Source organism: Nothoprocta perdicaria, unplaced genomic scaffold (genome assembly GCF_003342845.1).
Source record: "Nothoprocta perdicaria isolate Ctin4 unplaced genomic scaffold, notPer1 scaffold_8, whole genome shotgun sequence".
NCBI lineage: Eukaryota > Metazoa > Chordata > Aves > Tinamiformes > Tinamidae > Nothoprocta > Nothoprocta perdicaria.
The window spans coordinates 5,068,515-5,140,603 of NW_020456087.1; the positions used below are offsets into that span (position 1 = coordinate 5,068,515).

Genomic DNA, 72,089 nt, shown 5'->3' on the forward strand with positions numbered 1-72,089 from the left:
GCACAGCGGTGGTCTGATTGCTGTCTGCTTTTGTAGAGGACTGGTGCTGAGTTTTACTGTAAATGATGAACTCTGTGAAGAAGCTGCTTCAAATCCAGTAGTACCAAACGTTCAGTTTTGTGCCCTCTGGCCGCRGGGTGCAGAAGATGTCGTGGGCAGGAGGAGGGAAGCTTGAGCGTCCCTTTTGTAATCAGCTCCCAGAGGTCCATGGGCTCAGCAGTGTTGTTGCTGATGATGATGTGATCTGAAAATTGCAGCATATGGGAGGTGGAAGCAAGGGCAGTGTGTGAAGGAGGACTTTAGGCTTGGGCATATGCGTGTGGTGTTAGGAAAGCCAAAGTTCAACTGGAATTGAGATTTGCAAGGATTGCAAAGAGCAATGAAAAGAGCTGCTGCTGCACTAGTGGTGCAAGGAAAAGTGTGAGAGAGCTTCGGGATAAGCGATCAGTGGCAAAGGCCAAGAAATCAGATGTTGTCCTTGCCTTAGTCTTCTCCAGCAGAGTTTTCCAGGCCCTTTGGGAAGTGTTCAAAGAGCATTACTAGGAGTGAATGAGGGCTGGAGCAGGGATTATTTGAGACAGTTGGGCATGTATGAGTGCAGCTCATCATCGTACCTGATGAGCTGCACCTGGCAGCACTGCGAGATGCAGCTGACGTCCTTGCAGGGCCACCTCCACCCTCGTTGAAAGGACATGCCAACCACGACTAGAGATGTCAAGGTTGCTCCCATCTTAAAGAGGGCAAAAGGACAATCCAGGGAATAACAGCCTCATGAGTCTCACCTGATCCCCATGAAAATCATGGACCATGTCCAAACTTCCCAGCCGGAGCTACCTAGTGATCCCCTGAACTCCGTAGCAGCTGCACTGAGTGCTCTTAGCTTCAGTGGGAACCGTTTCCACTGTTAGCGTTGAGGAGCCAAGCGGTGTGCACTGCTGTGATTTCTGAACGGTTTTGCTCTTTGCGAACCTTTATGATAGTTTTACTCATCAAGTCAGAGAGAATAGCGACCAACTTGTCTTGATGTAAATAATTTTTTGGCTTCTAGTCAAAGATGGGATAAGAGAACATTATGTATTGTCTAAGCAGGTAAAAGGGGAGGGCTCCTCACYGAGGTGATTAGTGAGTCAGAGGTAGCTTAACGAATCTGTCTTGTTTCGTGTGTAGGGTGGGGCATTTAATGAAGACACATTCATGTTTCTAAGAGTTTCCCTACTGCAACTTGGAGGAATTTTTATCTCTCTCAAATCTGTAATTTCTTTGCATGTTTTCTAAACATTCTCGAAATGTTGCAATATGTGCATCAAAGTTGCCATCAGGCAAACAGGTATTTTTGGCTTATGTGTATAACGCTGTTCCAGTTTGCTGGGAAATGCAGAGCAAAATAGTTCTTAATGTACAGAACGTCCCATGTCGCCTTTGGAAAGAGACTGAAAGTATTTTTTTAAGGCATTGTAACAGAATACAACACATATAACAAAGAGAGATTCTTTCTTTATATGTTTCTTTTCTTCCTTTTCCAGTGTTTCTCTGTGCTCATAAGTTCTAGCTGATGTGTGATGCTTGTCAGCCAAAAGTTGCCTAAAAATAATACAGTGTGGCTTGTTGTATTTACTTTTTGTGTGGGTTTTCCTCCCAAAAGAACCATATCATAAAGGCCTGTTATTGTGTTTCAGTTGTGCCAAACAGTAAAACCGTAGAGTAAATCATTATTCTTCCTTTGCAGCGGCTTTGAAACGTATGTTGAACTTCAATGTTCCTCCGGTTAAAAACAGCACAGGAGAACCCGTATGGAAGGTAAGTACTTGAAGCGGGAACAGCAGAGTTTTGTAGTGCTCCATAAAGTTTAGATTTAACTAAGTCAAGTTTACTTTAATGTCCTTATCTTGTTCAAATCTTTTTTTTTTTTCCCTGTTAAGAATATATAGAAATTGTATATTAAAATTTCTGGAAAATATACATTTTTGAAAGGTTGATTAGCCAAAGATTAACAGATTCTCTATGCAGATATTTTAATGAGCAGCTGCAGAGAATGTTTTGAAATGTGCTTAAGTCTCATTGATATCTGTTGGCATAAACTTAGATGAGAATTATAGATTGAACTTAAAAGGTCAAGAAGAAACCCACAGAAAGGGAAAATTATTGAAAACTTTAAATTTAGGACAAGCTGAGATCAAGCTACCTTCATTAGTTTTAAAGAATTAAATAACTTGATTCTGAGGAAATTTTTGCTATCAGAAATACACTATGTCTTCATTTGTTTTGTTGTCTTCTGTTATTAGGTACTGTGTTTTACCTCTACTTCTACCTCTGTTTCTTCCCCGAATAGAGAAATTCTGCCTATTCAATAAGTAACAAATTACTGACAGCCACTGATCTCGCTGACCTTTTTTTCAGAAGGAAGTGATGATTTTTTTTCTATTTATCTTTGAATTGATTTTCTTTTTTTCTTTTTGTAGTAGTAARCACAAATGTACAGGTAGTTTGTGACAAATTAATGATATATTATAAATGCATAAAGGTTTAGCACCTTCAAGATTATGGCAGTAGTTCTTTAAACCTGAATTACTTTGTCCACTCTCTTGCCTGCTGGGTAAGAAGGTGTGTATCTCTACAGCCATGTCTGTGTTACAGGTTCTCATTTATGACAGATTCGGCCAAGATATAATCTCACCATTRCTGTCAGTGAAAGAGTTGAGAGACATGGGGATCACTTTGCATCTGTAAGTACCTTTTTTAAGTGGATTTTTTTTGTTTGTTTGTTTTTTTAAGTAGTTTACTTAATATTCCCGACAAGTCATGACAATATATCTAAAATCATTTTAAAGAACAACTGCCAAAATAAAGGTTATATCTTGCTTCCTAAAATCAAATGGAATTGTTAAGAATCAGGGACTGATGAGACGATATTCTTCAGTAGGATTTCTTACTCCATATAGGAGACCCCTGTCCAAACATAAAAGTTATATTTCATACATGGTAAGATTTTCTGGCACAAATTGTTTGATGAGATTGTGAATGCTCCTTGCATGCATTTTTAYATACACACTTTAATTTTATCTTATCCACGTTACAAAATATTTAAGTATTATTTTAAGAGACTTATAATTTATCTTTAAATTGTGTTTAAGCTTAGTTTGCTGTCATTCTGTAGTTGTGGTAATAGCCATGGAAGTATTTTAAACTTGCCTTTAGATTTTTCAAAGTTTATTAACTTTTGCTAAGTGAAGGCTAGAAATTGAAATACAATTTAATCTATTGACACATCTGCAGCAATGAAATARAAACATTAGCACCTTGCCTGTCTTGTTTAGAGGAGCAGGAAAGGCAAGGTTACTAGTATAAGTTAAGCTTTTTTGATGTTGTCATGCTTCAAATTATCCAACAAGTAGTATTACATAAATAAACACTCTTGAGTGTTATATTTTAGTTTTGTGTGGATGAAATAATCAGTATTCAATATTTTTGAAATCCTTTCTCAATTTTCAAATAAAATTTGGAGATGGTCATTGACATATTTAGCTACTGAAAAGAAAAGTGGGTTTTTTTTTTTCTTTTTGCATTTTTTTCATGTTGTGTTCTTGCTACAGTCTAAGTAAAAAAAATGCAAGGAGAAGTTCTGGGGAATTAGATGGTTCCTTATAGACAAATGATTTCTTTAGAATTACAGTGTTACACAGCTCTGAAGGACACCTTAGAGATTTAGTTTTCATTCTTTCAGGCTTTTGCATTCAGATCGAGATGCTATTCCAGATGTTCCAGCTGTTTATTTTGTAATGCCAACAGAAGAAAATATTGACAGAATGTGCCAGGTAACTTGTGTGCTTGATACCCAAGATGAATAGATACGACACAGAGAGAGGGTGTGAAGTAATATTGCCCTGAAGGGAATCTCACTATCCTACATGCAGTCCTTGTGCATGTATGAATACACCTTTGCTTGTGTTTTATTATTAAGAAATTTTTGTCATATAATATTTTTCCACAAAATTTGATGTGGAAATCTCTGTTTCTCAGAGAGCAGAAGAATAAATGTGTGACAGAATTTTGGGGAGTGAGTTTTAGGAATGAGAGGATGAGAAGACACAAATTAAAATACATGCAAATTCTATTAGAACATAAAACAAACAAACAAAAATCTCTTTTATGATATGAGAATGTTCAAATACTGGAACAAGTTGCCCAAAGAGGTTGTGGACTCTCCACTATTGGAAGTGTTAAAAAAACAGCCTGGGTTTTGCGTGAACAACCTACTGTGGTTGGACTGATCTGAGCAGGGGATAGGGCTGGGTGATCTCCAGAGGTCCCCTTCAGCCTCAACAGTTGATTCAGTGGGAGGAGCTCATTAAATTTGTCATCTTTACTAAAGGAAGAAAAAATAGCAACATGGTTGTCTGTACTAATGTGTCAATACGGGTTATTATGTAATTAATTTCCTGTCAGTTCTGGGAGTCTTATTTAGTAATTTTAGTCAAAACACTATGTACAAGGGCATATGAATTTAAGTACTAAGCAGAAATTGTAATTTGTCTATGATTTTGGAATACCACCTTGTGAAAGCATTTATGTTTTTAGTTATTCCAAAATATATTGGTATTTATTCAGGAAAAAGGTTATTGTCTTCCTTTTTTTTAGGATCTTCGAAATCAACTTTATGAATCATATTATTTAAACTTTATTTCTGCCATTTCAAGAAGTAAACTGGAAGATATTGCAAATGCTGCTATAGGTGCTAATGCAGTAACGCAGGTGGCTAAGGTAAGAAAATCACAGTCTCTGTGTTAAAGATAATATTGCTACAGGTGTTCTGGTAGTCTTTCTTGACCACATGTATGGCACACGTGGCTTTTTTGATAAAGAAAATAAATGGATTTCTTTTTATCTTATATAGTTTGATTTAGTGACAGTCATGAAAATAAGGGAATTACAGTCCTCTCATTAATGCTGCCTAGCACTAAATTTCATCTTAGAAGTCCAAGTGCTGCAAGGTGTGTGGTGAGTGATAAGGGRGGAAATAAAGTGGCTTCAGGGGCATTCCCAGTCTCATCAACTCAGTAACTGCATCCAGTCATATTTAATGGTATGGAGGTTTTGGCTTATAGTACATGAAAATGTTTGTGTGAATGCAGTTGTCATTTTAAATGGTGTTCAGTGATGAGTGATCCATACACACACACACACCGTGGTAGTGAGCCCTCCTAGACCTTCAGCGACCAGTGACCTGCCAGGGGTCAGTCCCTCCTTTTTTGTTTARTACTACATATTATTAATATCAAAACTACATCTTATTAATTATTTTTATATGCATTTAAATACATTTGTTTTTTTCCTCAGTCCCATTGGGAATAACTACTRGAGTGGAGAAGGAAACAGTTGGGAATTTAAATAAAAAACTAATAATGCTTTTTTAAACCTTAGATATTCAGCAGAGGTAAATGGGTGTAGTGCTGTTGACTAATTTTATTGTATTTATTTGTCCCCTTCACAGTTTTTGCTATAGGGGTTTCACTTTTTTTCTGAATGTACAAGTATTTAACAGAAAGTTTGAAATAGTATGAAAAATAGTCTCTTACTGTATATGTATTACTCTCTCATCTCTCCTGGCTGAAGACTGCTTGTATTGTAGTTCTTCATATTACTAGTACAGTATAATAGTAAAAAATAAGCTTATAACATTGCACTCTTTTCCATGTATGTTGATGCTTGACTACTAAACATTTATCCATGGAAATGCCTGAAGCTGGTTTATTTTTTTAGCACTCTTCAGGAGTGCTTCAGGAGTGTTCTGCACTGTCACTCAGTGTTTACGAAAACTTTTCTCATTTGTACAGTATGTCTTACATTTATGTCTTCTAATAGGTAGTTGTGTAACACTGAGGTTCAAACAGAAGTGCAAGTAAATGACAAACAGATATTCTATACTTCTTTAGGAACTGTGCTCACTATCGTTCTTTGATTTCTAGGTGTTTGACCAGTATCTCAATTTTATTACTTTGGAAGATGATATGTTTATATTGTGTAACCAAAACAAAGAGCTTGTTTCATATCGTGGTAAGTTTTGCAAAAATTATACTGGAATGTTTACTTTTGATGTTGTGATTAATACCTAACAATGTTTCTATTTGACTTCCAAGTTTCAGACTCTCTGTGGTGTTAACATGTAGATTGCACGCACAGATCTTTGCATCTATATAGGCCTTTTCATCTTTGAGCTCTTCAGACATCAGGGTAGCCYGTTAAAATAAAATCATGAGGAAAGCAGTTCTTAAGTCTTAAACACACCATTTTTACCATGTGACTATTGCGATAGTGAAATATAAATAAATAATTTCATTTAGGAAAATAATTAAGATTAAAATATAACTAAGTATTGAACACCTAATTATACTTCAAATTTTCAAGATATAAAATTTAGCAAAGGGAAATTGTAGCAAAGATTTATAAATGGATAGTAGAGCTTTTTATGCATGGAATTATTTAGGAATTATTTCTCCTTACTTGAACATACAGAGAAACCCTATGGTTTCTCTGTATTTCTCTGTTGTTTATATACCTTTATAATTTTGTTTAAAAAAAAAGAAAGGAATATGATACTGTAATAAAAACAATCATATTTCCACCACCACCCCCAGTAAACTGGGAGACCATTAGTTGGAGGTTAACTACAGAAACTGATATCCTCAGTTAATCTCAAAATTTTGACATTACAGGAAAATACAGGAATTGGAGCAGTCTGATGATTAAGAAAGATGAGCACATAACAAAAAGGTGCTGAGGGGAGCACTTCTATTGCTGTTGTCTTTCTAATAGCCTAATGTTTGACTTGTGAAGTCTAGCTGCTAATAAAAACTGCTAATATAATTAATCTCTGTAAAGTTTTCAGAGAACAAAAGTAGGGAGAAAAAATATCACCCTTAAGTTAGAGAATGATTATGGCTGGCCATGCATAAATTTGGGATGGAAAGCTTAATAGTGCTCTGAGCAGTGAAGTTCCTATTTGAGGTAAGGAGATAAGGCAGGTAACGATTTCAGAGACTTTTTGAAAAGTAAAATAAAATAAAGGGGATTTATGGCATGAGTCCCAAGTTAGCACGTGATTTGATACCTGTAGTAAGATGATATTTCCTATGAGCTTTTATATTCATGTCAATTACTTATCAGAAATGCTGCTAAGGAGTTTTTTTACTGACTTAGCAGCAGAGGAGAAACTTTGTCTGTAACATGATGTGTTTTAGGGAATTTTCCCTAGACTAGAAACTGAAAATAATTTTAATTTAAAAAAAAAGTTTTTAGAAAAATGTACTGTAAGTCTCTTAAAAACCTGCATGTCTAATACTTGACAATTTCACATCTGCCAAGTGGTTTCCAAGTGGGTGGCCATCCGTATTCCATAACATAGGGCTCCCTGGGAGGTTTTTGCTTTGGCACATGCGATCCCAGCAGCAGTTGGGGTGCGCCGAGTGTCGGGGAGAGCAGGATGGGGCCGTGCAGCCCTTGGCCTTACATGAGGAGCGTTAGTTAAAGTCTCCCCAGGGTCCCACCTAAAGCCGTGGAGATGCCCAAAGGTGCCCTTCACATTTAAGATCCCCTCATCCACCCAGGCGCTTGGCTGCTAACAGCCCCTGGGTAAGAGGAGACTTAGTCTCTCGGTAATAACACAGCATTATGAGTTTCTTTCATCCGATTGTAACCTTTTTGCCTTCCTCTTTTAGCCATTAACAGACCAGATATAACCGACACCGAAATGGAAACGATAATGGACACTATTGTTGATAGTCTCTTCTGTTTCTTTGTTACACTTGGTAAGTTTTCAAATTCCAACATATTTTCAATGTGTTTTCTTTCTATAAAAGATATATTTTTAGTTAGAAGTTGTGATTAAAGCAGCCAGGGAAAACTGGAAGTTCAGTGGTGCAAAAACCTGGAATAGTTCACGGAGTAGGTTGCCAAGGTTATTGCTGTCCATAAAATCTGCCCTATGGTGAGTCTCAGACTTGAAGGTCAGCGGGTGCTCCTGAAATGCAAGGTTTGGTGTCATATCTATGGAATCATAGGCAATGGCTGCAAGAGACAGGCTTAGTGTAATTTATATTGTCCACTTAAAAAGAAATCACCTCAAAATGTCCCAAGATCTCTTTTTCTGAAAAATGCACTAACTTAAGATCTGAAACCTATCATGCAAATGGAAATTGCTATCTCTTTTATTAGGAGCTATTCCTATAATCAGATGCTCAAGAGGAACTGCAGCTGAAATGGTGGCAGTGGTAAGATTTTTTTTTTTTTTCCCCCCTAAAGAAGTATCGTTGTTTTGAAGCTTTCCTTCAGCACATCTGCTCTTTGCAGTATCACGCAGAAATCCATTGGTATCGTATGTTTTTACTTATTGGGGAGGAAAAGCTGGAAAGTAAATAAACCACTTTTCCATTCTGATCTCAGTTCTATGGAACATATCAGTAGAAATCAGAGTATCATAATATTATTGTATTGCAATATTATGATTTAGCCTGAATAATCCTTTCTACCCTAGATAAAGTTTTCCAAGAGGGATAATAGTTAGAACCACTGTACTCTGTGGTCTTGGGAGCTTGGGRGTTTCTGTGTGTCTTACTGGGTCACACGTGTCTTCTAGCTGCCTTGCAGGGAAGCCCTGTCGATGCAGGACTTTCTTTACTATATTAAAATAAACTTGATCATCAAGTAGAGATGAAATTGCCAGACTTGATGGTGATGGAAAAAATGCCTTGTGCTGAATAAAACCAAATGTTCAATGTTCATATATTCACAGCAGTAGTAGTCTCATTCTTACGAAATATTCACCATGGCAGGTGTCTGACAGCCCATGTGCTGCTTCTGCAGTCGATTGAGCTGTTTGTGTTTCCTGTTAGTGGATTTTGTTTAGGGAGAGGGTGCAAATTGCCCGAGTGAGTCATTAAAATGACCATGGGTTATTAAAAGATACTTTTTTCTTTTTCTTTTTTTTTTTTCCCCTCAGAAATTAGATAAGAAGCTTAGAGAGAATCTGAGAGATGCCAGGAACAGTCTTTTTACGGGTGACACGCTTGGAGCTGGCCAGTTCAGGTATGGTATTTGTGGCTTCCCTTTTCATATTTCAGTTGTCTGAAAGATCTCTTTACAGTTGAGTCACTGTGCTCTTTACAAGGATTTGGTTCAGATTCTGAGCTTGCCTGTGTTAAAAGAATTAGAAGTTCTTCTAAGAAAGGTTTTGTATCTTTTTGTATAGTCAGATTGAAAACTTACACAGCTAAGAAGTACTCAGGGAGTCAAAAATTATTTAAAGGGGCAGACAATTTTGTTCACTTTTAAAGTCAACAAAACCCAAGTCCCTGACAATATGCTTGGTTCACAGTTCTAGGATATGCGCTTGCATGTCTAGACATTTGCTGGTATCATTCAGTCARTTAAAAAGAAAGGAAGTCACACTTGCTCCCTTGGGAGCAGTTATCAGCTGCAGTTACATCAAGGCTGGTGTTTCTCAGCTCATCTCTGCTCCCACAAGAGGGGAGCTGCCTCGGGTCATTAGACAGATCTGAGATCCTTGTGGGGAAGGAGCAGCTGGAAAAGAAACTGCAGACGCTCCAGTTGTCTGGTAGGTGTTGGCAGAGGCCTCCCACAAATCATCTTAGGGGAGACTCCATGGGCTGCTGGGGAGGGACAGGGACTTGTTTCAGTGGCTCCCACTGTACGTGAGAAGGTGAGGAAACCTATTGGAAAGATTGGAACTAAAAGAAATGGTTACCAACCCCTAGTGTATACATCCCCAAGGATGTAAAACAGTTTTAGTGTTTTACATTCCTTGGGATGTAAAATAGTCTTTACATAGGATTTTTTTTTGAAAATCAAGAGCARCACTTTGGCAAGAGACATGAACACGTCTGTAAGTGTGGCAAAATAAATTGAGATTGAGAGGTATCAGAAAGTAAAAAGACAAGAAATAGCAGTGAAATCCCAGTTCCTTTCAGTTCACTGCAACTGAATTGCAACCACTATTTTTCCTTAAAAGGGGTAGCTTTTTTCTTACAGTCTAGCATCATTACTCTCAGAAAATCAGCATACAAGGAGAAATACATGAACCGTTAATCACTTAAGTGGCTTCAGATATTGAGTTTGTTTTTCAAAATGATGACAGGCCAGTGGCTGAGGCTCCCAGTCACCTTCATCCGCATGAAGAAACATACAAAGAAAGCCAGAGCATGGCATCACTGTGCTTTTTATTCCCTTCAAAACCTCTCAGATTTACCATAGGGTTAATGTGCTCTGGGGGATTGTTACAGTCATGTTCTGTACGTTTACACCATTCCTATCTTCACTGTAAGTGGTGTATGCAACCATAGCCCAAGTTATTTAGGCTTGTCTGATTTTTTTTCTGTAAATTAAGTATTGATGAGGTCATTCCAGCGCATCTGAGAAGCTGATAATCTTTTCTTTACAGACATTGTATGCAAGCAAACAGGAAAAATGAAAGGAAACACACTTGAGAGATTTGTATTTAAGGCTCATAGCGGGAATTAATGTTGAACTGACCCACTTGACCTTCTATTAGCATAAAACAGGTGATGAAAATTCCCATATATGTGCACCAGAAGGTCATAATCCAGCCCTGAAAGGCTCGTTACTGCTGGGTGCTGCAGACTCCTGTTTCATGTCCCGTGTTGGTAGTTTCACTTGGTGCAAAGCAGGGTGCCCTCTTACGGCTGCCAGGACAGGGATTCATGCCGTTCCTGGCAGTGAAGCCACAGGAGCTTCAGGGAAGGCTGGAATTACCCCCTAGAACAGAACTTGGCTCTTAATCTGAAATCTGCGGCAGAAGGTGGTTGATATCGCTGAGGATGTTACTGGAATGTTCTAAACGTGTTTAAAGAAGGTACTAATGCAGTGTCATCTTTTCAGCTTCCAAAGGCCCCTATTAGTCCTTGTTGACAGAAACATAGATTTAGCAACTCCTCTACATCATACTTGGACATACCAAGCTTTAGTGCATGATGTACTGGTAAGAATATACCTAATTTTATTACCAAAAATATTTTTTGATTCAGTTTGTCATTAACCTTAATGCCATATTTTCTTTTAATGAAGACAGTSTTTGATCTGCTTTGTTTGGAGATTTAGTTAAAAACAACTTGAAAGATTTCCTCTAGAAGATTTATTTGTTGATAACATCTAAGATAAAATAATCAAAAAGTTGAAATCCTGATATTGCTAAAATGTTGATAATTTAGCAACCCTGCTTTGTTTTCAGTAGTTCGTGATCTTTTTTGTTGTGGAAACTCTAAATTCCAGCTAAGACGTCTCGGTTTTCAAAAAAAAAAAAAAAAAAAAGATTAAGCTCTAAGCCTGTCCTAGTGTTAGCCAGAACTTCTACACGCGCCTGTTGCTGTTTTTCTCCACAAGATGGTGTAGCTGTTTAGCGGAGAAATGTCCAACGGTGTATGGTCCTACTCCAAGGAATCCAAAATAAGATTTGGGGTGGGTTGGGGTTTTTTTTTTTTTTTTTTTTTTTTTTTTTTGGGGGGGGGGGGTTTAAATTCATGGAGTTTTAGAGCACATTCATTTCCTGGAGTTTATTTTATAAATCCAGGAGTAGAAATGTACTGAACAAAACAAATACGGTTCAGTTGAGAATTATAATTTTCTTATATAATTATGGAATTAAATAATAAAAGATAATGTGAGAGTAATGTCTTAAGAATTTTTTATTTTTATTCTTTTTACTTGTAGAGTTACCATGCAAATCATTTCAGTATGTAGCTTTTCCTAGAAATATTTTGTCTTTATGACTTGGGCTGTTAGAGGAACATGTAAAATACACACCCAAGGACACATGTAGACAAAGTTTTGTGTTTGCATTCAAAATTGCTTATGAATTTAGCACTTGTACATCATGATGTCTGCAAACTTGTATGGTTGTGATCAAGGTTTTTCAGCACAAATAGGATGCTCTAGGACTCTTGAACTGTTTTGTGTAATTCATTGCCCGGTGCTTTATAAAAAGTCCTTTCCTCTTTGAAACAAAAGAATAGTGATCACAAAAGTAAAAAACTCTGGTTTCTTTAAGACAAATGTATATATGGAAAATATGCATTTTACTCTGTGTTTAACCACCTGAAGGCTTACAATTAGACTAAACTGCTTTTTGTGAAGGCCAGGGCCCAGGAGGGGGGCTGACGTTGGCCTCTTCAGAGGGGCGAATGGGATGGTGTGGGCTGCCCCGTGTCGTTCCCTCGCCCGCTGAGCTGGCCAGGCCACTTGGGGCCGGAGCAGCCGGGGCTGCGTGGGTTGAGCCCCCTGGTGCTCCGGGAGCAGAGGGGCCAGGATGCCCTGGAAGCTGAGGGYGACCAGAGCTGCGCACGCGGAGCGGTGTCAGAGCAGCGCTGGCTGCATGGGCCGGTGCGCGGCCCCCCGCATCGGTGTCTGTGCTGTGTCGGGGTGCAGGGGTTCCCCTGTGTCCGCTCGCTGAACCTTGCGCCTGGCTTTGCACCGAGTTCGTAGGGATACAAATCTGCCTCATGGGATTGTAACTGAGCTGCCGGTGTGTTGTATTAAGSGGAAAAGGTTAATTTCAGGATCAGGCAAGCTGCACAGTTGCAGGCAAGCACGCCTTGCAAACCAAGCGTGACATTTGACAAAGCAACCACAGAACTGCAACAATGGAAGTGCTGCCAGGGTGGTGGTGGTCGCTTCCACAGCGGGTGGACCCTGTGGAGGTTGAGCTGAAGGGCTGGAGCTGAGGGGTGGCCCAGGCACCGCGCTGTGCCCTGCCGGTGCAGGCAGCCCCGGGAGGAGAGTCCTGCCGCCTGCGCTGAAACCTCCTTCCACAGCGACCTGGGGAGGCCRGACAGGGCCCGAGAGGTGAATTGGGCAGGGAGGGACTCGCCTCAGGGAGGGAGCGAGCGCGAAAACCGGCTTGGAAGCACAGGGCCCTGCTGAGGGAAACTGAGCCGAAACAGAGACCTGCCCTGAGAACAGGGGCTGAGCCTTGGATCAGCTCTGGGTTTGGGGGTTTGTTTGTTTTGTTTTTGCTGTTAATCTTTTAGTGGACAAATGTTAGTGAAAAATACTCTTTTTTTACTGAAACCTTGAACAGGCCCTTGTTAAAGGACATTTCTCCCTTGTGGGAGCATAGGCTTCTTTTGAGTAGTTGTTTGTTTTTGTTTCCATGCTGGCAGGGGTGATTTGTAGCATTTCATTTTAGAACTCTGTAAAGTGATAGCTAGAAATGCTTTTTAAGTTGTTTTTATGTGACAATTTCACTTATGATGATCTAGTTCTGGATATTGTAATGGGCATAATACAATGCAGTTGTATTCCTGGAAAAAAATACATAATCTGAAAGTTTCATGACAAACTCTGTAAAGTCCAGGATTTGATTCCTTTTGTCGTTATTTACCAAGAAAACAGGAACTTTAGAATTTTAAATGTTTTGTGACAGAGGTTAGAGTAAAGTCAGCGAGTGGGCTCCTAGCTGGACGCTGTATTGGAAGCCAGAGGGAATGGGGAATGTGCTGCAGAAAACAGCCCTGGCCAGGGATGGTAAGGGAAAACATACAGGAAGGAGCGTGGAGATAGAGAATTGAGCACAAATAACTGTCACCTGTCTGAAAATGGGCTTTCTTGGCCCACATGTTTGTGGAAGAAAGGTCAGGAAGGGAAATTTCCACCTTGTTGCAAGCGAGAGTTTGTGATTGTTGTGAGCGAGTGTTTGACCTGCCACTGGGGTGTTAGTTCAGAGGGAGGGAGGGAGAGGGGCCTGTGAAGGTGGGCAGGTAAATAGGCCACAGGGTGGATGTTCCCCTGCCTGTGTCTTGAACATCTCTGCTGCTTTGGTACTTCTGCTGTGGCTGGGAGAGTGGAATTCGGGCCGAGAAGCTTGTTTGTTGTTCTGCAGCACAGAAACTTTCATGATGATAAAATGTTAGTCAGCTGTTGAAGCTCAGTTACTGTTAAATAATTTATTTTCCCTAAAGAAAACAATATTCCCATCAGTTTAATATAAGCAGATAGCTTGCCTGTGAGACAGTCAGATATTCCTGCTTGAAATTTTTTGCTTTGTTTGGGAGTTGTTCAATAAGTTTGTGTAATTTTGGAATTCTAACACTGCTGCTCTTACTGCCTAGTTGGTTAGGAGACAGCTTGCTGCCCTCTTATGAAATTTTAATAAACAGCTGTGTTTCTGTTTATTCTAGAAAATATATTAGAAAGTAACTGAGAATAAATAACTGATTAAATGATTTCAAAGCTTCACTAGGGAAGTTTAATTTTTTTTTTTTTTAGGATTTCCATTTAAATAGAGTTAACTTGGAAGAATCAGCAGGAACAGAAAGTTCTCCAGCAGGTGCTAGACCTAAGAAAAAAAATAAGAAGTCCTATGACTTAACCGCATCTGACAAGTTCTGGCAAAAGCATAAAGGCAGGTAAGCGGAATGCGACTCCTAGCCAGCTTGTGGGGAAGGATTTCCTTGGTTTAGTTGGGCTGTATGGGCAACTGGTCAGGCTACTGCAGATGGGGCTCACAAATCCCAGCATAATTTTAAGTCTGAAAAAGGTCCAAAAATGTAAGYCTAAATTTAAGGATATTAATAACAGTTCTAATACTGGTTTAGAAGGACTTCAATCCACAATAGAAGTTGCAGCCATCATAGTGTGTCTACTAACAGTAGCTTCGCTGGTATCACTAAAGTAGTTTCAGAGCCCTGAGCAGTTCTGGGTTAGAAAGGGTTTGCCAAATATTAAATTTTGGGGGAAAATTCACTACATGTAGAATCCATTCCCTGAGTTAAATCATTACAAAACTTAAAATGATAACGATAGTCTAGTGATTCTTTCATATTCTACTACTTCTGTTTTTAAGCTTCCTTGGAAATATATTAGAAGGTTGTTTTATTTTAAATGGAGCATTTTTTGTTACCAATCTACATTCATTGTCTGCTTTTTGTTACATAGAGTATAACTGYTGCTGCTCATGTTTTTATCATAAAATATTTTTTTATCAGAATTACAAAAAACACACAAAGCAGTGCCTRTGTCTTGCAAAGTCTCAGCAAACAGTCAGCAAGATGTCATTATTTTCACTGTTTGGAGCCTGCTGCAGGATTAGTGTTCTGATATTCCTGAAATACATTTCTGCCCAATCTCTGGTTCCAGTGTTTCAGCTCGTTCATTGAACTGAGCCTAATACAGGGTTTTGCATTAGTCCTTTTCCAGAGGTAGCCGAGTCTGTTCAGCAGGAACTGGAGTCCTACAGAGCTCAGGAAGATGAAGTCAAAAGGCTTAAGAGCATCATGGTAAGGTTCATCCCATGTGTTTGTGCTGAGGGATATAAAACAGCCCTTGGGCAGTGAATACTCATGGGGTGAGAGGCTGTTTTGGTTTGTATTTTCTCAAACATCAGCACATGTTGATACATGCTGATTGTTGTACTGTAAGCTGAAATAGAGGACTGGAAGTCCCACRTTGCATCATAAAGTTCAGAATTTCTTGTTTCTGTTGGCATTACATTTGAATTACCTTCATAGTAATTGTAAAATATATTYGTATCAGCGTGAGAAAAGAAGTTAAAATGCACTGACTGTATTTGTATATGTGGTTTTCATATTTATGATTATTTTTATTCATCATTATTCCAAATTCTCTCCCCAAACCAGGGTATAGAAGGGGAGGATGAAGGAGCAATCAGTATGCTCTCAGATAACACTGCCAAGCTAACGTCAGCTGTGAGGTAAGTCCTCAGTAATGCATTATTTCTTAATTAATAGGAAGCAATTTCTGATCCTCTCTGCTGTTTCACTTTTAATGTCATTTGAAATGAGTGACTTTAAGAATAGGCTGTCCAGCTCAAGAGAGGACTTTAAGTGCATTATTAATCTAGAGTTCAATGTTTAAGACAATCCTCGTGACAAAGGAGGAGAGACTTCCAGTGTAGGTCTGTGTAGGACCTGTAAATAGGAATTTGTGACACTTCATCAGGAGCCATACGTCGTTTTACTGCATCATAGATTTGCTTGCCTTCTCCCTCRGGAAACACCCTCCTATCTCTACATTCCTTTAGAATTTGCCGAGGAAACTACTTCTCCAGGCATCTGCTTCTTTACACAATATGTGATTAATTACATTTTGATTAATAATAGTTACTGTAGTTAATATGTTAACATCTTTAGCAAAATTAGAGTCATTAAAACTCTGCATTGAGAAGTTAGTACCTTGCTAGTGGATACCTAGACACCATGGAAGAGACTGAAAGTCTGAGATTCAGATTCTTCCTAACTCTTGTTCTTCCCTCTGCCTTGGAGAAATGTTCACTTTGCTGCTCTTAACWGAGACCCCATTGTCAGCATGTGGCAGAAAGAGAATTGTTCTGAGTGAGAGGTCCCCTAAATCCACTCTGTGTTTATATTGTCAGTGACTTGCAGAATGTGTTTGGGTGCTATGCCAGGCCTGGAATGTGGTTGTACGTACAAAAGGTGTCTTGGTCACGCATTTCCAGACAAGCCCAGAAGTGCTTCCAGGTTTGCAAGATGCTGGTTCCTGGTTATGGCAACAAGACAGGAAAGAAACAAGTATCAGAAGCCTTAAACTTACAGCACAAATGGGGAAAAAGAACAGAGCAGCAGCATGTGGCTAAAGCTCCTCAAGGAAGTTTTGCTGTTCAGTGTTTGCAGCCTTCAGGACTCGTAGCTGTTGTGGTGATCACGAGCTTTCAGCAGCAATGCTGAGCTGCCCTGCTATGCATGACTTGCCGCCCAGCATTAACCCCTGTTTCAGTCAGCTCCGTTGCATAGTTCAGATCTGCCATGAGAATTATTGCACTTCAACTTTCTCACTTTATTTCTGACTTTGCTGTCCCATAGTAAGTCCAAATAAATAAATAAAGTACAGCACACAGTTGAACTAACCTAGCAGGTTAGTTTGTATTTAATTTTTTCAGCTCACTTCCAGAACTGCTGGAAAAGAAGAGACTCATTGATCTCCATACGAATGTTGCGACTGCTGTTTTGGAGCATATAAAGGTACAGCTGCTTCGTTCTCTGTCTGTAATGGCATTTGCCTGGAGAAGTGTCTTTGAACGGGTGAAGCAATCAAAGGTGTTACCTTGGAAAGCAATCACTGCACAGCACACTTAATGCTGAAGGGTGAGATGGAATGGTTGTTGAATGCCTCCACATAAAAGTGACTCAGACATACCTTTTTTATTTTTTTAAAGAACTTATTAATATATTGTCATTTATAAATGACGGCCACAATTCCACTGTGTCTTGAAGACCTCCCTAATTGTATTTGTGAAGGAGAGGCCTTTGCTTTGCTGTGGGTCTGTCACAGCCAGGCACGATCTGTATCGAAACACTTGTGTGTTCAGCACCCAGATGTTGGAAGGGGCCTGTTTGTGGGTGCCAGGTGGGAGTGGGTGGCCRGGTGCTGCCGGGTGCTATGCGGGGCTCCACTCAGGGAGCTCGAGCTCCTTCAAGGGTTGTCCTCCCTTGCAGCCAGTTCCAGTGTGCAGTGAAGACCATGGTTACTAGCAGGAAAAATTATAAGATGTCTCCTTCTGAAAGGCTTTTCTATAATTCCTAAAGCAGAAATGTTGGAATCTGGTTCTTGAAAGTGGTTTGGGCATCAGGTCTCACTGAAAGTCAGTAGTTAAGAAATCGTAGGCCACGCTGTGTGTCGCAGTCACAGGAGGCAGTATGTGTTGAAGCCTCCCTTGGTAATGCTTGTGACGTCTGTTTTACTTCTAGCTGCTACTTTTTTCTTAGCTTGCTGCTGTAAATAAACTCCAAGGAACAGGCTCGTGTCTCTTCCTCAGTGCTAAAAAATAAGATTGATTTCTACACTAGAATTCGAAATAGGTTTGTTTTTTTGCTGAGGGGCCGAGTTACAGATGCTTTTGCAGTATCAGACTTGTTAGCCATCCAGTCTGTCAACTTCTAAAAGCAGGGCCTTAACTGCAAAGAAAATGGAAATTGGCATTGGTGGTTTATTTGTTGTCTGGTCCTTACCGTCACTTTTCTGAGATACTGATGGTGCGGGCAGGCTTACCCACCAGTAGGGTTTTGTCTAATTTGCTGAACGTAGCGCAGGTTTCAGAGCACGTAGAACAAAATGCCCTCAGTTCATCCCCTGTGTCCCCCCGGCTGTGCAGTGGAGCGGGATGCCCGTGCTGACTCCGGTGCCTGCGGGTCATGGACACTTCTCCGTTACATGGAGGCCGCAGGGACTGTCCTGGGCTCATGGATAAGCTCCCAGTTAGAAGGCTGCCAGGGTGCTCAGAGATTCCCTAGTTCTGGAATTGCAAAGTGCTCCAGCTCTTTCCTCCTGATTGCAATGCTGTCAGGATCACGAAATAAATGGGCAGGCAGTTTCTTCAGGGTGCTGGTGCTTTGTGCTTCTGTACCATCATTTCTACTGATTCAGAATCATTCCCTTCCTCTCCAGATGTTTAGAAAACTACTTAAAGTTTCTGTTAAAGTAGGAGCACATTTTTTYCATCGGAATTTACCTGAGCTAAAATCTTTTCCCCAAACAAGAAAGAAGTTTCCTCATATGATCCCATCCTCTTTTCCCCTCATGATTTCACCCTCCTAGAAAAACAGTGTCTTTCTAACCTGGGCTGCAGAATTCCAGAGCAAGTTGGGATGYCGCTCAGCGTCGCCATCCAAAGCGTTTCCAAGAGCAGCAGTGTCTCCGCCAGCCGCCTTTATACAGAAGTGCAGGTGGTAGCTTGAAGCTGTGCGCAGAGATTTTACGTACAGTTAAATAATTAAGCCAGACTAGCGTAAGAGGAAGACTGAAAAAAAGAAATTTGGCAAGTGCCAAGGTCATGGAAAGCACCGTTTATTATTTTCTTCAGGTTGCTGTATTTTCAGTTCCAAAATAATCTGGAAGCACAATTATGCTTTTAAATTCCTTGTTGGCATTGTTCCTTGCWTTTTGTACTATAATAATTTTTTGACTATTTTTCTTCATTGCATATGAGAATCAATGCAAAGAATTCTCCGAGACCTTCTCCAGATAAACGGAGTAAGTTTAACTTTCTTAATGGTCCTGTGTTAGTGCTCAGCTTACAGCTGCTTTCTACATTGTCTTGGAATCCTTTGCTGAGGCGCAGTAAGAGGAAACCAGAAATTAATCACCTGCTCGGGCGTCCTGGCAGCTTCCTGGCGTGTCCAAGCGCTGGGCGCGAGGCGGGAGCGGAAGCGGCGCCGCGAAGCCGGCGGCAGCCGCCCCTCGGAGCACCCGGAGCGCCCGACCCCGCACTGCGGGCGCCGCTCTGCGTCCCCAAGGGGAGCACAGTGCCGGGTCRAGCGAGGGGTGTCCTCCGGGCTGCGTTAGTATTTTGGGTAGTTCCTCTCTTTGCTCGCCTGTCTAATACTAGCATTTGGATCATTGATTTGTGTTAAATTGTGGCATAAGAAAAGGGATACACTCGGGCTTCCCTGAAGCAATTAATCTGAGAGGAAGATTAGGTAACATCTTGCTAGAATGCTGTGCCTGTGAATGTAAGTGGCATTTTTTATGTGGATTATTCTCATCTTAGATTGCTGATTGGTTTAAGATTTTTAATCCTTACATGATTTGCTTATCACATACCACCAATTCTGCAGTTATTACTCGGCTTAATCTCAAGGATTGATAATGTGAATAGCTCCTCTACCTGTACTGCTGGGAGCCTTTCAAGTGAACTGTTCCTTACTGTGATAAGGAGGGCCACCTGCGTAACTTGTCCTAAAGCAGAGTGGTTAAAAATCTGTCCTGCCATGTGTGCTGTGACACGTGTCCCTGGCAGGGACCCTGGCAGTCTGTATGGAATTCAGGCCTCCTCATTAGGTCACTTCCCAGTACRTGACAGTTCGGATGGGTTCAGTTCCAGTGGCCTCGCCTTCCCTCTTCCTTASATAGTTGTGTGCGGTGCAGCGGGAAGGAGCTGGATCTTCCTGCCCAGGTTCTTCTCCATATTGATGAGAGAGGCTGCGATTTCCTCGCTTACTCTACTAAATTTTTTAGGGCTGTTGCCTTGTGCTGTTTTATTCGATGCCTCATCATTTTCTGYCAGTGTCCTTGAGATCCGTCCAGTAGTTTCTTCTTGTATTTCCTTTCTCTGCATGTCCTCTCTCTCTAAGAGTTTTTGTGCTCTAAAGAGGATAAGAGAGTCTCCTATGGGTCTGTGCGAAGTGGCCCTCCAACAGATCTGCATGGGTTCTGCTTCTCTGCTCAAAGAGGRAGGACTTCGTGTTTGGCTTGGGTTAGTGCTCCGGTGAGAGTTACACAACCAGAGACCTTCAGGGAGCGCCCGTCCCTGCAGCCCGGGCAGCGCCGCCTGGAGCAGGCTGCCCGGGAGCAGCAGCTCTCCCGCCTCTCCAGGCAGCTTGTTCCACATTCAGACAGAGCTTCCCTTGTTTCAGTTTGTGCTGCTGCCTCTTGTCCTGCACGGGGCGCCCCTGTGAACGGCCTCTGTGCACTCGCCTCGGTATCTGCACCCATGGGTGACCCCGCAGCTCTGCTGCTCTGCAGACTGAACAGCGGCCGCCCTTGAAGCCCTGCCTTGTGTGAAGGGCCCTCTCCTGCCCCGCCAGCCCAGGTTCCAGCACAGATTCCTGCTGCATCCACGGGATCCTTTAGTTCCTGTCCCTYGGCTTTCCCTCCAGCTTGTGTGTGTGTTTGGCGGCGAGTGAGCAAAACTGCAATTACTGAAGTTAAGTGGAACATCTGCTTCACATCAGTGCTTCTCAGAACAGTTGGCTCTTTGGGAAATAGCTGTCTCATTGATGTGGCCTATCTGGGAAATCTGTCAAAGGGTAATCAGTATTCTCTAAGGCTGTTCAGTAATCAGCATGAAATCTAATTTGGTGTCCATCTAATTCCTGGTGAACCAGGGTTAAGAAAAACTGCATTAATTAGCACCTCTGCTAGAAATTYTGGTCAGTTGTCTCCTGAAGAAGCAGGTGAGCAGGTTCATTTTGCCAAACCGACCCATCTCTGTAGTTCATATTTCTCTCACATCAACAGGAGAATGTAGAAAATTTTATATTGCTGCTATTGCTCATGTTCAGAYTTCCCTGTGTGGATAGACGTGAATTACCAGAGTTTCCTTTGGATTTTCAGTTGGGCCATGTTTCCCACGGGGGTGCCAGGTCCTCGCTCCAAGTACCTGGGCAGGGCTCCCGCGCGGCCCTGTGCGCCGGGAGGCTCCTGACGCGGCGCGGCGGGCGGCCGTAGCCAAATAGCTGCGAAGCTGCATAAGGTCACAAAGAAGTTTGTGCAGCTTGTGCTCAAAATAAGTGGACGGCTGTAAATCTCTTTATATTTTAAAATCTTTCCTACTTGAACTATAAGAACAGCATTTTATTAAAAAGTTAAATAGTGAACAGATAAAATAGTGAATTATAGTGAATTATTTGGTATGTTTTTTTCATCATGCACTGTTACWCACCATCTGAATAAATTTGTCTTAAACAGCACACCAGCTAACACAATAYGTGTTTTGCCAAATTCAACACTAATGTATTTATCTTAATGAAATGAAGATTCCAGATTTCTTGACAATCCTTTGTTAGACGCCTTTTGTCTGGAAAAATGTTTCCAACTTACAAGCATTGCATTTTGCTGCTCTGCGGAGCTACGAGCGGAGCTCGGCACAGGAAGCGAGCGACCGCGCGGGGCCGTGGCTGCCGGGCCGTGCTCGCCGGGTTCTCGGCAGCGCCGCAGCCCCCGGGGTGCCAGAGTGGCAGAGCCGAGGGTCAGGCCAGACCCACGCACAGGGATGCAGGGAGGTGCTTTGTATCCCGAGCCCCTGGAGCCCTCGCTGGGCTGCTCCATTCCGGTGTTCAGAATTATCGGTGCTGGAAGTTGCCTTCCTCATTGATCTTTGTGAAGCGCCCTTCTGTSTGGCCAGGCAGAAGGGCCGGGCGAGGGTGGTTGGCAGGCGCGGGGTTGGCTCCCTGCGCAGGTGCCCGCGGTGCCGCCCGTCGCGTTGCGCCTTTCAGCCTCGCTGCTCCCAAGCCAYGGGTGACCATCCTCCTCCCCCTCCACTTCAGAAGGAACCTGTGCAGCAYGGCCCTCGTGCCTGCTCCGTAAATATGGTGCTATACAGGAGGAGATCTCTGTTCCCAAATTAGTCAGATAACCTTATTCTGAACGCTGCCCTCCTTGACGTGAGTGAATTATTGCAAGACGTCAATCTGAAGCAGTTGTTYTGGTGTGAGCCCCTTGGATCCAAAGGGAAGGCTGCCAGTTTCTCTCCGGGATGATGCCGGAGTGTATTTAGGAGTTTCCAGCGTTTATGAGCACTGACCGACTGCCTTGAGCCCTGAGGCTCGGCGCGAATGAGCTGGGTGTGCGCGGCAGCACCGCAGTGTCTCGCCGTGCTGCCGCGGCGRGCGGCTCTCCTCAGCTCTGCTTTCCACACTGGCCTTCCCTTGCCTAGCTGGAGATCTTACTCTTCATACGCAAGTTGCTTATACAYCAATTTTCCAAGAGTAAGTTCTTATTATGGTGAAAGCCTTTTTTTTTCTGTTAATTTACATTTAAAGATATTAAAAGTAGTCTTGATCAGTAAAGCTTGGATATCTTCTTAAAGAGTCTCTAAATTCTCTTTCACAATAAAAAAGATGTTAATTCTAATACTCTCTCTTAAACAGACTCGGAAGCTGGATGTGTATTTTGAATATGAGGAAAAAATAATGAGCAAATCCACTCTGGATAAATCCCTGCTGGACATGATTTCAGACCCAGATGGTAAGTACTTTAAATCTGAACTTGATGTAAACTTTAAGAAGATGTACTAGAGCTATACCTGCTATGACTTTACGTTTGAAAAGTAAATGGTGTATGTTTGTTGTAAGCTGTGCTAGACTTACAAAGAAAAACTTTTTTTTAATTCACTAATTTTACTAGCAGTCCAAAGAGTTTACTATTTAAGTCAAGTAGCATCTGAAAATTATTRGAAATGTTGTGCAGCTCAAAGACCTTCAGAGATCATGATCTAGGAAAGGATTAATATTGAAACTCTGTGCTTTTCCTCTGCTTACTGGTATAGCATGAAACTGTCATCCCAAGTACTGTTCTGTTAGGATTTTATATTTTTATAAATCATATCATATAAATTATAGTGTGAAAATGGACGCATGCATCTCAGGATACATGCAGGCAGCTTCGCTTCTGTGAGGGCCAGGATGGAGGGAGACGGAAAGAAGGGAAGCAAAATGCGAGTTACTGAGGCYGCACCAGGCACCTTGTGTGGCCGGGTCTGCACCGCCGCCGATGGTAGTGCGTGCCTGCGGGTGAAGCCCTGTCGCTTGTGCTAGACCTAGCAAACGTCTGGAGTTTCCACAGTGGTTCCCGTTGCACAAACGGTGTTGCACAAATGGTGTAGAAATGCCACGATGCATCTTTGAAATCTTTTACTATTTTGCCTACAGGGTCAAAGGCAGTAAAAAAATAATACATGATTGATGGAAGTTCTAGCTCAAGTTTTACATGGATCAGATCCAGTCTGGACCTGTAGAAAATCTGTAGTCAGGCATAGTAATCCAATACAGATCCCTGTTGTTAAAATTGGTATGAATGTGTAATATTAGTTAAGAAGCTCCACTTTGCTTAGCATCAGTGCAAACAATTCCTATTTCATGTTTAGAATTAACGTTCAAGTGCTATTTTGTCTTTTATTTGCACAAATGGCTGGTGCTTGTATATGAAAGTGCAGGCGATTGTGCTCTCTAGTATTTCCTGCTGGATCAGTTACTTTCTTGAACCCCTATTTCCTCTGCCATTTTGGATGGCTTTCCTTAGAATGAAGATCAGTTTATGTAACACAAGGCTTTACGTGACAGCCCCGAGGTTATTTAAGGCCATGCTGTCTTGTACAAATGGCTGGCTTCCTATTGAGTGATTCATTGTGAGGTACCAACAGAAAACATTTATTCTGAAGGAATAATACATGCAGTGTTCCAGCACATTCAGTGGGGAGCTGTTTGTTTGTGTTGTCTGTGGGGTACTCGTCTCAAGGACGGCGATCTCTGCAGTTCTTCACAGCAGCCTGTTGACCACCCCGCTCTCCCACGTCCTCCTTTCTCGCTGCCTTGTAGCTAACGYCCCCTGGGCTGCCTCCCGGCAGGGCTGGGGCCCAGTGCAGCTGCCCGGCGGGCTGCGCGCGGCGCCCGCGCTGCTCCCGCTGCCCTTTGCGGTCCCGCCGTGCCCGGCCTGCCCCGGAGAGCCCAGCGGCCCCGCGCCGCCGCTTGCCCTTCCCCACGACCRTGCTGGGCACCGCTGGGCAGCGCGGGCCAACGTGCTCCTGCCCAGCACAGTGGCTCGCTAATTTAGTTGAGGTACAGCTATAATCACAGATATAATTTTTTCCAATTTATTATTTTTTGGTAAGACGAAATGCCAGTTACGTTCCTGTTTGAGGCTGCTTACCATCCTGTGAGCCCAAACCTCCCAGGAGATGGGTAGGGGCAGGAAATCTGCTTGCTCGAGGAAAGGCTGCCTGGTGCCAACCACTTGCAGTGGAAACTGAAACCTAGTGGTCAGCAAAGTGCTGAAGATATAAATTGGCTCAGGGGAAGCCAAGTTTGGGCAGGTAGGCTGTATTTAAAACATCGGAGATGCTTTTTTTGTCCGAGTGGACTCCAAGGGGATATCCACCTTGAAAGCAGCTTTTGCTTCTGGTAATARAAATTTTCTTTGGTTCTTATTCTTCTGATATACTAGTATTTGTTAAAGATTAATAACATTTAATTTCCGCAAATATTATACCAACTCATTAATGTTCACTGCAGCAGTGGATGGACTAAGGAATGGACTACTTAACTTCTGCCAAACTAAATATATGCTGCTTTATAAACAATGATGCATTTTAATTTAGATGACCCCTACTGACAACATGGTTGCTGCCTTCTCTAGTGGAGAACAAATAAAAGGTTAACTCCTTCCTACCCCACAAGTGTAAAAAAGCGCCTCTTTCTTGCTGTATCATATGTACAGGTATCAGGCTTTTTAATGAAGTAGTACAGTGCAATTTTTTTAGTTTGTTTCACAAAGTTTAGTTTCTGAATTAGTATTTTTAAGCCTTGCGCTTTGCTAACAGTGATTTTGGTCTTCTAGAAAGTGGTAAACGCTGATCAAAATTTGATACAGTTGTTTATCACCTAACTGACACATGAATACTCGTCTGAGTGTTTTGATGTGGCAAAGATTAGTTTTAATTCCCACTGATAATTGTTCCTAAAAATTCCTCAGGAGTGGTGTGACAATAAGTGATTCAGGGAGAAAATACTTCCTGAAGACGGAAGTTCTTAAATTCCTGGAGATTTAAGCTGTTCTCTTCTGACCGAGGCGTCACCTAAGTGCTTTTGCAGCGTTTGCAGCCTTCAGTATGAGCAACCACAGAGCTGTGGAAATGGACTGTAGAGGAAGATGTGCTGTGGCCTTAGTGCCATAGCCCTTAGGAATATTTCCTAAGGGCACATAGTGCCACATAGTGCCCTTAGGAAATGTGTTATTTTGTGTGTTACTTGAAAGAAGTGGTGCTCTAGGCAAAACAGGAAAGTGTCAATAACATTGCCAAGAACAATGATCCAATCCAAACAATTTTTCAATAAAGTTGTTGAATGTCTTTTTACCATTTTATATTCTGAACAAGTCCATAGACTTTTTATATGTATAATAATTATCATCATAACTAAAAGTCTGAATGTGTGTGTGTGTGTGTATATATATATATATAACTGAAAAAACAATTCACATAGTTGCACTGTTACAGTTCTAGAGTTTTTTCTCTCTTGTGTTCCCTGCAGCAGGAACTCCAGAAGACAAAATGAGATTGTTTCTTATCTATTACATCAGCTCAGCGCAGGCTCCTTCCGAGGTACGTTCCCTCCGGCTTGCAATGCCAGCCCCTGCCCGGCAGGGCTTTTCTGCATTGTCAGGGAATGTTCTGGCTTCTCTTTAAGGAAGAGAATGCCAAGGTAACATGAAAACCTTAARCATACGTTGTAGTACTAGCAGGGAATCTGTCTGCTCTCAAAGCTTTGGGTGTGCTTTTGAAGGATATGAATGGCTACTGAGAATGAAGAAGTCACTGAAGTCTTTTAAAAACTCTCACCTTTGGAATATTTAGTTCAGAGTTATGCAAAGGCACATCTTGCTCTGCTTTCTATTGCGTTTATAGAGCAGTAGAGAAGAGTAAGTTCAACAAAATGTTAATATGATTCTTCTCACTTGTGCATTCAAAAAAGTGGTGATTCGTAGATACATAAAGGAAATGCTTCTTCACATATATGAATAATTTCAAAAGAACTTTCTTATTATTTCTCTTGAGCTTATGAAGCTGTATTCCAAGCTTTTTCATTACACTACACAGTTGAAATGTTATATAGTACAGAATGAATATAGACAACATGGAATCATTTTATCATGACTGTTACATTAACTCAAATTGGTAGAAAAAATACGCTAGTTTAGGCAAAGACAAAGTATTCCTTTTAAATCTATTACTTATTGTATTTACATTATCTGTAAGTGTATTCTAACTGTTCGTCATTTTATTATTTATTTAATCATTATTTAATTCCACAACTACTGCTAGAATTCCTGAGAGCTGCTCTGGGCGAATTGCATTTTAAGTTGCATCTTGGAGCGTTATTACTTAGTTAAGGATGTCAGTCTCTGCGCGTAGAGAGAGCTTAGAGCGCCCTGCACCAGCTGCAATTCTCCGCTTTGTCGTTTCAGGTTGACCTGGAGCAGTATAAAAAGGCGTTGCTGGATGCCGGGTGTAATCTTGCTCCTCTGAGCTACATAAAGCAGTGGAAGTGAGTGCCTTTTGGTTCTTACCATTGGGGGTATAATTAGGCAGTTTTATAGAACTGAGCACTTATATCAAAGAATTAACGCATTACTTCTGATACCTTGGAAACTCTCCTTGGATACCCATTCTGGCTAGACACATWGGCTGGCTAACATGTTATTGCTACAGTTTTGCTAATACATGCAAGGCTTATTTTAAAACTAAACTCTCGTGGTGCCAGAACTCTATTGAGCACGACGCAAAGCAGGGCACTTAATGATCCAAGGCACCAGCACCATGCTGAAGGCGACTYGGTGAACAGTTGGGTTAGTTCAGACACCACCGTTTGGGGGTTGCACCAAAAGGGCTACGATTCCTATCAGTTATTTGAGTTTTATGTATTATAGAAGTTAAGTCTGTACATCTATTCCGTTTCACTTTCTTACCCATTGTGTCCCTAGATGAGAGTGATGCGTGTAGTAAATAGTTACTTCCTGAGCAAGTTTGAGAAGCAGAAATGTTTTTACTTTCAAATGACCAGAGTGGCGGCTTCTGCATCAGGATGTGTCATGAGGTGAAGGATTTCATTTCTCCCCCTGCTTTCACAGGGCTTTCACTAAGATGGCCTCGGCTCCCACCAGCTATGGAAACACTACACCTAAACCGCTGGGGTATGTTTTTCGTTCATTTTCTCTAAGCTTTTGGATTCTGTTACCTTATTTTAGAAGTACTCAAACTGTGATCAGTGCTGTACAAGACCAGGAATAAAACATTTTTCCATCTCTAAGAAGTTTAAAGACAAAATTACAAGCACAAATCACTTTCATAGCCCATTAACAGTTCACAGGACTTTCTCTCAGGAAAACAGAGGGTCTGTGGCTAAATCTAGGACATAACTTAGTGCAGAGATATCTATGCCTGCATGAGAAATGTTCAGACTCCCAGAGGAGAGTTTATGACCAAAAGATGGATCTAGGGCAGCCACTGTGCTGAGCCTGATGGCAGAAATGGAGAACATGCCTATGTGTCTAAAACTAACTCCCTCTAGGGCTGGGAGAGAGAGGCTGGGATGTAGGAATGCCGTTTTTCCCTTAGGATCTCTGGGGTTTGGTGTCTGGCATCATACAGAAAGAGTTCCTCATTGCAAGACAGGACCAGAGAGTCCATGACTGCTAATAGGCTGTGGGTTCCCATTCCCCATCTAGAACACTGGGTGCAGGACTCGAGTCGCTCTGTTCTTGAAAGAATTTGAATCATGATTCCTCATCTTTCAAAAAAGCCCTGGCACAAGGAGGCTTTATGGCAGCACACTTAGGAATTTGAAAATTTAGAATAATAAAACAGCTTCCTGATAGCTTTGTTGTGTGTGGGTTTGTTTGTTTGTTTTCCTGCAAAGATGATAGATTTTTGGGAAAAAAAAAGATACAAACTTTAATTACAGGGATTGAAAGGCCTCTTTTTTGATGTTAAAACATTGGTTTTTTTAGTGTCAGTCAGTTTAAAAATGGTATGTGAAATCCCTTGGAAGTTGTACTCTGCTCCAAAATTGTTCTTAATGAATTAAAAAAAAAATAGGATACTGTGAGCATTTAATTTGCACATTATTTTTTTCTTTTTTCAGTCTGTTTTCACGTGTTATGAACACAGGATCACAGTTTGTGATGGAAGGAGTGAAGAACTTGGTACTGAAACAACAGGTAAGTTCAAAGACTATTTTAGACTATCGATTGAGCATTGTGAACACGTAGAAAAATGACTCGTTACCTCAGTCAAATTGTAATGAAATTTGTTGTGCATTTAAAAAACCTGCTGGCAGATAGATTTGTCACTTTGTAGCTTCCAGCTTTTAGTCAAGTAGAGAATAAAAATGAAATTGTCTTTGAGTCCTTCCATTTGTAAGGAATTAGATCCCTTAAGACTGATTAAGAATAACTGCAGTCTGTCAGGTGACAGTAACTTAATATTTACTGAATATTGATTGTTACGAATTTTAATTCCTGAAATAATTTTCTTTTTTTCTAAGAAAAAAGATTCTTAGTCATATTATTACTCTCAGTGGAAGCACAGAAATTTAGAAATAAAGCATAACGTAAATGCCTTTGGTTGTGTAATGTAGGTATTTAACAAAATGAAATTTCAACTCAAGTTAAATCATACATCTGCTTGACATAAATAGATGGTGTTTCTTTAATCATTTTTATACATAATTGATGTGTGAAAAGTTTCAGTTATCACATGAGGGTGTTAAAATTGGTTTCTATAGTTTTTTTAAGGTAGTCAATGAAATAATTCTGTAGGAATTTCAAAGCAGTGCAATGTCATGAAATACAGTTGAGAAAACTGTTTTCAATTTGAAGCWTGCCTTTTTATATAGAGCTTCAGATAAACTGGTTATTAGTTGGTAAGAATTACCTACTAATGAGACTTGCAATTCTTGTATTAAAGGTTGTTTTCTTTTTTCCACTGTGTCGCTTCCAAGTGCTAGGATGGTGTCCTACCTTGAATCTTTTTCTTTCTCTGTGCTAACTCCATCGGCAAGTCTAGGGAACGACTGCCTCTTGCAACAGAGCTGTTTCCTGTGTGTTTAGCTTGYGAGTTGTGAGCCTTTTTGCATACCTGGTTACATTTTGGATTCTTTCAGCATGTTTGGAGACCACATATGGCTTTTAATGCTACCATTTAGTTGTAGAACAGGCATCTGAGTAGATCCAGGCTTCACTTTAAAAATTCAGCAGGATGTTCATTTTCTTTGGTTTTGGATGTAGATGGCTAAAAATCCCCTGTAAGAGCAAGCCGCTTTATACAAGCGGTCATGGAGGCTGTGGCTGCTTTGAGGCAGAAATGTAAAACCTGGGTGACAGGCTGGAGGTTGCTCTGGGCGGACGCAGGCCAGTGTGAGCCTGACCGGGAACTGGACAGTGACTGGGGGGCCTACAGGCGAGGGCTCCGCTGTGGRGCAGGACAGCGGAGCTCTGTGTGCACCTCTGCAGTAGGAATTCTTTCKGTCTGAATCCTGGCTTCTGCTAATGCAGAGTCGGGCCCCGCACTGGGGCTTGAGGCCGGAGCAGCTTGTCTGTGGGGAGAAGCAGGAGGCGGGAGCTGGTGCCGTGGCCGCCTGAGCCGGCGCCCGTGCAGCGGGGCCCTGAGAGCCTGTGCGAAGCCGCTCCGGGAGCCGCTCCGGGAGCCGCTCYGGGTTGCACGGGTTTATTGGCCCGTTTATTGGCTTCGAGGAGAGCCCTGAGGAGAGGGCAGCTCCGCAGCACAGGGTCACGCACATGGGTTACGTGCCCTGCCATTCAAGAGACCGCTCTGGAACCAAATGCTTTTGTATTGACGGAAGAAAAACTGCGTTTGGTCTGCGCCTGTGTGGGTTTGTTYGTGTTTGTTTTTTAATGATACAGCCCTTTCAGTTGTACACTCCAAACTTGAAATGAATGCTTCTTGTTTTTTTTCTATGCTAGCTTTGCACTAGGATTATTGCTAATAATTGCACCCATAACTTCGTAAATGTTACACTGGACTCGCTTCTAAGGAGCAAGCCCCTGTACTCCAGGAAACCTGTTTTGCTGGTCTAGTGCCACATGCTGGGGCTGGCRGCCCCCAGCTTGGTAGCACCAGCCTGGGTGTCGCAGACCCTCTCCAAGGGATTAGACGTTTACCTCATAACTAGGGAGGGAGAATTGCTTTCTACTTACTAGAATAAAAATGCTGAGCACTAGTACAGTGAATACTGTATTATAAAAAGTGCAACTGGATTAAAAAAAAAGTCAATTCTCTTAGATTCTGACATACTGTATTGTTATTGAAAAAAAAGCTTTGCCAAGCAAAGCGTTATGTGTGTGTATATGTATTGTATATTTTATATATTATGTATACGTTACTTGCATATTATATATATATTATTTTATATACGCGTGTGTGTGTATACAACGGTACTTGCATACGCAGTTCAAGTATATGATTTTGCAGTCCAGTAGGTTAAATCCTTTCTTAGGTGATTCCAGGTAGGTGCAGTTGCTCAGTTGAGTTTCCTGGTCTGGACTCATATTTCTGCAAGGCGTTAGAGCAGAGCTTCATTAATTTATGGGGAYAAGAGCTTCTTCACTTGGTTCCTTCCTGACATTCAACATTTAGAACACTTCCTGAAATTCAAGTAGTTTGGCCTACAGAAAAAAAAAAAAAAAACCCTAATAGCAGTGTACATTACATGAAACATTGACCATTTATGGTATCTGCATTACCTACAGTTGCTTGTTATTTCTCTGTGCACGTGAAACTTGAAGCTGTGGAATTCAAGGTTAAAGGACTGTTAATAAATATTGCTCTTAATGGTGTGGTTAGTTAACAACTGTAATTATTAGAGCACTGGGCCTCTTGTCAAAATCTCTTGCCCAATTTTGTTGACACAATAAGAATTTAAAGCTTTCCTAAAATGGGACTGACGGTGACTAATGGGCAAGCTGGTACCAGCTTTAGAAGTCTTCCAGCCTGGATGGGTTACTTGTTTAAAGAGAATTGAGGAGAGTCATGTTAGTTGTGGACTRCTAAGGAAAATACTGTGCTTCATAGCAGAGACTTTATTTTGGTTCAGTCATTTTTGTAAAGTAGCTTTATTATATGATAAGTAGACTGGAGAAAACACAGTCATTCTTTTGTAGAGCAAGTGATTTGGATATTGACTGAAACTGTTCAACCTCTTCAAAACAAGAGAGCAAAACAGTTTAAAGAGCCTTCAAATGCTCTGTTGACAAATGGCTCAAATGTGGTGAATGGTGCACATCGGAGTGTGCCTGTGTTTGGCAAACCCTTCAGGCTACCATCAGTCTCCTGTTCTGTTCCACAGAATCTACCAGTCACGCGCATACTGGACAACCTTATGGAAATGAAGTCAAACCCAGTGAGTATGAAATCTTGAAGCTGTGGTATGTAAAAGTCATGACAATTCTTTGCTCTTGATAGAGCACTTAAATATAACAATGCTGTGTCTCAGTGATGGAGCCATTTTTTSTAGCTATTGCATGAGAATTTTTACCATAAAGATGGTTTACTTATAAYAGTAATTTATTTATAGATGACAAATTACTGATCTGTCTATCACTGTATTACTATATTTCTGTTAAGAGAAGTGAGAGTGGAAGCAGTTTCTGAATTCTTGGCGTCTAATATTCTTGTAGTGTCATGCGTCCACTTCCTGTTGATTTTAAGTTATTCTGTGGCCTGAAATTCTCTTTTTCACCAGGTAACTTTTTTTTGCCCATGTGATTTCAGATTTCTAGCAGTTATTAAGTATATTGCATAAAATTGGACTTTCCACATCTTTAAAGCTATTTATGAGAAAATAGTTTTATTAGCCTTTCAGTTTGCAAGTCATAATTACTCAGATTTGTCTAAGTTATAAACTTTTGAAAAGCTTAGATTTTAGATGCATGGTCAAAAGATTTGCCAAAATTTAAAACAACAACAACAACAAAAAAAAWAGCCCCAAATCCTGTCTGCACAGTGTATGGTGAAGGCTGCTTTATTCTCACTATATGCACGGAGTTCTTTCAGCACTCTTACATATGACCATGCTGTACCTGTCCTTGTTCTGAAACATCCCTTTTGGAAAGTTACTTAAAAAGTGTTCCCATGCCTGCTGCATTTCATTGGTCTTGCTGTTTTAGTTGCATTAGAAACACCTAGAGATACACCTGTATCATCTCACAGTGATTCAGCCCTATACCTAGGAAGATGTAAGGAAAAGGGGAAATTGCTCTGACCTCATCGTTTGAGCAACATTCTTGGCACTACAAAAACAAGTTTTCACACTATTTTACTTACCTGTGGTTTTTAAAGAAGTACAAAGGATACGTGGATTTGGCAATACTGAATTTTCAGCCCGTAGCTTAACTGTGTCTTACACTTTCTGGGTGTTCACACTGGGCCCTTTGTATCCACTGATCCATCTCTGCATGGTTAGTTGGTGCTTCCCTGGTCAGGTGCATGTCCTTTCCTCAGCTACCAAATCCAGCAAGTTTAATGATAGGTTTTACTCTTTACTGCACTGGTTATGATAGAAAGGCAGTAGGAATTAATCATGTCTCATAGGGAGATAAGTAATTGTAAAACAAAAAAGTAATCCATATGGAGGTGGTTCTGGCTTTTCTTAAGCTCTATAGATAACATATGTAATGGCTTTTAAGCAAAACATTTGCTTTTGGTTAAAGAACCAAGAACTTTATGTTTTCAGGCCTAAGTGGGGTTGTTACAAGCATGAGCAAATGTGACATTTGGAAAAGACACCTTGTGCAGCACAGCGCTGGTCCCTGGAGCTCTGCTCCCCTTTGCCTGCTGTCCTACTCCAGCATTCTAGCAAATCCACCTGTGAAAAAAGGTAGATGAAAGAAAAATGCCAACAAGCTTGAAAAGACCTTTTAGCCAATTTTGTAGTCATCCAGTAGAGGTCACTCAGAATGCCTAATACAGAAAACTGGAAATTAAAAACTACTGGTAGTAGATGCAAGTAGGTGAAAACTGGAAAAAAAAATCTGATAAACACTAACTTCCTCAGTCTTTAAGTTTAGGAATTGGTCTGGAAAAGTTTGTAAGTCACAAACTCTATTTTTCTTGACTTGATACTGTCAAATTGTACTCAGTAGACTAGATTGATAATTTGGAGAAAACATCAGTCTTGCATGAAAAAAACAGAGATTGAGGTGGCCCTTCAGCCTGCTGTCATGTCAGATGCTAGAATTCAAGATGCACAAAGGGATGTCCTATTCAGCAAGCCTAAGGAGAGCCAGGAAGCCCTAAAGAACCTTTCTCTTAGTTTTTCCCTTTCAGCTGGGAGAGGGAAGGCAGAGAGTTGTCACTGCGCTACGTTTACACTTGCTGTTGGATCAACAGGAGGACAGTGTGCACATTTATACCCTCGTGGTTGCTTCTCTTCTGTGATGTGTGAGGTCCTTTCCATCCTCAGAATGGACTGGCCACAGCCCTGCTGGCAGAGGGAGTTAGAGAAGAAAATGTCTTTAACTCACTGAATCTTGCTAGCTCTCCACAGTGGTCAGTATATGAAACGTACCTACAGAGGACACTTTTTTACAAAATTACACTTTTATGCAAAATTAAATATGYTAATTGCATGTAAATAATTTAAATTATAATTACTTTTTATATTTAGCATTAGGCAATATCCTAAAGGCAAAACTTTGTGCCACAGCTGTTCACAGCTATTACTGTCAGTTAAAAAATTTAAATTATCCAGCATAGTATGCAGTGCATAACTAATACCAGTTGTCTTTAAATGATTCTGTGTGTTACTCAAGGACTTGTCCTTCAGACAAAACAAACAGCAGGAACAACCATTGGGAGGCCAAATAAGTGCACAGTTGTGGTTTAAACGTTTTTCATAAGCAGGAACAGAAAGAACAATTCTTACTGATAAAAATAACATCCTGTAATTTTTTTTGAAATCTCCTGTAAATCAAGAATCAAGAAGAAGAATTATTTCTGTGATATGGCACCATCAAAACACGGAGGACCCACATGTAGCCCACAAATGAAATCAGCTCAACTCCTGCATGCAATTTATCTGTAAACTAAACTGCACAGTACCTGGCTGAAAATGTAGTATAGAAAGAGGGAAGCCAAGTAGCTGTCAAGAGCAATTTCTAAGACACTTTGTTTTTCATCTATAATAACTGGCAAAACTCTTGCTTGTTGCCAGTAAAAATATTGGATGCATCTCAAAGTTTTGCATGAAGAAAAGAATTTTTGTGTAATTTAGACAGTTCTTGTAGAACTTGCTTCTTCACAAATGTAATTTTGTTTTAATAATAGTCATAAATCATGAAATGAAAAGCGTAAGCTTCAGAATGGTAGCAGATTTTCATCTATGCTTCACTTAGCTTTCATTTCTGTAAAAGTATTTTGGTTTATAATATTCAATCACCAAGMGATTGCTATAACCTGGAAAATTTTAAAATTCATAAACTCGCCACATGATATTGCTCTAAAGCAAGTGACACATAGGAGGTTTCTTCTCTCTTTATTTTTCTCTGTCTGCTGCCTTTCTGCTGGGATTTATTATGCAACCAATATATTTTTTTGAAAATTTATTACAGGGGATTTTAGATGAACCAGAAATAAAGAGTCACTTCGATAGTACCCTTTGTGGCTCTAACATTTGTGGGAGAACCACTGTTTGTTCTGCGCTGGCACAGTTACATATAAGCATTATAAATATATGTGGACATCACAACTAACTCTGTGTGATATAACGTCTAAATGAAAGAGCTGCATTGACCTGAATTATGTTTACTATATAAGCAAGTATTTGTAAACTGAATTAAGATCTTTACGATTAAAAGCATGTTTTTTAACAGGAGACAGATGACTACAGGTATTTTGACCCCAAGATGCTCCGAGGTAGTGACAGGTGAGTTTAAGTTTTGCTTTCTTCTGCTACCTGGAGTGGATAATAYAAGAAAGAAAATCATTTCTATTTTATGTACTGACTGCCCAAGGTATTTAATTATTAATTCTAAGTCAAGACTGTTGAGCAAATTTAGTTAGAATCTGGATTGACCATATATAGTTTTGTAGTATTACTCAAAAACTATTGTTAAAATGCTAAAATCTACATCTGTGGAAACAGAAATGGGTACTAACATTTAGCAACATTAAGTATTTGACATTGTTACAATAATACCTTTTTACAAAAAAAAAAACTTTGTGCATTTATTAAACTGAAGCCATTTGATAGTATATCAAATCTGTTCTATCACTTTGCATTTGAAATTTTAATTTGAATATGTTTTAAAAGTTGTTATTRACTTTGCTAACAATAATTAAAGAGTATTTTTGCTCTTGTATAGACAGATACATATTTTATATTCATGTACGTATGAAAGGTTTATAATTTATATTGCCATGAAAAAGAGAGGAAAGTAAGTTTATAAATTTTTGCTTCTGTGACTAATACGGCTGGGCTCATCTCCCATCCTAGAAAGGATGACACTGTGGTAAGAATTTCCATCAAGCTGCAGGAGAATAATCAGTCCATTTAATTGTATAAGTAAGTTTATTATTGAACTAATAGTTGAAATATTTGCATATTGCATATTTGCAATAGAAAAAGTGGTAATGAAAAATAAGTTCCATAGAATGTATGATGTAAAAGAAATACTGCAGCTTTTATAATTTCAAAAATGAAGCCAATTTTGAAAGCATTAAGGAAAAAGGTGATGGTATRTAGTTTAATTGCATCTTTTGCTGTTTCAGTTTCCTCTTCTAGCATTTTAGAGTATTTTGTCTGAGAAATCTGCTTTGTTCATCTGTAAATTTTTCTTACATAAAGGAGGGTTCTTACCCAGAATATGTGCTGTTTCTCTGGGTTTGAAGAATTTAATGATACACATCTACAGCAATTCATAAATCTGTGTGACTGCAATGATTACTACAGGAAGAGATTTGAAATTTTGGTTTGAGGCTCATTTTTTAAATGGACTCAAGTTATATGCCTATACCTTGTTTTAAGCTTTATTGACTGGAGGGCCCCTATACTACAAGTGCAGAAATTAATTTTCCTGGTTTTCATAGTAGCTGTTCAGGACTTCATAGTAGCAGGTTGCAGACATTATGTGTTGGAAATTTATGTCTAGAGAAAATGCTGGGAATATAAACATAGTAATAGTATATTTAAGCTAATGCTGTACACTGCAATTTTTATTTAAACTTCATTGTGTAAAGTTAAAATATAGGTGCAACACATTCATGGAGGCTTCCCTGCCAAAAGTTGCCTCATTAGAATTATATCTGACATATCTATTAYACAGGTGGGATAAGAAATAAGTGTCTTTTTTCATTCAGTAGTTGTGTTTTAAACAGAGTAGATTGGTAGGCACCAGTGCTTTATCAAAATCAAGTGTCCAGCSTCAGCTTTTAAGACATCTAATGCACAAGTCGTTGACTTTCTTTGCTTTCGCGGTTACTACTATTATTAGTGCATCCCGTGCAGCTTGAATATGTAGCTACATAAATATTATACATTTTTATATAAATGTATAATGTTCATTAAACCAGGCACTAAACAATAAAACAAATCTGCACCTCAGAGGTATTTAGTTTTTTCATAGAGAAGGGGTGCTTGGAGGGCTGTGTGTTGGTGGGTCTTGTTCCTGTGTCCAGATTTGTCACGGCCCCTAGCAATACCACTTTAATAGATATGATCCATTGCATGCTTAAAGATTTCAAATTGCCTTAAATTAAATTTGAGCATAACTCTACTATAACCAAACTCTATTATAACCATGAGAGACATTTGTGTAATTCTCCCATCTAGATGGTACCTCAAGTATTTAAAGATTTTTAAGTAAGGAAGGTTATCTGGCTTGACAAAATATTACTAGTTTAAAATGCCAGTATTTGATAGAATAACTAATAAAAAAGATGTTAAAAAGTATTCCTTAGGAGGAATCATTTTGTTCTAACCCCTACTCCTCCTATTTTTCTGCTTATTAGTTTTAAATAGAGCAGAGGGTCTGCTGGCCGCTGGAGCCAGGGGAGGCCCCAGGCTGCCTCCTGGTGCGTGCGGCTCCTCCGCTGCGCCTAGGCCCGAGCTCCAGGAGAGCGCTCACCCTGCAAAAGACAGCTTTAAAAATAAACAGGTAGAACTCCTMTTTCCACAGGTATCTGTCCTGTAGAATGAATGATTTTGCATAATAAATAATTAACTTAAGATTAAACACATATTACATTAGCAGAAAGGCAATTATGTATTTTAAATATACAGCATTCCATAAATATGGTGTATATATGGTAATTTATTTTGTGTATTTATATGTGTGTCAAATAACTTTCAAGTTAAAATGTAATTTATATTTTTTTACAGTTCAGTTCCAAGAAACAAAAATCCATTCCAGGAGGTAAGTCATGTAGAAATTATTTTTAAGTGTTCATGCATTTAATTTTTTTTGTAAAGCAACAGTCATTTTTAATGATGATGAAGAAAATTAAAAGTTTCTGTTTGCAAAAACCACTTAGTCTAATTACATCTAACATTAGTTGTACTTAGCACTTGCTCTGAAGTAATCTTTTCATCTTCAAAGGACTGTGAAAGCATTAACTAATCCGAGGCAAAAAAAAATAGAAAATGCTTCTGGAGGCAATTACAGGAATTTAATAATACTGTAATTGGTACTCAGAAATTTAAAACTCTCATTGTTACAGTAAGCTTTTATAAGGCTTTTCATCATATTTATGTCCTTACACAGTCAATCACTGATAAATAAGTGATTGTGCTTCAGACAGTTCCTCTAATTCAAGGGAAGAAAAAAAAAAGTTTTCTCTCTTCCTATTTAGTACAAATTTTATGGCAGTAACTTTCATCATTTTTAATATAACCATTTGGAATTGTAACCATCTGGTAGCTTCTCAAAGAAGTCTATACCATAAGGCACCATATATGACTAATAGAAGTCATAGCAGCTCTGGCAGTAGTAACAAAGCCCACATGAAATTTAAACAATTGCAAAAGTGTTTTACTGGTTCCCCATAATAATTCTTAAAGGACCACAGAAATATTTCTAACTGTTGTTGGGGACACTGGAGACATCTCCACATGAAAAAGTGGTGTCTTGAAACTGGAAAAAAAAAATCAAAATTTTGAAGTAGAAGAAGAAATGTTAAAAGGCCTCTGCTTACCTGTAAAATTTTTTGACTGCCGTATTGCAGGTAGGAAGCCAGTACTGTTTCTGACGGTTCTTAGAAAGAAGTGTGGTTGATGAGGATGACTGATGCTCTCTGTTTAATGATTTGGTATATATTGTAGGCTGAAATGTTAARATTTGGTTGCATATTCTGACTATCTGTGTGTTACATTTTAGGCAATAGTATTTGTAGTTGGAGGAGGCAACTATATTGAATATCAAAATCTTGTTGACTACATAAAGGTGCGTACATTCATAAAAGCTGTGTGGTATAACACTGATAGCAGTCGATTTCATCAGACTTTTTGTAATATATTTCATGCTTTTATTAAATTTACTGTATGCATAAGCAGGAAAAAATAGATGAGAGAACATCAATAGGGAATGAAAGGTTTTAACTTTTGCTCATGTTGCTCCTGTTTTGAATTGAGCCAATAAAAAGAATTCTGCCTTATTTTGTCTTTCACAATTTACTACTATGCATCAGTTTTTATTTTTGCCAAAACAGGCAGTAAGTCAGACTTTACCTGTGCTAGACAACACAAGAAATTCAGATCCAACATAATATTTCCATAAAAAACATATTGGACTTTTGAAAAGGACTGAGGTTATTTTATTTCAGAARTTAAGGGATTTAAATATGTCTCCAATGATTGTGTACCTATATTCCCTTTGTTTAAATGTTCTAACTAATATTTTAAGTGTTTTTATTTAAAATGACCTGTTTAGAGAAATACATATGACACAGTTCAAGTGTCCCTGAATACGTATTTTAGTTGCTTGGAAGGCAACAGTTCCATTTTACAATTATTTCTGTCTTTTATAAATGTATTAGGTACTATGCAGAAACAAATGCTATTCRGGCATCCCRCCGAAAATGAGACCTGACAAAACAMCAGTTTAGATCAAAACTTGTAAGGATGAAAACAGAAGGCAGCCCCACCATGGCTGACCTGGAATGTTGGAGGACCCAAGCTCAGSACCCTGCACAAGGAGAAGAATAGCACATTATCAGAAATCACTCAGGTTTAAGGGTAGATGAAGACTTGAAGCAGGACTTGGTGCTGGCTGCCCACTTGCCATGCGCTCACCCCCATGGACCCTTAGCACCTCCTGCTCCTCCCCAACCAGCGGCACTGGAACAAGCGCTGGGGAAGGCTTCGGGCCGCCTGTGCTCTGTAGCCTTTTCCTGTCAGAAAGGCTAACAGTCTTTGTGGATAGGATAGGGAGTGCATCCCAGGCAAAGGGTTCTTGTCTTTCGACCACCAGCAGCAGCAAACGTGCCCCCAACTGTCCTTGCAGCAGCTAGTCTAGGGGCAGAGGGTCTGGCTGCTTTTTCTGAAAGGCAGCAGAGAGGASGGCCTGCCCGGTAAGGTCGTTACCTCAGAGTTCAGCATTCCAGTGGGCTCAAGGGGGTAAAATGCCCTTTTTCTTTTTTTCCTCCTTTTTGCCATGGTGTACAAATGGTTATTTATTTTTTTCCCAGACCAACAATGTAGGACTTCATCCAGAGATGGGATGTTTGTTTTTGGTGCACAATTAATTTTAAATTCATTTAGCACTTTGACTACTCTCGTTAACATTTGCTTTCTTCCTCCTTTTGTCTGTTCTTAGGGTAAACAAGGCAAGCACGTGCTGTATGGCTGCAGTGAACTCTTCAATGCTGCACAGTTTATAAAGCAGGTAGGTTACCTTTAGCAATACACCTCTAATTTTTATTACTTGTGTTTCGAGTAATTTACCTTTACATCTTCTTTTTTTGGTAATTTTTGAAATTGTTTTTTGTTAGGTTAAAACATATTCTGTGATCTATATTTACTTGGAGGCGTTGCAGTTACTAACTTTGGCAGGCCTGTACTGTAGAAGTTTGTKCCACAGGTGAATAAGCTGGTAATAGCCTTAGCAAAAATCATGCTTAAAAAAAAAAAGCAAAGAAACCCATAACCATAGTTCTTGGCACTCTCTAAAAATAGCTATTATTCTAGCAATTCAGAAAATTAAAATCTGATATTCAAATATGGTTTTTGAAACCTTTGTCCTAAATATTGCTGTTCATAAGAACTGGCTTAGAGGGAGTTCAAAGTTGTCCATACCTATTAAAAACACTCTTTGAATGCTATTAATGAAGTTGTTTTTGCCATTACATTTCCATGCCTTTTTCCAGTGCAAATGTAAAATATACACTACTCAGATTTGGTCAGCACCTGATAGGCCTTGAGTGCCTGTCACCACCCATGCTTTTGCTTCCTGCTAGCGAGAGAATAAATTCATGCTTACTCAAAACTACACTTTACTGCACTAAACTCACTCTTGTTGCACCTGAAAGAGACTAAGCAAATGGTATGCATCAGCTTACAGCTTTTCAGTCTTTTTAATTAACTTTTTCATACCTCAGAGACTGGCTGTGTGTACTGGACTTTTACCATCTAAATTTATGAAAGTATTATGTTTTTTTAGGTCAGATCCATTCCCATGAGTGTAATCTTAAATATTTTCTCTATGACTACCATATGCCTTTGGGTGCAAGCAACAGCCCAATGCTGTAGGACAGGCAATATTTACTCTATTAAATGGCTCTTAGTTAGACTGAAAGAGTAAGATCATCAACCTAATTTTTTTTTTTTTAAATCTTTTCCTTTTTAGTTGTCCCAACTTGGCCAGAAGTAAGACCGAAACACCATTACCTGGATGGCAGCATGACAACAAAGACTTGTTAAAACACTCAGCTATCTTCATATCTATAATTCTGTCATTACATTAAAACTTAAACAGTTCCATTAATTTGATATTTTTTTAAAAAGATCTGTACTTAACATAGTGTATAACAACATTTCAAAAATAAATCTTTAAATATGCTATATTTTTGATGGAGGTCAGTGTCACATTATCACTTTCTAAATGGAGTATTATCTATGCCCTATGACAGAGTGAGCTGCAAAGTTTAACATTCTTGGGATCTTGTATATAGTTGTAAAATAAAAACAGTAATTTGAAGAAAAAAGTCAAATCTTATTTTAGGAGACATGTCCTTACTGATAGGCCAGGCCATCTTTATTTAACAAAATGGAAGAAGACAGCTGAGTTTTAGGACCACAGCTGAGCAGCCTTAGCATGAGACAAGTTCTGCTTCTAGGTGTTTTCCCTTCAGTATCTACCAAAGCCTTATATTGTCTTTGGATTTGTTCGGTCTTCAGCTTAATCGTCTGAAGTTGTACTTGAAGTCACTTCACTACACTTTTCTGATACAGTAATTGAGCTGTTTTTGTTGAGGTTGAATATCTGTATTTGTTTGCCTGCCTACCTGCCTACGTCCTAAACTTGTGAAAACTGTAATACTTTTTTTTTCCCCCTGTATTTTTATTGCTACTACTCTGGGCGTTCTGGAAAGTAACTAAGCCACACTCCAGCAAAAACTCCTAACTTGTATATGCACACATTTAAAATACTCTTTTTCTCAGTTTCATTAGGAAGAGCTGGTTTACATGCAGACAGCAAATCTTTGGGCATAAGTAATGATAGCTCTGGAGATTATAGGTAAGGAATTTAAAGAAGGTAACACAATTACTTTACAGTGCCTCTCTGCCTCTAAAAATATCCCCCCAGAAAATTGCACTGCTACAGGTGAGGCAATAATAGAGCATACTCTAGGTGAAGCCTGCTCTACTCAAGGAAGCATTGAACTGTGTATTAACAAAATGTGAAATTATAAGAGTTACTGACCTTGTAGAAATTTTTGCAGTATTCCTCCTCAGATGAAGTTTAATGTTAATTTTGGTTTAGAGGCAATATTCTTTTCCACTTGGAGTTATTTTAAAACTTCTATWTAAGAAATGCAGCTGATCTTAAAAGTATCCCAATAAAGGCATAATTTAAATTATATTATCCAAAACTAATTATACTTTTAATTACCCTAGCAGAGCACTGCAAACTGCTCTGCAATACTAACTTCACTAATACAATAAATTTATTTATGCTGATATTAATTATAGTTCTTATGTGAGCACTCTCCAATGGTTCAGCCAGCTAGAGGACTCACTGTTTCAAAGRTGGCTCATTATTCTTCTAATTCCCTAACGTGCATGATAATTACATGCACACTGTGTTTGCTAAACAAAGTCAAGGGCATTTGGAAAAGAAAATGATGTTTAAGGTGGTTCTTGTTTTCTGTCAGAGTTGGTTCCAGGAGCTTGAAATAATCCCTGTAAAAATGAGTTTAAAGCAGAGCTTGAACTTCACAGCTGTCACCTACGTTCTGGGAAAGCTGCAGCTTCTCAGGACAAAGAACTAGCAACCTGAGCTAATGCTATTTTTTGGTGAACATCCTATTTAACCTGAGAACTCCCCTTCTCTTGATACRTGTTTCTGAGTTCTACACTCAGTTGCAGACAGCTGCGTCGTGACCAGGTGAGAGCTGGGGTTTTTTTTCCAACCATCAGGCACTGTCAGAAATACATAAAAGCCAAGTTGTTTTCACTGCTCAGAGCAAGCAGCCTGGGAACTAAACCACAGCTGCTTCAGCTCTGCAGCAGTGAACTGCCTGCCAGAGGGACAATGCTCTTTGTGTAGCTTACCCATCAAGTACCTGTTTGTGGCTCAGCCAGCCATGCCCTGCGAGAGCCGCAGCCGCGCTAGGGAAGCCCCTCGCGCCAGCGCTGCTCACGACACTGGTCTGGCAGCCTTGGAACGCTGCTGAGAACTGTTCCCTTCACAGGAAACATGTTGCAATAAGGAGTCTGAAAATAAAAATCATGGTTGTAGCATCAATTGCTTCTTTTAAAAAGCATATAAGACAGCAGATTTTTATACAGCCTTTACCAATTCCTTCTGCCTTTGTTCATTAAGAAGGGGTTTGAATTAGCAAGACTTTGCTTATTTGACATAAAGGTTGCAGATTAAGTTTTCTRTTGTGTTTGGAGACAAGTTTGTGTCCAGGTTGATACCCAAATCTTCAGGTTTGCTCTGTGACCAGGAAACCAGCAAGTTTTTTTGTTGTTATTTTTTAAATAAATACAATTTTAACATTTTAAACATTCTTCTCTGCCTCTTTCCACAACAATTTGTTCATATGTGGTAGAGTAGTAGTCCTAAAGCTCTGTATTAACATTAAACCCCTGATAACCCACCATGTCTTTGTAAAAGCCTACTCAGCACAGTTCTTCAATTCTGACACAAGCTGCTTATTAGGTGCTGGTTTTTGTTATGCAGCCCTGTACACGGGTCTCTCTGGAATAAGGAGAGTGAAAGCTCATTCATGATATCCAGAGGAAAGAGAAGTTACAAGTAACGGGGCCCACAGCAGGCTTASTGAAGGGCTAGCCAGTGACCTTTACCTCCTCTGAGGCCTTTGCCCAAGAGCAGATTAGGGCCAGAAAGCTGATCCCAGTGCTCCAGGAGGGAGCAGCGGAGCAAAGGGATCCCTGCCACAGCCGCTGCTTAACAGATTAAGCAAGTGCTGGGGGGTGCAGCAGGTTTGGGGACATTTCTAACCCTCCTTTCACAGTTTTTTTTTTTTGKTCCAAAGGCTGGGAGGGATGGCAACAGCTCTGGTGCCAAGCGGCTCAGACTGACACACACGCACACACACCCCCCCGCCTTGCTCGCTGCCTCCTCACTTCAGTAAGTGGAGCAGAGCAAGACTCAGGTTCAAAGTGCTAGGTCTGTTCTCAGGGGAAAAAAATAAAAGCAGTCTGGTCCTCAACTGTGGAAAATCTGCATCTATGTCTTTCAAGAAGGTATTTGCCATCTCAGCTTTGGAGGAAAGGATTATGTATCATATATATATATCATAAGGAAACAATAATCCTTTTTCTTTCTTTTGCTTTGCTTCAAAAGGCTGTGAATATTTAGATGAATTAGTGCTTTTGCTTTTTAAATTGAGACAAAAAAAAAAAGTCTGTGAATGTCTCTGCTCAAGTTAAATGCCCTTATTATCACTGATACAAATCCTATTTCTTGCCTGTGTTACGATACCAAGTTGCTGCTGTTACTGGCAGTGAAGGCCAGTGCCGGCCTCTGTCCTTGGCTGGCTGCTTCGCTGCTGACAGCCGTGCTAGGTTAGCAAGAACTAGACCAGAGAGGGCTCGAGTACGCTGGCAACGTGTTATAGCGGCAGCGACTGCTCTACTTCTGAGCATCCCAGCAAAGCGTGTCCTAAGCTCTTGTTTTGGGTTGCGCAGCAGTGACACAGCATGAACAGAGAGTTGTAGGAMTTCAGTCCTACCCCTCTTTTTCTATACCCCACAAGTAAGCAAGTTCCTTCAGAGTTTACAGCATTATTTAGGAATCTTAAATGCCTACTGTACACCAAATAAACTGTTCATCCTTAGGATTACAGAGCCATTATAATGCACAAAAATAAAGGACGCCGTGATTGTCCAACTCTAGGTCGCCTGATTTTTTTCTATTTTACATGTTTTGTAAAGCTAAAAAGTGTTTTAAGTGTAACATTTTAGTTTCCCCCATTTTAAGCACACAGCAATAGCCTAAAAGCAGTCTCATGCCTATCATCYAAGACCCCTTATGCAAAAATAAACTTACTGTTGTTCAAAAAAAAAAAAATATTACAGCTCTTGAACTTCTCTAATCAGTGCTTCCGCTGTACTAAGTGATGATAGGCTAAAAAGGTTTTATATTATAAAAGTAAATTTTATTCTTTCTGTACTTAATAAATACTGCAGAAGTTTTCATATTTCATTCCTCAGCCTTTTTCATCCCCCACAACTACATTCTAATTAGCTTCCTTCTAAAAGAAGAAAAAGTTTTGACCTGAAAAGGTTTTGAAATTATACTTACATAGAGCTGTAATGTGAATGCATAATGGGGTTGCTCCTACTTCTTCTTTGGAGAATAGAATGTAAACAGCGCAAAAGACATTTTTAGTGATTAACTAAGCTGGTGTATTTTCTCCCTGGAGTGTACTAAGGCTATTTGCATATGCAACCTCAGCAGCAAAGTTCTTTTTTTTTTTCCCCCAGTTCTTGCCACATTTCAAACAAGGAGATTATCATAAACGTTCAAATTTGGCACCTTACATATGAATGCTATCAGGAGATCTGCTCAGAAGTTTTTCTTTCAACTCAAACATAAAATTAAATCACTTTAAAATAGATTCCAAGTATTCAGTCTTACGCAAGATTCTTCAAAATAATTCTAAACCACGAATAAATACAGTTTGTATCTATTTCAAACGGTAACAACTGCTCATACATTGCAAATGCTGACTTTTTCTAGACCACAAATATGGAGCCTACAAAAAAGACTGAACAAGGGCATCATTTTCTGTCATCTGTGGGTCGCATAGGACAGGAGCAGTGCTCTTGTGTTTCTCTGTTCCTGTACCCAGCACAAGCATTACMCAGGTAACTAACTACAAGAGCCTTGTGTGTGGCTCACATAGCAACTTTGCCAATAGTCTGTATTGCCAGTTTTCCCTAACACTGAAAAAACTCTTTCTACTTACAAGAGCAAGAAGCAAGACACTGCTGCCACAGTATTTGCCTCAGCTCCCCTTCCCAGCGTGCTCCAGCCCTCTGGGAGGGCACTCACTGCTCCCTCGCTTGGCATGGGCACAGCTCCACAGCCACGTTCCAGCCGTGAGGTAACTCGCGCCTGCCTGGAGCTCAGCCCTCCAGCCATCGGCCCGGCTGCTAAATGTTATAGCCCACCACTCAAAAAAAAAAAAAAAAAGAAAAAAAAAAAAAAAGCCATCAACAATGCCAGGACAGAGGACTACTCTTAATTTTGTTCTGCTCAGGGAAGGAACACAGGAGAGCGAGCCTGCAGCCAGCCAGCCCACCTGCCAGCGAGTGCTTTTCCAGCACCCAGCCTGAGGATGAGCACTGCAATACAGGGAGAGCAGCCTTAGTTCAACAGGACTGGCTTGCAGAAGTGCAGGGATACTGGAGCTAATGTTTGCGGGCATGCCGTGCAGCCTGTCTGCCTGAGCCCTCCTGCAGCCTTCTCCTCTCCCCTTCCCCTGGGCCCCAGCCACACAAGGCCTCGTCACGTTCTCCCTTTTGCTCGCTGGCCCAGGGGCTGCCACCAACGGGCCTGCCAGACCTTTTCCTGATGCCGAGGCATCCTGTGCAGCAGGCACAGAGCCATGCGGAGCCCTTGCTGTCTGCTCCCCTCGATGCCCAGCCAGTCTTGCCAGGGCCTCTCAGCAGCACGGTAGGGCTCTCAGCCACTACTGCCTCCAGGAGACGCAGACACTGCCCCAGCTCTCTGGGCAAGCTCCTCTGCTCTCCCAAGGGCAGCAATAGGCAMTTCTCGGAGTGTGAGCCTGTTTGCAGCCTATAGGACCTCACCACCTCCTGCAGTTTGCTAGTCTTTACAGCAGCCGAGAGGCTTTATTTACTGTTTCAGAAAGTCTTCTYGTTTTACTCTGAAATATACTTTGGAAATTGTTATCTGCTCAGGAAAATAGCTATGAATGAAAATTTAAAAAAAAAAAAACCCAAAAAACAGCCTCCTTAGATTGCTCTCAGTCTAATTCGTACAACATATATATACATAACACGCACACACTTTCTCTTCATGATATTCCCATGTTTAGCTCAGGAAGGCAGGAATGCAGTCCAAGCAGACATCCTACATTTCCTTCTTCCTTTCTCCCAGACATAATGGCCACTCCATTCCAAAAGAGCCTCTCCTGCAACCATCATAGACTTGCTGGTTGGAAGAGAGCTTTGTATATTAACTAATCCAACGTCCCACTTGAACTGGTAGCACTACCAGCACATCATGCTGAAGGTAAACATGGCTTTGCTGAGTGGTGTTTTGAAAGTCTCCACAGATGGAGATGCCATGATGTTTCTCGGAAACCACTTCCAATGCTGCTCTRCCCTCCCAGCAAAAGAGCTTTTCCTAGCATCCAACCTCACAAGCTCAGAGCTCTTACATCACCTGGCATTACTGAAAACAGTTTGGCTCCATTATCTTTGTAACTACTTTCCAAGTAGTCATAGCCTGCTATTAGATTATCCTTTAACATCCTCCTTGCCCACCTACACAACCCAGCCCCCTCTGCCTTTCCTCACAAACTTTTGTTTAAAGATGTCTTTACCACCAAACACTTCCTCGTTCCTCTCCCTCAAGTCTCCATATTTTATGTTAACAAAGGAGTTGCACTGGTGAGACACGTTTGGAGCAGTGTCCAGTTTTGGGCTCCCTTATATGAGGCAGACATGGACGTCCTGGAGCTAGCCCAGCAAACAGCCACGAAAATGATGGAGTGGCACAAGTGTCACATGAGGAGCGACAGAGAGTGCTGGGGCTAAGAACACTTAAGCTTATTAACATGTACAAATAATGGATGGGAGAACAGAAAGAAGTGCCTAGTGATCAGATGAGAGGCGCAGACCACAAATTGAAACACAGGAAATTCCATTTGAATGTTAAACACATACAGACACATTCAAAACCAAGCTCTACTTTACTGTGAGGAAGATGGAGCGCAGAACCAGCCTTCCCCGACAGACTGTGGAGTCTCCACGTCTGGAGATACTCAAAATCCAACACCATCCCTGCTCTAATTGACCTTGCTTGAGCAAGAGGGTTGGACCAGATAATTTCCWGAAGTCCCTCCCAACCTCAACTGTTCTGTGATACAACAGAAAACAGACCATAATGAACAGTGCTGAACTGTACAAAATATTAAACATATCCTCGTTTTACATGAAACTATCATTATCTGAGCTAAACTCCAATGGCTAAACTGATGCCGTCACAGCCATCTCTGGAATCACAAGAGGTGTATGACAGCGGGTGCTCACTGGCGAGGTGGAAGAGGCTGGGATTATGATTGTGTAGACCAAGGAAAGGCAGTGCCATCAGCACCTCAGAAAAGAGCAAGTGCTGCTACGTGTCCTGGAGCCACCTATTCCTCCCCTCTGGAAAAGCTGAGCTTCCATAGACCAAGGGAGTTGCACAAACCCAAGTAAAGCAAAAAAGGAGGTCACTCTTGTACAGAAGTTCATTATTTATTGTGGGAGAATCTCTCCCCTATTAATTAGGATTGATTTTATGTCTTTTTTTCTTTCCCTCTCCCTCTCAATTCACAGGAATATAAATGATCAAAACCACAGTCCACATTCTTTAGGATCAGTTTCAGATTAGCCAAACAGTCAGGGACAACTTGATGAAAACTAATGTAGTTGTGTAATTGTGGCATTCGAATCACCCACACCAAATCATGATGTTTTCCAAATTCATTTTCCCCCTCTAGGTGTCACTTGTATTTTGTTCTGCTTTTCTCCTGGCCTGGTCTGCCTCCTCACAACCTCTATCTTGTCAGTGTGTGGGCTCCAAGTGCCAGCACTCCCCAATGTCCTCACCAGTCATTCTGCAAGGCTTGCCAGCTTCTCAGGTCCATTCATCTGCACTGGCAGTAGCTCTAGATTCCACACGGGCCTCAAACTTGTTCCAGCATCCCAACAGAGACAAGGATTCAGCCCCAAAATGCTAGCATTGATATGCGATCAAAGGGAACAGCTAGCCGCCTTCCCAAACCCACAGGAATATTTGTACATCTAAAGTTCCTGAAGGAAAAACACACCATATTTAGAAGACTCTTTTGGCACGGGATGACCTTACTTTCCATTACCTATTTTAAATGAGCTGCTGTTTGGGAAGTAAAAAACAGTGCTATGAAAATAAAGCTAGCTCCAGCTGACTGAGATTCAGGAAGATGAAAGATGAAATCAGGAGAGCATACTTTGGAAGCTTCCTCAGCAGGAGACCAAGAACCAATGTCTCTATCATTTTTACTGATATTTCACATTTGGGTGCTGTTCAGTTGTATAATTTCACAATGACAATTAAAAAGCTAATTCCCTTAAAGTATATCAACTGAAATGCAATCTTAATCTAGTCTCCTTCTCCCTTTTACTTAAAATTAYTACATTCAGATTATTCCATTTTGTTCAAATGTTTTACCAATTCCCATCATATTGTCTCAGTATACACAGTACATTTCAGGTTGTTCTGCCTCATCTCTGTTCTTCCTCATACTGGTAAAACTGTCAAGAAAGGGGTGAAAGAAGCTTCTTGCTAACTGAGGTATAGTTAGGACTGTATGTGTCCTAATAGACCTCRCCATTTCCATAACACAAGCATCTTCAACCGTGAGGATGGCACACTTGCCTAAATTCTAGCCTATGAGCGACAAGAGAAAACAAACTTTAGTGAGGCCCAGACCATGGTCACACAGCACAGTCTTCACTGTTGGGTAGACAGGAATGTGACTGGCGTCAGAAAGGGATGGTGAAATGGACTGTGTGTTCTGGATGAGCCACCCTTTTCCAAGACTGATRGTGCATATGAGAAGATTCAGGGATAAAAAAGGGCAGGAAGATGGGCTTATAGGAGTAGCCAAGCTCATAGCTAACTTATTTGGGTCAATGAGAGCTCGGGAGCAAGTATTCAAAGAATCTTTATTCATCACCTCTACACGCAAGGATTTGTGACCAGGGAATGCTCCCATACAAAGGGGATTTCAGCCCTCTAGCAAAGGGAAGAGGGAGAACCAGGCCCTTGCCGAGAGGCCTGCACGCAGGGTGGCCAGGGAYTGCCAGAGCAGCAGCATGGAAGAGGCCAGGAATCTCAAAGAGAGCACTCAGTGGAACACAAACCTAATAGGGGGCTCTCCCCTGAAGTGAAAGGCAGACACAGAGTTGCACGAGCTGGAGGGTCCAACTTTACTGCTGGGCCCCATCCCATGCAAGGAGCTGAGGGTGGGAGCCATCTCTCTCCCTTCTCTCTTTCACATGGCCTCCTGTACCTCACTGCTCATTACCAAGCAGACTCAGAGAAAACCTTCCCATCCCACGCTTGGAGTGAGGGGACACTCTGCAAGCATCACTAGAGGAATCAGATCCTGGGAAAGTAGCACACAAATTCATGCATTTACACATGATGAATACCAGCTAACAGGAATGCTGCCTGCCCAAAGCTATTTTCAGATCTTTTGTCAACAGAAGCCATAAGCAGGMAGAAAATACAATTTGAATGTTAACTACAGTTCCACTATATAAGGCTTTATGKGGACACAAGACTTCATGACTTGGCAGTCACAACAGAAGATGGAAATTAAAGAAACTTGGTAGGTCCTGCTGTTCTTGCTACCTACCAGAAAGTCTGCATTCAAAGGAAAAAAAAAACCAAAATCCTAATCAGGCCCAAGTATTGAACAGAAGTTTGCTAAAACTAAAATCACCATTTGCTACAGATAGATGTGCACTCCAGCTACCTAGGCAGGAAGCAAAAGAAAATGTTAGTTTCTGCCAATCAGCTGCATTGAGATAGAGAACTGAGTTCTCAAGACTTTCAGTGCTCCAGTACTCCTGAAAGTATATGCAACTCTGTGTAACTTAAATGCTTGAAAAACAATTAAATAACTGCATGCCGGATTTTTATAAGCATTTTATGTTCTGCTTACCTCTGAATTCATTATAATCGCAGTATTTTATGTGCTACAATGGTAGATGTGCTATAAATATTTCCACATGCACAAGGACAGAAGCAATTTCCCAATTAAACTAAACCAACTGGGGCTTCAGAAATGTCAGTGTTTTCTGCGATCCAAGTTATAATTAAATGAATGTGTTGTCTTTGTTTTGTTTGTGTCCCATACTTAAAAGTATCATGTATCAATTTAGAACATGTCTAAATTTTAAAAAGCAGTAAGGCAGCTGTTTGGAAATGAGCACAGAGTTTACCTAATGATGTGAATTAATATAAAGTTACTGCTAATCAAAGGCCATCAAGTTATTCTTCTTGGTACTTGTATTGAACCTGACTGGTACATGGGTAGTATAAGCAATTCTTAAAATGGAATTTGAATGAAAAAGAAAAAAGAAGTGTTTTTCATAACTTGATGTTCCTTTTTCCTTTCCCCACTGAGATGAAAATTTAACTAAAAGATCATCTGGCAACAGAAATGTTATTTCCATTTTACCCACAGATCAGTCATTTCCCAGGGGTTGGTTAATAGCGACACTTTTGTAGATAGTCTTTTAAACAACAACAACAAAAATACCTAGTCCCTGGAGATKCTTTATCCACCGGAGAACCTCTGGAAGGTCCTCTCGGACTACAAACTCTCTGCATCTCAAAGGTAGCTTTAGTTTCTATTTTTAACTTCTAAATTTCTAGATCCGAGATAAAGTTCAGCGTAACTACAAATCTTCCTTACAGAATAGGCCTATTTAACCTTATTTCACACTCTACTTCTAAGAATGGGGGTGGGCAGCTGTGACTGGAAGCCAGTGCTGCAGTGTAAGCTCCTGACTGATGGAGCCGTCCCCGCTGAAGGACAGTGTTGATGCCGTGTTGAGTGCAGAATTACAGTGTGTTTSAGGAGGAATACACGGTAGACACTTTGAGGACAAGGGCCCAAAACAGAACCTGGGAAGTGAGACACGTTTTGAATAACAGTACAACGAGTATGGGAGAACACAAGGCCTAATGCAAAGTGCGTGGGCCTTCTACTTTGCAGATCGTAAGGAGAGACAATTTGGGTGCAATTGAAGGAATATGGTGGAAATAGGGAGCCATAAACACAGTGGAAAAGAAGTGGCACATTAGAAAATAAAAGAGTATACCATACGAGTTATATTAATTCTTGATTTGAGCGCCTTTTATGGAAAAGGAATAGAAGAAAGCACACATGCTCACACATGAAGTAGTATCCCTGAAAGAGGAAAGCTTTTCCTGCTGCAAGAGAAAAGGACCTTATTCTCCTGAAATGAAATACAGGCTATTTAACAAGACTTCACCAAGAGAAAAAAAAAGAGCATCTTAGAACAATGTATCTATTATAGCCTTGTTTTTCAGCAGATGTTTTGAGGTGACACAGAACAGCTTAGTAGTTGGGTGTTCTGTTTTAAATATCACGCTGAGAGTCGTTCCGGAACAAAACTATTTTGGCTATAGAGGGCTTTTAAATTATCATTTTTAAGTGTAGTTCAGTTTTTCAGCTATGTGTACCTAAAGACTTTTGTTTGAGGAGGAAGGGCAGGAGGCCAAGAAAGGKAACTCCAAAATAAAAATGTGTTTTATTTAAGCAAAGTGCACAAACACTGCTAATCTTATCTGTTTTTCATACATCGGTCTGCAGCCTTGGTAAAATAAYGTATTTAACTCAAATTCAAAACTAACGGGACACAGAATAAAAGCTTTTGCTTTGCAAAAATATTTTTGCAACAATCAGGTGTCTGAATGTACTTCCCAAAGAACATGAGGTGAATAATGATGCTACGAACTACGTTTGACCTTTAAGCAGTTTTCATCTTGAAATTGGGCCTTTGGTGAAGCAATAGCACTATTCATAATGAAAAAAAGAAAAAATGTGTTCAGCGTGAACTTAAGTTTCCACAAGATGTTTGAATAAATGAGACACCAAATGCAAGAAACACAAAAATTTGCTGCATCTCGCCAATGCTCCCACCTTAACCAGAAGCCTGGGAGCAGCTGTGTGGCCAGCACAGCCACCTCTGAGGAGCTCAGATCACACGCTAGCAGTGCCCCCCTCACACCCCACAGCTTACACAGGTTCACAGACATCACTAACAAAACAGAGGCAAATTATGTCCTGTGCTTACTATTTTGCCCAGCATAACCTGAAGCAGCAAGCCAAAAAGCTCTGATCCTACGCTCCTCTGCCATCACCACTTATACAAGGTGACACCAAAATACCCATCTCCAGCACAAGCAGAATTAGAATATCAATATATACGCTCTACAATTTAAAATGCAGATATATATTTACTAAGAATAYTGCAGACAGAAATACAATACAGCTATTATATTATTTCCACCCTCAGTAAACACTTGGAAAGAGCACTTTTATTATGAAGTTTCACTCACAAAACAGCATCAAATTCAAGCAGTGCCCTTACTGAACGGGGCCCATTCAGAAGCTGCAGAGCTGCCTGTGAAGATGCTCAGCTTATCTGCAAACCTAATAATACCATGAGCTTCTAGTGTCTAATTCATGTGTCTAGTAAAGCACTTCTACATTGGAGAACAGTGACCTGAGCTAAATCCATTCATTTTAAATTTCACAACTAATAACTACAATGCAATGAGAGAAAGAGAAAGTTTCCCATCATTTCTGCAGGGAGGGTGAAACGGCAGACAAGTGTTGCACTACTGGACCCTCTCCACAGTGCAGGAGTCTCTGCTCCCAAGACAGCTCTAGTGGCATTAGCCCCATGGGCAGGGATATGCACCTGGAGTGCAACAAGCAGGAAGATGCTATATTTTACAGTCTAATTTGCCAGAAGATACACACCTTTGTTATTTATAGAAATAATTGTGAAAACCAAAGAAATCATAGCACCAACAACCAGTCTATGGACATCTCCATAAATAGTTCACTAAGAATTTTTTTAACACTCTTAGTGAATTAAAGCTCTTAAAACTGTTATCAGTCAGGTCTGTTGCATGCTCATGTACATTCTCACTTGATACCATGCAGTTACTGACAAACTTTTCAAAGAGTAAGAAAAGCTCAAGTTGTACATTTTAAAATTAATTTTAGTTGAACTTGCTTTATATAAAAAACAAAGATTTTATCAAAAGGGCTCACCATCACCTTAGTTCTGCGGCAGCTGAGGCCAGCAGAACACATGAAAACACAAGTCATGTTAGTAAGGTCAAGCAACCCAGCCAGCCTAGCAACTAGTGGAGGGTCAGTACTGGTTGCTTCGAGGGAAAGAAAAAAAAAAAAATTGAAGCAGAAAACTGGATTCTAACATAGATTTTCATCTCACTATTGACTGATCTCAGATTAGTCCAAACTCTATCAGTATTTCATAAGCCAACATCAAAAAATAATTATGCACATGACCATCTTGGAGCATTTGCTTTCACAGACACTGGTGTGCTAGCTAGCTTGCTTGGTAACAAGTATAGCAGAAACAGCCCAAGTTTGAAAGCCCCTTCTTGAAAATTCCTTCCTAAGGAATATATACAAATAAATACACTCAATTTTTGTCCACATAAAACCTCAAAGCTATTTGGCAGTAGAGTTCCAAGTCGCATATTACCCCCACCTAAGCCAGTACAATTCACATCTGTGCATGCAGGCTGGGCGGTGGGAGATTGATACAGCACTTTCCTGTCATTTGCAGAGAGAAGCAGGAACAACTCAAGTCTTGTAAAACCAACAATTTCCAACTGCCACAGGAAGCCAAGTCAAAATTTAAAAGAATTACTGTCACTGCCAGTGGGTCCTTGAAGTAATATCCTTGTCTTTCCTGACACATGGATGAAACATAAATGTGAATATAAAAATATTCAAGTGTGAATATAAAAATATTCTGTGTATTCTTAATTTCTTGAAAGCACAATATGTATATGATTTTAATCATAATTGTAGTTTATATCTTTTGAGCATCTTTTATTTTTTACTGTGCAACTTCCAGGAAAATAGACACACTAAAACTGTATCACTATTACTGCTGATGGTATCACCTATTGCTAACTTTCTYTAAACAAGCAGCACTACCAAGTTCTCCTTTTTGGCTTTAATATTTTTCTTTCTGCAAGCTCCCCAGCAGACATTTTTCACAGGCAGATTTTCTTTCTCACTTACAAATCCCCACTTGGCATTCACTAACATACTGCAGGATATAGTTAAAAGCCAGAGGATTAAAATTCATTTAAATCACAGTGATAGAAAAGCAAGAACTTGGTGGGGGCGTGGGAAGAAACAATAATTTGTTCACACAGAGTTGCTCTCTCGATCTAATGACAAGAGTCCCCGCATGAGAAGCTCTGCAGGTTTTTCTGCAGTGACTCTTACTGACATGGAAAGAGATGCCCATATGTGTTGTCAAACAAACAGGCTCATTCACTCTAGGCTAAAATAATTTGTTCCATTATGCTTATACTAAGTTTAATGCACAATTTGTGCTACATAAATGGACTCCACTCTCCACATTTTGTCAAGCAATGATTTAAATTTCCAGAGCAATATGCAAGTGCCAGGACAGCAAAGAATTTTGCTCTTTTTACGAGTAAGGGGAAAGGACAGAATTCTTTTCTTTTTTCCTCCTCTTGAAAACAAATCAGCAATGTAATGAAGCTGGAAATGGAATGCTTGAAAACTTCCTAACCATTTAAATCACTTTGAAGCTACACTTCAGAACATGGAGTGTAGAGAAGCAGACACATATAAAAACCCAGTGGCAAAAAGGATTTCATTGTTTGCTGACCCTCCACTCGCTGTATAATCACATGCAACTTCAATATTCACTRAGGAAGTTCTGGAAGGACTTTGAGAAGACCAGTGCCTGCAGCTATTAAGTGCATTCTAYCTGGGCATTTTGACTGAAGACCTTCTGTCAGCAGTCCTGGCTTTATATTCTAAAAGTCACATATACAGACAGCACATTTTTGGCAAGCAAGCATTCGGCATGCTCATAGGAGATGCGTTTTATTACAGGAGAAGCAAGCAGAACTGAGGCTGCACTCCAGGATATTGGRGATAGCTTTCCTTCTTTAGAAACAGAAAGCTTAAACTTTAGTTAAGAGGGTGCAATACAGAGAGTTTATTATAAAACTGTGAGAATGACTTAAATAGACTCAAAGCAAAATTGAAAACATGGAAGTTAGGTAACCAACTTGGCTTTTGCCTGAACTGTTTGCCAAATCAATTAGCAATGATATTTCAAATTAGAGATTTAGATTCACTGCTAAGTAAATTACTTGGGACTTAAAATCTTTCATGTAAAAAAAATCCAATAATTCTAATGAATCTTAGAATTGAAAAGATACTTTTATTCTATAATTCCAGCATACAATTTCTGATCTTTCTGATCTGATGTAGATATAATTACAGTGTTTTTATTTCTTAGTTAGCATTCTGCTTACCACGCTTCATTTTGTTCAAGTTTCCTTGTTTTTAAGTGACTTAATTGAAAAAATGTACAATATACAATTATGATTATTTTGATAAGGAATACACAGCTAAAACTCTTGGTAGGATCCATCCTGACTGACAGACTTGAGTAACTCCCCAGAGCTTAGTCCTTCCAGGACAAGCTGACACAAAGATGATTCCTGTCTCTAGCATTCATCGGGTAATACAAAAGGTAAATATTGTTAATAGTACTCATACTCCTAAAAATATATATTTTAGCAAAAAAACCACTCTAAGTATTGAAGATAATGCTTATAAGGGTTTAATTTTAAAATATACCCTGTGCAAAGCTAATTTTTCAGTTTTTAGGCAATCCTGTGACATCCTGTGACATTTTAAGGACTGAGGATTCCCTCATCCAGGAAACAAAGCATGGGTAATCTGTTCCACAGAATAAAGTGRCCATTATGAATATGGAATTTTGCATATATTAACAGAAATATATGATAATGAAAAAAAAATGCTGAAGACTTAGAGTTAATGATGAAGCAGCAATGTGCCTTCATGGCCAAGAAGGCCAATGGGATCCTAGCCTGCATCAAGAGGAGTGTTGCCACAGGTTGAAGGAGGGGATCCTGCCCCTCTGCTCCGCTCTGGCGAGGCTGCACCTGGAGTATTGGGGGCAGTTCTGGGCTCCCCGGTGCAAGAGGGATGTGGAGCTTCCAGAGAGGGTCCAGTGTAGATCAACAGAGATTATTAAGGAACTGGAACATCTATCTTACCGAAAGACTAAGCAATCTGGGCCTGTTTAGCCTGGAGAAGAAAAGACTGTGAGTGGACCTTATCAACATGTACAAATACCTGAGGGCAGAATGTAGGGAGGAAGGAGCCAAACTCTTCTCAGTGGTGTCTAGTGACAGAATAAGGGGTAACAGGTACAAACTGAAACACAGGAAYCCATGTGAGGRAGAACATCTTTATTCTGAGGGAGACAGAGCCCTGGAACAGGCTGCCCAAAGAGGTTGTGCAGTCCCCTTCTCTGAGGATCTCTAGAGGTCCCTTCTAGCCTCAAACATTCTTTAAGCAAATTCCAATAAATTTTGGTCTGTGATCAAGAGAAAAAAAGACATCAGTTTTACTCAAGARATCACTCACTGCAAACACCTTGTCCAGATCCAATTGTAACCACCACTGAACTTCCAAAGATTTAAGTAACTACATAACCCCTGCCTCCACACAAATTTTAGTACCTGAAATAATATTGATTCATCTTTCTCACTTGAGTCTACAGCACCTCCAAAAATTTTAATAGAGTAATATTAATTTTTTTAAAAAAAATAAAGGATTGGTAGTCTACATTAACAATGAATTAAATTTGTTTCAWTTTTTTGTAATTTTGATATTTCCACAGAATTTCTATAATTTCTGCATAGTGCACAGCATTTCAAGTCAAATCACTATTACCAGTTTTAACTTTGTTTGTGAACCTTTCAGAACCTTTTACATATGTGGAAACTGTTCTAACGACTAGGTAATTTCACCAACAAATTAACCAACCAATTTAACCACTACCAGCAAAAAGAGAACCTACTTAACTCCACCAATATTTGCCAAAGCCAACAGATCAAGTCAATGTACTCATCTGGAAGTTCTACACTGAGCTATTTGAGATACAGTGATCCAAGAGAGCTAGGAAAGCATTCAAGTGGTGAGTTAATCTTATTTTTCTGAAGCAGCAAAATTTCCCAATGCCTTTTCTAATTTGTCTCAGTTTTCCAAAAACATAAAATAAAATAAACCTGATGAAAGACTACAGATGCATTGGATGAAGTATTTTGATTATGGTGAGGTTAGTAAATACAAAAAGTGGGGGAAAAAAAAAAAACACAATTTAAACATGAAGACAAGATCAGTACCTAGAAAGGGAATGAGATTAAAAAAGGAAAATTTACACAATTTTTTTTAGAAGACTAAAGTATTGTTTTACAAAAGTATTTTTTTCCACACCTACTCTCTTAAACCACAAGAGAGAGAAAAGACTGTGTACTTCCAAGCAGATAAGCAACTGGAAAGAACTCATGGAGAAGTATTACAGGAACCAGGTGCTCTCTTCCTCTCTTCTGCCAAGAGCTTTTGACCTACAAGAGATGCAGAGTAGGGAAATGGGAGCATCAAATGGACCCCAGACCCCTGATGGGAGAAAGTCCGTTTATTTCTCTCCCAGATATGCAGTGGAAATCTCACCTTTTGGCTTGGGCCAGGCGTAGAGAAAGATTAACCCTAGAGCAGGCACAGAACAAGTAAATCCAGGGGTGAGAGAAAAAGAGGTAAAATTCAATGGACTGAACAAATGTGCATCCTCCGAGAGGTAAAATTCAATGGACTGATATAAATGTGCATCCTCTGATATGGAGGAAAGAAGGGACAGATCTAGGCAAAGGGAGCAAAATAAATTGTTGAACATACGAAAAAAATCTCCTCCACAATGTCTGACAAAGAGTTCTCTCACTGATCTTCAATCATGCTTGAAATAAAGCATAAGTGTTTTGAGAGTAAGACTTGGAAAAGACCATTACTAGATGCCTTCCAGATTAAATAGCACTCTTAAATTTCATTTGATAAATCAAAGTAGATATTTATAACAATAATGGAAATAATTGTGCTCAGCTTTTGCTGGAGGACCACTTATTATTGAGACTGGCAAGGGAGAAGGGTTCTTAATGACTTGAATAGGATGAAGTTCAGTAGTAGTTTAATAATACCAACATCATTTAAAAATTCAAACAGACTGTCTCTGAGAAACGGACAAAAGCAAATAAATAATTTTTGCAATGAAATAAGGAGGAGGGCCCTCTACATTCTTTTTACAGTAATATGAGGTTTTTAAGCATACCATTTTTTGTGACAGCTCATAAGAGTTGCTCACACTCTAAAAAGACTATTTKCTGGTAAAGTTCAGTGAGCATAGAAAAATAGTATGTTTTTGATAGTATGCATACATAACATTACAGCCAGGAACAGGACTACTAGTGAAGCTCCTTTCCATTAAAGGGATATAAAAATGAGAATACAAAAATATCTTTATTTACACAAAGAGATTGTCCAAGTATCAATCTGGCATCACTACACAGTAAAATCTAGTGTTTTCATATCACTTCTTTTCTAAATAAACCCTGTTGTCGCTGTTCTTCAGCATACCATGCAAAATGCTGCCCTCTTTCCTCTGGCTTTGTTCAGTGCTTTTATCCCTCGTGATTTAACTTGATAACCATGGAACCTGACTCAGGACTGCATTAATTAATTTTAATTARCTTTCATTTAATTTAAGCTAAAAAAGTTAGAGTAAACCTTATGTAGACAGTAAAGGCTGAAGTAAATCAGTACCCAGGGTCTACTTCAGTCAGCTGCTTCTCTGCACTACATGCCAAATTCCATAGTGCTTTTCCTGGCAGATGCAAACAGGCAGCAGGCTGAGACACCCCAGCAGCTCGGAAGCCTTTCGTGCTTCTGAGCAGAGTTCACTACCTGCTCCTGCACCCAGTCAGCCAAGGAGYTCACAAGGAGAAAAGCATGAGTGCACTCTATACAACACACTCCAGGAGCCTCAGCGAGAAGGCAAGCCTCCTGGGAGGAGGGCAGCCAAAAGCATAGGCCTGGGACATGGAATCACACCTCTAGCTGTAGATTCCAGCCTTGGAACATCAGTTTCTCAGAGAGTGTATCTGGATAAAACTGTAACTTAATGTGTACTTCCAGGTAGTAGGTAAAAAAATACCCTTTTGTGCGCCCTGTATCTGTTCTCTAGTCTCACTTACTGATGGACTGAGAACTAGTCAAAAAATGGCTAGTGACAACAAGGACATAAGCCCTGTGAAGTCCAAGTCTCTCTAGGAAGGAAGGAAGAAGGAAGAGAGAGAAAGAAAAAAATAAATAAAAATAAAAAAGCCAGAGCTGAGACAGCTTATGTGGAACACGGACAGCCGCCTTCAGTGTGTCCGGCCACCAGGCACAGAGCCCTTTGCTCCACAGGRGAAGAACAGCCCTCAGGGCTGCTCCATGACACAGCTCACACCAGAACAGCCAGTTGCAACAGCAGCAGGATGCAGCACATGCAAAGGAAAGTTTGGAAAACCATTAGCCCCTGTTCCTTATCCCACTGTCATAAGCACAAGGGAGGCAGAAAAATGACTGGTAAGCAAGGCTATGTTGTTAAACCACGGAGTTACGGGATCACTCACTCAATGTACAGTGCTTCTGCTTACCCATGAAGACTTCCCAAGCAGGGTACAAGCAAATTCAAAGCCAGGAACTGGCATCTGGAGCCTACCAGATGCAGAGAACCTACCAAAATCCAACAGACTTTTGGGCTACTACTACATTAACAACAGTGGTGACACAGTGCTCTAAAACATTACCAGAAAGTAGCTCTCAGAAACAAAGATCTTGGATTTAATGCTGACTTTAGCTGTGATACTATTAGAGCATGAAGTTAAATTTCCACATCTGGTCTTGAGGGATTAAGCTCTCCTCTGCCTTTAGCAACATCCCACAGCTGCTCATATGGATAGGGTTGTGACTATATTTTCCTCAGGTGATACCATAACCTCTTGCAAGAAGTCCAACAAAAATAACTCCCCATGGACAAAAACCAAGAAAGCAAATCCCTAAGCTAAAGCTGCTTCAGTTCTGCTGGAGCCACATGATCCAGAGCTCACCTTTCTAATCAGTGAGGATTTACACCTGCCTGCCCCTTCTCTCTTCCATATCTCAAATTTAAGCAGGTTCTGATATTCCAGCTCTCCTGTTAACCTCCTAGCTCCCAGGAAAACTGTCAMTTACGTTGTTTATTAATAGGAGCTGTTACATCTACTAGACATACATCAAGATACCATACAGCTGGAAGAATAACATCCCCAAAGAAGTCAAGAGAGTATTTAAGTGATCACAGCAAGATTTTGCAACATGCTAGAGGGCAAGAGACACAATCTAACAGCCAGATAGCTACGTTGTTCATTTTGCCATGTTCATGTARTTATCAGAAAGTAAGATTTTTCTTTTTAAGACACGATAGCATGAACTGTTTCCTGCAGTGTCAAGAAGAATGTTTTCTCTACAGGAGAGGTAATTCTCTTCAAGATCATTCTTGTGGTCCCTTTCTTCCCCACAGCTCTGTACAAAATCCACACACTTCCTTCAGGGAGAGTCAAGTGGGTGAGGGAGAAAGCAGCCCCAGTCCTTCCTCCAGCTTGGGAGGTACTCACAGGATACCTCTTTTCCAGTTGTTTTCCTGTGAGCCTGTCCCATGGCTCACTCTTTCCACCCACCTCTAGAGCATGCAGCTGATTAAAGGGCACCCCTAACATACCTGTTACTGCTCCTTTTTCACTATCACTTCCCTCACAGTTATACACCTGCTGTTGAAAGTCTTCCTTTACTTTACCACATTGGGAAACTTAACAAAAGACTTACAGATTGCAAGGTAAGTAAATCTTTCAAAATYGGTCCACATCTAATAAAAATCCTTTAATCTTTTAATTCTTTAATCTTCAATATAACCCAAGAATGTGTCTTGGATCCTTCCCCAACTTCTGTACATAAATGAAACTGTTCCATTTACGCCATTTCTTTATTTACAAGCAACCATTTCTCCACAATGTTATCTCATTCTTTAGACTTGTTCTTTGCAGATATCACAGCCTAAAATCTTTTGTGTGACTTTTTTCTCAGACAGAAGACTGCAGTTTTATCCAGCTCCAGCCTAAATTCAGCTACCCTTTCAGCCAAAGTGCTAAGTTACCACTAGAAACAAAGCTTGTACTTTTTCTAAGCATATAATTGCCAACCTGCATGGAATGAAGTATTTTGCAGAGAATCAGATAAACTTTGCAAATTTTTAAGCTCAGTTAACAGCTCTATGACAAATGTTATTTTCTCAAACTGGAATATGTATCCAATCTTAGGAATGTTGCAGAATTATGATTTGAACAAATAGATTTTTTTCTACAGTATCAAAATCTGCTTCCTATTATTCTAAGTATTTTATGGCATTAACACAAAAATAGCACAAACAAATACTACAGCTTTTCATGCAATAGTCTAAGAGTAGGAAGAAGAAAAAAAAAAAAATCCTTTCTTTATCCTTTGCACTGCGTTCTGCTGAAATCCACCTAATTGCACAAGGAACTTCCATGTTCCACTATATGTTTTACACCTGCTTAAGTGAAAAGTGCAGTTACAACAGCTAAAGGCAGCAAATTCAATGAAAATATCATCTAACACAAGTGAAACATATATTCACTTACTGGGAAATGTTAAATCTTCAGAACATCCTTCAATACAAGAATTTTTTCAAGAAAGACTTTAATGTGGAAGATGACATTTGACCAAGAGAGCTTTGGATAAGAGCAGAGAATTTCAGCTTACCTGAAAAGAGAAAGAGAAGAAACTAATCAGCAGAGGTGTGGAAAGGCTCATGAAGCTAATGTGCAGATCAGATCCTCAGGTGAAATCAATTGCCAGAAGGCCACTCACGTCAATCTGCAGCACCTGAGGCTGCCTCTCCTGAGGTCAGGCAGTCACAGCAGCCCTTTCAGTGAGGCAAAGATCAACTGTCATGTCAGTGTGCTTGAACTGAAGGGTGAAAAACAGAAGAGAATTAACTGCAGGTCAGCAGGAGTGGGCAGGTGAGGCAGTTCTCCTCCACAGTACAGCTCACATTGGTGGCATCCACAATGTGCTGCTCTGTCAGGGCCTCAGCTGCACAGTCTGGGGGACATGGGCTAACAGCAGGACGAGTGTGCACYCGTGCTTCTGGTTTGCTTCCTATTCAAGAGAAGCTCTTAGGGAGGATTTTCTTCCCCTATCCTGGCACACTTCCACTTACTTTTGCACAGTGCACGCACTCAGTTTGCCTGAGCTGCAGACACATGAAGGCCACAGTGCACAGGCAAGAGCGGTGCTGCAGACTGTAACTTCTCCACAGCACAGATGCAACATTTATGTTAATATTCAGAAAGGTCACAGAAGTGTATTTTGAAACCAGGCTTTCTACATCCCTATTTAGGATGTTATAGTTCTTATGCTATCGCACTAACATTTTGCCTTTCAGCAGTGTTTCAGATGATTTCAATGAAAGTCTATTTGTGTTTTATTTCTATTTGGCTTGTACTCACGTCTATGCCAGGACTGATTGATTCGAATAGGAAACAAAATATTTTGTAGTATCCGTTGGTTCAACACACYTGCATAACAGCTCTAAAACAAAGTTGCGCTTACTCAGTCCACAAGTATTAGAAGGAATGTGACAACTGTCATGCAGTCTGCCAAGAACTACCACACTCTGAATACAGACACACAGGTGATTGCACCGAGGTGGTGACATCTGCCTGGACAAGCCAGAATAGAGGCTGCTCCATGGAAAAAGAAAGCAATTTTTTGGACCAGGCTGGTCCTGACGCACAGAAAAGTGTAAAAAATGTCAGTGATGGAGAAGAAAACGTGGGAGAGCTCATAGCTTCCTTTGCAGATGAGCTCCTGATCCAGCCAGCACAATCTCCGAGGCAAGAACCATCCCAGACCACGGCACTGAACTCAGCAATGTGGATCAGCCTTGTAGTATTGTATACCTAAGGGCTGAATAATGCACTGATTTCTTAATWTTTAGTAGTTAACAGACTGGCTACCTGTTACCTGAGGATAAATAAATGTGGGGGTTTTTGAGATTTTTAGATTTACCTGGTCTCTCAGAATACTGTCCTCATGGTGATACTCAACTCTGTAATAATAAGAGCTGCTAGTAGTGTCTTGCAGCAACTCTGCCAGATAGAATATAATTATCCCTATTTTAGTTACAGGAAACTAGGGTTTGGAGASTATTTTTGAGAAGTGCCTTTTTTTGAGAAGTGGCAGAGCTTGGTTCTGCCACTTGATAGGTTCAACATCCCAAGAGCAGGCTGTGTAGCTCAACAAAGAGGACTGGTGGCAGCTTAGCAAAAGATCAAGGCTAACAGGACTAGAAGCCTCTATACAGCTGCTGAGAATCTGCAGGGCCCATCCATGCTGCAGCCCCAGCTGGCCCTGTYAGAAATAACAGTTTGTTCTGATGAACTAAAAACCACAGAAACTCTTGCAAATAAATCATTTCAGCTCTTACTTTGTACCTCTCATCAAGGCATGAGAAATGTAACAGCTCATATATCATGCTCTAACTTTCTGCAAATTATTTCTAAGCTCTGTGGTAAAATATATCTACATTATAATTCAGGAGTTTCTTAGTAACAGATTATAAACTTTCAAGCATCACTTTTTTTTCCAGACCACAAAGTACCATGATGGCAGAATGTTATGCAAATGGAGATACCTTGTTCTGCCAAGCCCTGCAGCTTCTGGGAGAAGTTCGGGCAGTTTGGCAGCCACAGMGTGCAAGGATTAGTTTCAAGGGGACATTTGCATATAAATCTCTCTACTTCTCAAGACTCAGAAGAGAAGTACTGCTTGATTTTACCTCTCACAAAAATCCCTCTCTTTCAACACCTTGGCCCTCTAYATTGAAGGTTTTATTAAAAACTAATACAAGTTTCAAGGTTTATTAGGGTTTTCATCAGAATTAAATAACTGTATTTTGAGATTTCATTTTCATTCTTAAAACATGTGTTTGCAATGCAAAATTTTCAGTTATGTGCCTCAGTTATGTATRTCAATTTTGCCAAATCTGCATGAAGCCATGCTTTGTGTTCAGTGGGGACGAATACCTGGCGACCCAGACATAAAGATAACTTCCTCTCAAACAAAAATATGCCTCAATTTATTCTGAAATCTTGAAAGAACRTATGTTCCTATTCACTTCTTAACATTACCTTTCTTTTCAAAGTGAAAAATGAGATGAGGCAAATTTTGATGYCTTYGTTCAAGATGATGGGAATCCATCCRTACTTCATGAGAYAGCAACAYATCCAGCTCTAAAACAAAGTTTTTACACAATAAGAATAATGTGAGCATAACATAGRTATTAGCTATTTAAAAGCATCTTTCAAACATGGTAATCAAAGAAGATATGAAAGAAGGAAACCATGGCTATGTTACAGACAGTTGAGTGAAGCACCCAAGAACATTAGTAACAGCAAACTTTTCTGCTTATCTGGGGAGCTAGTCAATTATAAATCATACATAAAGCTGCAGGCAACAATTTGCATGGGTAACTCCACGTAACAATTTATTTYGCAAATCACTGCCACTCTTCCTGGGCCAAATCACGCAACAATCACGCGAGTCTGTGCAACTCTCACTGCACTCGATGGGAGTGACAGGCAGTCAGAGGGCTACCAGCTGATCTCAGTGTAGGTCAGCACCTATCAAACCCAAGGGCCACTTTGCAGTCCCTAGGAAGGACTTCTAATTGTTTTCTGTCATAAAGAGGATCCAGCTGCTGCTCATCTAGTGTAGCAGATATGAGCAACCTAAAGCCAGTATGGCAAACCAAGGGAATTTTTCTCTACATAGAAACAGGCTGTTAGGATGAGTGTTTCTGTCCTTCAAGGGCAATATACAATAAATGTCACCTGAAAAGCATATGTTAAAAATGAGAAACATCTCAGCATGAAAAAGAAAACTGGTGCAGCCACAAAGAAAAAAAATCCATCTCTTTGGATGCAGGTGCTGGATGCACCTGTGAAAGGCTGCACTTTTCCACAACAGCACATTAAGGGCCAGAGTGGATAACATCCAGAGTGGGTATCACAAAAAAGAATTGTATCAAAATTATATCAAAATGATTCAGAAGAGTTTTATGAATTGAAGCTCAAGAATGAACACAGTTGAAACCTAGGACAGAGAAGTACTGTAATGATAAAGAAGTTGGGGCAGTTCTCAGTTTGTAAYAGATCATTGCAACCGGTACTTTCACATTAAATTACTGAGCTAAGAGTAAAAGACTAAATGTGTCTTCATATGGGAAATGAGATATCTCTCTCTCTACCTTTTTTTAGTCCAATGCTTTTGATTTGTACAGTTGTTTCTAAATCTGTCTAGCCAGTCAGGTTTGAGGGTAGGCACTAAGGGCCCACTCGGACCAAGTGACCTCAAGTTTCCTGTTCTCACTCACCTTCCATGCTTTCTATTCCCAGCCCAGGGATCATCTTCAGCATGCCACAACAGACAACATTCCTGCAAGGGTTCTAATTTTGGTATTCAAAAAAAGCTAGCCATGTGACACATAAGTGATATGCAAAACACAAATTTCCTGCTCAAGAAACTTTTCAAATTTCAGATTCAGTCTGTTAAAAAGTGACTGAATTAATCTACTAAAGATCAGAGTTATTTTATATCTTGCCCATTTTCTGACTTACACACAGAAAAAATCCTAGAAGCATAGAAAGCACACTCAGCTGAGTGAAGAGATTCCAAATGTCTTGAAGATCCACAGTCTTATGTTATTTTTAAACTTTGCTTTAGTTGCATATTCAAATCAGAAGTGAATTTGGTGTCGGGTCACATCAGAACATTCTCAGTTGCTAGTTTTTGATTGTAGCTTTCTAATTTTACATGAGAATATGYTACTAACACAAACCATCCTAGAGGGAAGTATGGAAAAGAGTGGGTTACGTATGATAATTGTGTGATCGTTGAGTAGAAGAGCTACAAAAAAAAGCAGTCTAAGAGAAAAAAAAAAGGAAAAAAAATGAGCAACCTCCCTTTTAGTGAGCTGAGCTGAGGAGAAGGCCACCTTCTTCCTGCCCTTGGTTAATATCTGTGTAAAGAAGCCTGCTGTTTCCGTCAAGAACAGCATCAAGCGCAAAGGTCTTAACAGCAGAGTCCATCTGGTCTTTGGCACTGCTGGCATCGGGTGACAACACRGTGGCTCCAGCTGCTCCCTCCCACCTCGGCCTGCGTGGTGCTGACCTTCCTCTGTGCTCCCCCCAAGTTATGCCACAACAACTGCTTGTGGGAGCACGAGGTAAACCGGATCACTGCAAATAACGTTTGGTGCGAGTTTTATTTTTAGTCCGGATCATTCCAGCATGGCCTCATGAGCCTTTGGAGGAGGAGGTGTATTGTAGTACAGGATGAGGACAAGTGGCCAAGGGCATGGCAGGGCAGAACAGAGGACTCTCTAATTTGGCTTTGCCCTAAAGGCAGACTTATTGTGAAATTACATCCTTATTTAACAATTCATTTCAAATATATGAGGCAGAGAGAATACAGATCTTTTTGTAATACCAGAAGAGAACAATGAAGTTCCAAAATGCTTTAAAAACCTTAAAAGCCTTTTCCTTTCTTTTCTTGTCCCTGCAGCTGAATAGATACACAGAGAAGGTATTTTGCAGCTTTAAATAACTCTTTTCCTCACCTTCTCTGTCCTCTTAATGTAATTTACTGAACTGGACCTCTTTTAAATACCTCAGTCAAAGCTGACTGGATTCCCATGGTATTCATGACAGAAAAGTCTTCTAATACACAGCATGGCAGCTCTCAACAGCAGTAGCACTTCCAGTGCTAGGAAGACAGTACCTTCCAGTCCATGTTTTTCATGATGGTGTCACTCAGCATCTCAGTTACAGAGAGGAAATATTAGTACATTTGAGATAATAGAAATACATTCACACAAAACAGGAGCCACTCGGCACTAAGCATGGAGAGGGGCATAGTGCTGAAAAAACAGGGAAACTGGAGCTTTGCTTGAGAGTTGTCAGTGTGTATTCACAGAGCCCAAGCAGGCGTGTGTGCATCGGCCTCTGTAAGCAAGGAAAGAGGTGGAGAAAAGGAGCTCTCCAGAGCTTCTCTTCTTTATTTGTTACTGGAAGAGTCCTGTCCTGCCTTTACAGAAGTAACTGCCCTCACCAGGCTGCTGGGGCAAGTTACAGTGAAGAAATCTCTTTCTGTGTGTGTGGAGAACAGAGAAGCAGTTCCCCAGCTCAGGGAATTCCAGTGAGGAAACTTACCCCACATCTGAGGCTTGCCTTTCTCTTCCTTTCTCTCAACTTCTCTGTGTTTTTCAGTAATCATATGGCACTTGGCTGCTTGTCCAAAGAAGAATAGGCTACAAAAACAAGCTGTAACATATGGACTTATGGACAAGCAGTCCATATGGTGCTTCTGTACTGAAATATAATGCTAATATTAGCTATGATAATCTCTATTTTTTAGATTATTTTTAATGCTTTTTCAACTTTCTCACACTATCTGAGATTGATGTGGGATTGACTCTTCATTCAAGAGGATTTAGGGTATTATTTAATCCTGATATGTTGCTATGAAGCTCAAAACTTCTGCCTTGTTAACAGTACTACTCTTCAGTTAATCATTACATCATCAGGGTGTAACTGCACTCCTTCCCATACCTCCTGCTAGGACAAAACCTTTGGAGGAGAGTAGAAGAAAATGCGCAAGTCAATGACAAATAGGCCTGAGAAACAATCAGTGCACCACTACCCRATCTGTCTGCTTTTTCCTGCTTTTTCTTTCCTTCTGTCTCCTACCCTCATCTTTGTTTGATACCTGTTCTTCTGCCTGCTCCTTTCCTGAGCTCTCCTCATGTGGTCTCCCCCTGATGCCAACAGTWCACCGCTGCCACTTTCAAAAAGCACGGAACATCTTGCTGCTACAGAAATGTCACACACACTCAAAATACATCTGTCACCAGCTGCTGTTCCAGCAGAAGTTTATAGTAATAGGCCTGACCCAATGCTAGTAATTTCTAAAACTCATTTCCCCCTCAAATTTTCCATGCTAACATACTGAATACTCTTTGCTCTGTTAGTCTTCAAACTAACATGCTGAAACCCTTCTGCTAACCCATCTCATTTACCCTGGTAGCTTCCAGACTTTATATAAATACAAGCATGTATGTCYATATATGGTATATACATATATAGGTATGTATAGATCTGTGTCCATTTCTTAAATACCTTTAGAAGACAGGCAATGCCTATGAATGTTCTTGTACACACAAAATACTTCTTCCAACCCACACCTATATGCATAATACCTGATCTTGCCCTAATGTTCTCCTCTGCTCTTGTACTCCCTGCCTCATCTACTCTTAGTSTATGAAAACTCTGGCCTGGATGGTCCTATATCATCACCCAAATTTCATCTTTCAGGATGACATGTCAATTTACATGTTCAGCAGCCTTTTCCCTAACACATGCCCAARGCAGTGTGTGCCAGCAAGCTTGACCTGTAATGCAAGCCAGGCTTTCCTCCCTACCAGCTGTGGAGGCAGGATATTAAGGACAGAAATGCTGGGTCACCCAAAAGAAGGCAGGAAAATACACTTGGAGTCCCACGCACAAGACCAGTTAAGGGCCTTATGCAGGAGGAGCTGGACTGGTATCTCCTGAATCACCCTCTTCCCTTTCCCTAAGCCTCTGTCAAGCAGTAGCCTCCTCTGTGAGGGGCTCCACATCACAGGGAACCTGGTTGCCTCTGCCATCCGTGAAGTACCACAGAACGAGGCTCCTACTATGACTTTGGCTCCTGCATTAACTTCAGACAAAGCCTAAAGCGGTTRATTTCTAAATTATAAGATAAGCTTGTAGGCGAAAACAAGGTGGTAATGACTACTCAAAATTACAGTCAACAGTCCCTTTCCAGTTCTCACAGATTTTCCTGCCAATGCATGCACATCACAACTGATATGTTTTCTTTGATAAGCTTTAAATATGGGATTATTGTAGTTCAATTATGTGGAAGAATTTAGACTATAAGACAGTATAGACTATATAGACTATATACAATCTATTTTTTTAAAAAGCAGATATAATCTTATCACTGCATTTTCTATTTTTTTTAAAAAATTACCTTAGCTGACTCAATACTACATATGTCCCTAAGAAGTTATCCTCATTTCAATTCTGATGTTTTTATGACAGTTGAATTTCAAGAATAAACATGAAAGTCTTATATGCCTTTAAATTTTAACCAAAAAACTTTAAGTAATATTTGGTCATTATGAACAAAAAAAAAAATTAAAATACTGCTTTCACAATCACACAATATAAAATGAAAGCAGCCTCTCTAACCTCTTTAAAAGTAGAGCAGGAAACCTGCAAGAAAAGGGTGCCTGCAACACAAGGTATTTTCTGTAGCTGGGATTGTGGGGGGAGGTTGTTTTTGTTTTTCTGCAGATTTTTTTTTCTCCTGGAAGCAAGGGGGAAAAGGAGTTAGATTTGGTCTGCACATGCCAGATGTGACACTGAGATCAAATCCCATCCTGGCAAAAGAGCGGCTCACATAGTGTTTGATTTTGAAGGCGCAAGTTCTCACTGTTTCCCAGTTTTGCCGTATAAATACACGCCTGCATTAGTGCGACTAATGCAAACCTCTTCAAAACCTGGAGTACAGAATTAACCCTAATTAACAGCTGAAACTTTGGTCACAGACTCTAGAATTCACATGAAACGATAAAGGGTTACGGCTCCCGCTTCTTTCGCTAACAACACTTTCATTTTCTACCTACCACATCAAAGTGCTTTTTTTTTTTGTATTGCTGGGATATTTCTCAAAGCAACTAATGCATTATTAAAATCCCCTTATGAAGGACAGCACTGATAGTGGCAGCTTAAATAGGTTTAATAAGTTTAGTTTAGCAGAAGTTTATAGCATATAAACAAATTGCTTACAACATTTGCTAAACGATGACACATTTCTCCAGAGATATGTACTATAAGGTAATGTCATAAAATATGTATGTATTCAAAATACTGTTTCACTTATGAAAAAGAAAAAAAAAGTTATGTTTATCTCTATTTACCACAATAGTTTATTTCTCTCAGATTAGTGACCATTAAACACCAGTTTCTGTCGCTATACAGTAAGTGAAAATCTACAAATAAAAGTGCCTAAACACCTCTGCAATGATTCTCTTTCAGATAGACAGCAGAAATGTTCATGAGATCTATTTGTTGGTGGTCTTCTTCAAACTGTTTTCCCTAGATTTTTAATACACATCCATTTCATAGATGCATTTATATTGGCCTTAAGTTCTGCGCAAGCATCGGCCAACTTGCTTTTGGTCTACATTGGCCTTATACCAGGTCTTGTGGGCTTTACTGAGACAAAAAATATTTATAAAACTGAAGAATAAACCTCCTACTAATGTTCTGTTAAGAAATTGCAGGCATTTGAATCCTAGCAAGTTGAAAACATAAAAAAAAAATTCCTTTAGCAATCTCTTCACCTCATTGTTTCCTAGAACACACTCTTATTTTGTTTATCAAATGTTAATCAAACTGCAGTAATACAAGTAGGAAAAGAAAAGTTAAGAGACTATAATTCATTTTTCCCTGTAAAAAATATGCATATTCACAAAATGTAAAAACAATCTTTCTCAGCAAGAGGCACCTGCAATAAATCAGCTCCCACAGGCATATTATGTGATACAGACAGAAAATCTGAACATGCAGTTCTGCTCTTGGGAAGAAATTAGACAAAGCTGTAACATGGTCACATCATTACAGGGAGCAGCATTACATTGCTGCTAATAAAAGCAACAATCTTATGGACACGTTATGGACACTTGAGTCCCACGTGTGGTCACTATACATTGRTCTATTTATCCAAGCTCACAGACTTGCCTCCCAAGTAAGCACAGCCTTATTCAAAGTGCTCATTGGCTTCAGGCCTGTCCTCTAGATAAGCAGTAGGCAAGCTAAGGGCTCTTTGGCTAATACCTGCCTTCAGGGTGACTTACTCTATTTATCACTTCAAATGAGGATTTTTTTTTTCTTTTCAGATCCACTTTCTA

General features: G+C 40.2%; 1 protein-coding gene across 1 annotated transcript; it reads left to right on the forward strand.

Annotated features, from left to right (window-relative positions):
- Positions 1–1,729: 1,729 nt before the first annotated feature.
- Positions 1,730–42,898, forward strand: SCFD1 (sec1 family domain containing 1). Its single transcript, XM_026051760.1, has 24 exons — positions 1,730–1,797; positions 2,635–2,723; positions 3,722–3,812; positions 4,636–4,758; positions 5,964–6,051; positions 7,713–7,802; positions 8,209–8,264; positions 8,993–9,078; positions 10,909–11,008; positions 14,290–14,429; positions 15,209–15,299; positions 15,660–15,733; positions 16,940–17,021; positions 22,647–22,743; positions 25,803–25,873; positions 26,737–26,816; positions 27,400–27,462; positions 28,413–28,488; positions 31,635–31,688; positions 35,158–35,210; positions 37,665–37,698; positions 38,659–38,724; positions 40,096–40,164; positions 41,125–42,898. Exons 1-24 carry the CDS (start codon positions 1,741–1,743, stop codon positions 41,146–41,148), a joined length of 1,854 nt encoding a protein of 617 aa, XP_025907545.1. The 5' UTR covers positions 1,730–1,740; the 3' UTR covers positions 41,149–42,898.
- The last annotated feature ends 29,191 nt before the right edge of the window (positions 42,899–72,089 follow it).